At 38.0% G+C, this 72,089-nt stretch overlaps 1 protein-coding gene, 1 long non-coding RNA gene and 1 other non-coding gene across 10 annotated transcripts; all 3 read left to right on the top strand.

Annotated features, from left to right (window-relative positions):
- Nucleotides 1-26,646: 26,646 nt before the first annotated feature.
- Nucleotides 26,647-55,707, top strand: LOC122317834 (bifunctional 3-dehydroquinate dehydratase/shikimate dehydrogenase, chloroplastic-like). Of its 8 annotated transcripts, none has more exons than XR_006244664.1 (5): nucleotides 27,695-28,119; nucleotides 28,264-28,361; nucleotides 28,474-28,535; nucleotides 54,601-54,664; nucleotides 54,825-55,707. XR_006244664.1 is itself a non-coding variant. In XM_043134872.1 (4 exons), exons 1-4 carry the CDS (start codon nucleotides 28,093-28,095, stop codon nucleotides 54,954-54,956), a joined length of 321 nt encoding a protein of 106 aa, XP_042990806.1. In that variant the 5' UTR covers nucleotides 27,687-28,092; the 3' UTR covers nucleotides 54,957-55,707. The 8 variants fall into 8 exon arrangements, 2 of the variants coding, with proteins under 2 accessions (XP_042990806.1, XP_042990807.1); XR_006244663.1 differs by having other exon boundaries at nucleotides 27,706-28,119; nucleotides 54,828-55,707; XR_006244667.1 differs by lacking the exons at nucleotides 27,695-28,119; nucleotides 28,264-28,361 and adding an exon at nucleotides 26,647-26,929 and having other exon boundaries at nucleotides 54,828-55,707.
- LOC122274831 lies at nucleotides 43,364-43,471 on the top strand. Its single transcript, XR_006228374.1, has one exon. It is a non-coding gene; the product is annotated as a small nucleolar RNA R71 (small nucleolar RNA).
- Nucleotides 55,708-57,644: 1,937 nt separating the features above from the next.
- Nucleotides 57,645-58,179, top strand: LOC122317835. Its single transcript, XR_006244668.1, has 2 exons — nucleotides 57,645-57,751; nucleotides 57,875-58,179. It is a non-coding gene; the product is annotated as an uncharacterized LOC122317835 (long non-coding RNA).
- The last annotated feature ends 13,910 nt before the right edge of the window (nucleotides 58,180-72,089 follow it).

Genomic DNA, 72,089 nt, shown 5'->3' with positions numbered 1-72,089 from the left:
TTTTCCTTTTTCCTTTTTTCCTTTTTCTCTTTTTTTTTTCTTTCTTTTTTCTTCTTCTTTCTTTTTCTTTTTTTCTTTCTTTTCTTTTTTCTTCTCCTTCCTCCCGATCGGCCCGTCTCTCTCTCTCTCTCTCTCCTCTCCCACGCCGTGAAACACCAAACCCCCCGACCCACCGCCATCCAGCCGCCGTGTGGCACACCGCCCATACCGTTCGACTCCCCTCCCTCCGACGCAACCCCCCATCAATTCTCAGCCCCATCCGGCCAGCCGTTTGGCCGGAAAACCCCTTTAAAGCCTCCACGGTTTTTGCCTCAATCCGCCGCCGTCGCTCCACCTCCGGCCACAATTTCTTCACCACTTCATCACCGGTCCCTTGCCGTCCTAACCCACCCATTTTCGGCCTCCAATGGTCACCGGAACAGCTCCCACGAGCTAGCTTTCCTTTTTGGGAAATTCGGTCTCTCTCCGCCGTTTCTGCCTCCACCCACGGCCAACCACCACTTCCAATAGCTTCACAATCATCCTTAGGCCATTCCCTACCAATCCCAAGCCCTGGTTTGTCCCCGTTCAAAAGTGGGTATTTTACAACCCACGGCCACAGTGAATTTTCACTGTAACGTTGCTTTTCCTCCGCCGTTTGCAACGCCGAGTGTTTTCTAAAATTACCGTATAGCTCTGTAAGTATTTTCCAAACCCTATTTTCAGATTTAAATATATTTTGCTCATTCAATAATTTTATCTGCTGGTTGGTTGATTCCGGACTGAGTCCGAGGAGTTCGGGGGTCGGATGGATGGAGGACGGAGTTGCTTGTTTTATTGAATTATGTTGGTTGATTATTTTTTGTGCATTGATATAGCATTTACATGGTGCATGCATGTGTGTTTTTGTTTAATTGTGAAAAGCCTGTTTATTAGCGTAAGTGGACTTACGGGTGCGTGTGTATCACGACCCCAAGCCGGGATGGGGTATTATCCCGGTGGAGCTCCTCTAGTCACTCGGGAGCGGAATAAACTGAGTGATGTCCCCTGGGTTGTCGCTAGGCGATGACGGGAGCAGGGGCTAGGGGTTGCTTGGCTACGAACGCGCCGGGCGCGGAACCGGGCATCGCCCTACGCACTGACTCCGTGGCCCTTCACTGGTGAGGGCTAGAGGATGCTTGGCTACGAACACGCGGGGCGTGAAACTGGGCATCGCTCGTTAGGTGTCACATGCGTGGTGGTACTCTGCAGTGTGGCACTGGAGCCAGGGTGTGCGGATGACCCCTAGGGGAGGTCATGGTGCATACGGGTAAAAATGGATTTTGGTTTGAGACGGTTATAGAGGCCAAATGTGACTTTTGGCGTGGTTTTTTGAAAATATGTGTTTTTGGGCCAAATGGGATTTTTGGCATGTGTGGAAAATTATGTTTTATGGGTTTTGTGCTTTGGGCATGCTTCATGCATTTTGTTTGAGTTCTATGCCTTTTTATCTAGTGGTGTTTAGGTAGAAAATAATCTGAGTATGGGCTCCCCTCCAGGGCATAAGAGACGGAGTTTTTCTGGTGAAGGAAGCAGCTCGGGTTCGCCCCAGAAATTTGTTCAGCGGACCGGCACTCGACCTCAAACGTCCTCAGGTGTTCGTATGGGAGGACGGGTACCAATTTGTGGAGCATGTAATAGAGCTCATGAGGGCGAGTGTCGGGTGAGTAGTGGATCCCAGTGTTATTGGTGCGGCCAAGTGGGACATATTGCTCGGGATTGCCCCGTCAGAGTTCAAGGAAGCCGTGGAGGTAGACACGGTGGAAGAACCAACCCGAGACAAGCAGTGCAAGCCCGGGTTTATGCTGTCACACCCGGAGAGGTGGATGATGAGGCGCCAGCGACCCATGATGCTGGAGTAATTACAGGTATGGATTAATTTAATTTTAAGTTGGATTTAATTTTTGGTGTATTTGGTTTCTCTTTTGTTTTTTGGATTTCATGGGTTGTGTGTTTGGTTCAGGAAGAGTCCGTCTGTATGAGTTTTATGCTTGCACTTTGTTTGATTCCGGTGCATCGCAGTCATTTGTATCTTCCACGTTTGCTTGGGTGTGTAATTTGGTTACGGAACCGTTGCCGAAGTCTATGGTAGTGGCTCTACCCGATGGTGAAATGGTGTGGTGTTCCAAGGTTGCTTTGGGATGCTCGTTAAATTTTGATGGAAGGTTCTTGGATGTTGATTTGGTGGTGTTTAAGCTGTTGGGTTTTGATATCATCCTCGGGATGGATTGGCTATACCGATAATCTGCGAGTATTAATTGCAGAAGTTGGGTAATTACCTTTCAACTTCCAGATGGTGATTGTCTGGAATTTGCAGGGAGTAAGTTAAAAGAAAGGCCGGTAATTATATCGGCAATTCAAGCAAAAAGGGAGATTGCATGGGGAGCGGATGCATTCTTGGTTCAGATGGTGTCCACGCCGTCCGAGGAGAAGTCTTTGGCAGACATTCCAGTTGTGGAAGAATTCCCCGATGTGTTTGTGGACGACTTGCCCTGACTACCCCCTGTGCGGGAAATGGAATTTGTTATAGACTTGGAACCTGGAGCGGCTCCTGTGCATAAAGCTCCTTATTGCATGGCACCGGCTGAATTAAAAGAGTTGAAGACTCAGTTGCAAGAACTGGTAGAGAAGGGATTTATTCAGCCTAGTACTTCACCGTGGGGTGCACCAGTTTTGTTTGTTAAAAAGAAAGATGGAACCCTCCGTATGTGCATAGATTATCGAGAATTGAATAAGGTGACCATCAAAAATAAATATCCTCTCCCGCGGATAGATGATTTATTTGATCAGCTTTAAGGAGCAGCCGTGTTCTTTAAAATTGATCTGAGGTCGGGATACTATCAGCTGAGGATCAGAGACAAGGATGTGCCTAAAACTGCTTTCAGGTCGAGGTATGGGTATTATGAATTTAAGGTGATGCCGTTTGGGTTAGCTAATGCCCCTGCTGCTTTCATGGATTTGATGAATCGAGTATTTCGACCTTATCTGGATTCATTTGTGGTAGTATTCATCGATGATATTCTGATTTATTCCCGAGATGTTGAAGAGCATGTGTATCATCTTCGTCTGGTACTTGGGAAATTGAGAGAACACCAATTGTATGCCAAGCTCAGCAAGTGTGAATTCTGGTTGGAAGAAGTTAAATTTCTTAGGCATGCAATTTTCCAAGACGAAGTGGCTGTTGATCCTAGTAAGGTAGAAGCCATTTTGTCATGGCAGCGCTCGACTACAGTGCGCGAGATCCGGAGTTTCTTGGGGCTGGCCGGATACTACTGAAGATTTGTAGAGGGTTTTGCTTGCCTATCCGGACCTCTCACAGCTTTGACTCGGAAGAATACAGAATTTGTTTGGTCAGATAAGTGTGAGAGAAGCTTCCAAGAATTAAAGAACAGGTTGACTACGGCACCAGTGTTAGCGCTCCCAGAACCGCATAAGCCTTTCGTAGTCTTCAGTGATGCGTCTAAATTTGGTTTGGGTTGTGTCCTTATGCAGGAAGGACGGGTTGTTGCCTATGCATCTCGTCAGCTAAAGGACCATGAGAAGAATTATCCGATGCACAATCTAGAATTAGCTGCGATTGTTTTTGCTCTCAAGATTTGGCGGCACTTCTTGTATGGGGAAGCTTGTGAGGTATTGTAATATCCGCTCCTTCTTTCTTCTTCTTTAAGTACGAGCCTTGATCCACACGTCAAACTTCGGTGTATGTGCTAAGCCTTGCTCTACGTGTCGAGAGTCAGTCTATCTGACTAGCCTCGATCTACATGTTGAATCTTATCCTACGTGTTGTATCTCGATGGCGTGTTCTGAAAGTTATTATGCGAATTTCAAAGTAAGATAGATATTTTAAAGTTTATGGATATTTTAATATTATGAAAATATCTATAGAAAATATCTATGGAAGATATCTATAGAAAATATCTATGGAAGATATTTTCAGAAAATATCTATAGAAGATATTTTCAGTATTATTAGATTAGTTTGTTTTAATGTAGCACAATTATAATATTTTAATGAGCTCTGAAAATATTATAATTGTGGATAATATCTTATATTAGATATTTTAGTTTTAAAATATTAAGAGGTTTAACTTTACGTTGAAAACTCTTATTTAAATTAAATGTTTTTATCCTCTTTGAGTGATTAATGATACATTATCAGTTTAGATAATGATGAAGAAAATATTATTTTATAAACCTTAGTTTATAAAATAATATTCTATCTTAATTCCTCTCAGTGTTTTGTTTAAGTGTTTTATGCACTTTGATTAATTAATGATACTTTATCATTTTATATAATGATGAAGAAAATATTATTTTATAAACTTTAGTTTATAAAATAATATTCTATCTTAATTCCTCTCAGTGTTTTGTTTAAGTGTTTTATGCACTTTGATTAATTAATGATACTTTATCATTTTATATAATGATGAAGAAAATATTATTTTATAAACCTTAGTTTATAAAATAATATTCTATCTTAATTCCTCTCAGTGTTTTATCTAAGTGTTTATTTTAAAATAAAATACTTACGCGTTTTCAAATCAGTGTTTTAATTCATCGTTAGATCCTTTTGAGGATCCCGAAGCGTAGGATTGAAGATAAATACCCAAACCTCTATCTTTTCTTCCTCACTTTTTCTCTTTTTCTTTTTTTTTTTTCTTTCTTTCTCTCTTTTCTCTCTCCCTCGTGCATGTCCAGCCGATCACTGTGCATGGACTTCCTCCATGCCCGTTCGGTCCAAGCTTCCAGCCGACGCCACCTCCGGCCACCGTGCCTCACCTCCCACACCGGCGTGACCCTCTCTCACCGGCGACCACAACTGCACCGGTGGTGAGTTAAACCAGCCACCGAGTCTCTCTATATCTCCCTTGAAAGAAATGGGTCTTCAACTTTTTTTCACCTCTTTGGACCACCATACACGGTTGAAACGACCACCAAGCACCACCAATGGAACCACCATGTCAAGAGCTTCCTCCCCATGTCCTTCTTTCTCCCTAACTCTCACTCTTTCTCCGATGGGTCTTCACACACACACGTTCGGTTGCACCGCCGTGCACCACCGTACACGGCCACCCATGGTGTTTCACCACCACCACCTTGTTCCTCTCATCACCACGAACTTTCCCAAGAAATTCCATGGCCAACGGAGCTATGTAGAGCTCTCACTCTCCCTCACTCTCCAAGGCCGAAAATGGCTTCAAACGGCCGATCCGCCGCCGTGAGCCACCGTATGGCCACCACCTCGCCACCATAGCTCCACCACATCTTCATCTACCTGTCCCTAGCTTGCCATGAAGTTCTATGGTCTTCCACCACCTCAAGCAAACACCCACCACTCGGATTCACTGTTCACGGCATGATGCCGCTGTGCTCCGCCACCTTCGACCACCACGAGGCCACCATGAGCCTTTCTGAGGCCACGCCTAGCTATCCTCAAGCCTGAACCGCCACTTTATGTGGTGGACAGCCACCGTACGCGGTATTACCGCCACGTACGCTCCTCCGACGCTTAATCGTGACGAGCAGCGAACGACGCACGGGTTAGCCCGTCGATGGTATAACCCTCTATCTCTAGTTATTTATGTTTAAAGTATTTGATTGGTTGGATCGTAGACTGTGTAGTTAGTATTTGTGGAGTTCGCTGCGTAGTTGTGAATCGAAGTGTAGTTGTGAAGTGTTGGGCTTGATTGTGTAGCATTGTGGACTATGTTGTGAAGTGTGGACATGAGATGGATGCCGTAGTTGTGATATGGCATGATGTGTGAAGAGAGTACGCGTGGAGCGTATTCTGTGTAGTGCAGCGACGCGTCGTGTGACGTGCGTTGTAGTAATGTGTGGCGTAGAAGGAAGGGAGTGCACATGGAGTGTACTCCGTGTTGTATGGTGATGCACCGTGTGATGTGCATCGTGATGATGAGTGTTGTAACGAAAGGAGTACGCGCCGCGTGGCGCGTACTCCGTGTCGCGTAGCGATGCACCGTGAGGCGTGTATCGTAGTGATGTTGTCATAGTGTGGATGGAAGAGAGTTCATGTGAGTGTACTCTATACGAGATCGTGATACACTGGATGGCGTGTCACGAAGGGTTGGATGACGTAGCAGAGAAGTGTGGAGTGTATGGTCTAGTGTCGGGAACTGTGTAACAGTATCCCGAAACAATGGTGACATAGCCTGTAGTCTGGGGTGACGAGATTTACCTTGTGGATGACTATGGCTAAAGGTATATAGAAGTGGTAAAAAGGTATCAGAGAGTGCAACAGAAGCACAATGGGCACCGTATTGTAACTCGAGATTCTGTCTTGAGCTGCATAATGTGACAGAGGCACATTTGTGGATGCAGTCCTCTTGTCAAGTGGCGGGAACTGTGTAACAGTGTCCCGAAACAGTAGTGATGTGTCCTGTAGTCCAAGGTAACGGGTATTGCCTTGAGACTGACTTGTGACTAAGAGTATAAGGAAGTGATGGTGAAGTATCTAAGCGTGCAGCGGAAGCATGATGGGTATCGTGATGTGACTCGGGATTTATCTCGAATTACGTGACGTGAAAGAGGTGCATTTATGGATGCAATCCTCTCCCATTAAGTGTTGGGATGAACTTATAAAGGGCCGAGAAGTAGGAAAAGTCCTATCGACCGGGTCTTAACAAGTTGGTATTGGAGTTTGGAGCTTGTTTATACAAGCAGGCGTTTATTGGAATTATAAGTTGCTCTTAGGTGATAAAAGGGGATGAGATACATGTGTCTCTGGCAAGACAAGTGTATCAGACAGATTTATCATATGTAATGAGTAATCTGTCCTGATCATGGTTACATGGTATTTTAGCCAGAGAATTGGCTGACTTCATGTAGCTTGAATGGATGGAAAGAAGGATGTAGCGTGGGCTAGGATACGTGAAAGTAGTGAAGAGTATATAGTTTAAGGTTGGGACGCATGACTCTGTATGTCAGAATTATGCGTTAAATTGTGTAAATAGAAGAACGAGACGGGGGTCTTAGTGTCTTAACCCTAAGCTGAATCACAGAGATTCACTTTAAGGAATAAGACCCCGAAAGTTTTAGCATAGTAAATAGTACGTAAGAGCCCAGGGATGGATAGAGAATGTTTCAAGCAAAGCATAGTTCTATTTTCTAGAATAGTTACTTATGCATTAGATAGATGATGACATAAAGTTATGTGTATGCATATAGGTTGCCATCTGACACGCACATGAATGGATTGCATGAATTGAGTATGGCATGAAGTCCAGGTAAGTGTTACATTCATACTCTTCTAGAATTTTCTCTATAAAAATGAAGAATAAGACGAAAGCTTTTCTGTAAAAAGGAAAATAAGATGTAAGTTTTCAAGTATAAGTACGTAACGGCCTTCCTTGGCAGCCCCTTTTTATGCACCCAAAGTATATACGTGTATGCATGTGAATGGATGCTATAAGTAGTACGTATTGTACGTATATTGAGGAAAAGAAACGAAATGAAGCTTTAAAAGACGTTATAACTGTTAAGGACTGTAAGGATTGATAAAGAGAGAAAACCATCTTTTCTAAAATAAAATAACTCTTTTAAAACAACTTTAATGGAAAAGAAAGAAAATCAGTTTCCTCTTAAAGAAACTTCTCTTAAAGCAACTTTTAGGAAAAATAAAGAAAATTATGCTTTAAACGATACGAATAAAAAAGGAAAGGACTGTAAAGAAATGAACGGATTGAATGTATGATGTATGAAAATACGTAATGGCCACATGGACTGGACCGGAAATGATATCAAAGAAATGGGTAGATTGCAATGCCGGGTAAGTAGTACTGGTAGTGCACTCAGTGCTGCACCCTGACTGAATGGATTCCCAACCCGCGGACACGGGCGGAATCAGGTCTAAAAGACCGCTAACCCCAGCGCACGGGGCGTAACAGTGTGCAACAGCCACATGAAAGTGATAAGAATGAACGAATGCATGTTAAGAATGGATGCATGTATGTATGTATGAATGAATGGACCGAATGCATGAATGTACGTAAGTAAGAAAAGATGATTTAATGAACGTATGTATGCATGAATGTACGTAGAAATATAAATGCATGAAAAGATTCTTTAAGTAACGAAGGCAGCGATGCGTGGGGATCTGTTTTAAAGAAGAAATCATGTTTTAAATAAAAACCCCACCTCGAAACGTTTTCAAACGAAAAGAAAGACGTATGCATGCTACGTAAGATATGTATGTATGGAATGATAACTGCATGACTGAAAAACTATGTTATTATATTTTGACTGTATGAAGTAATGCTTACGAGTCACCGACTCATTTTGGTTTTTTATGTGTGCCCTCCCAGGCATAAGATGAGCATGACAGGTCAGAACAGGCACAGCCCAAGGGGAAGAGCACGAAGGCCTAGGCAAGATGTTTCACATTAAAAGCTTTAGTTATGTAATGTAATGTTTTCCGCTGAAAGTTTTAATCAAGAAAAAAATGAGATTTTATTTATAACATGAAGTCTTTTGTATCCTGGTATGTATGGAAAAGAGAATGAAAAGGAATCGTAATTCCCGTCGGTTTTTATCAAAATCGATATGAAAAAGGACCCACTACAAGGACGGGCGTTACAGGTATTTACTGATCACAAGAGCTTGAAGCATTTGTTTTCCCAGAAAAATCTGAATATGAGGCAGAGGCGATGGCTAGAGCTAATCAGTGACTATCAGTGTGAGATCAAGTACCATCCGAGAAAGGCTAATATAGTTGCTGATGCTTTGAGCCGGAAGTCGCACTTGGAAGATGAAGCCAAGCCGTCGGATTTGGATTCGTTGCGTTGTGGGATGAGAAGGCTCCTTATTGAGAGTTCGCAGCAAGAAGAGATTTTATCTTCAGTTCTGGATATTCGGGTAACCGATTTTGAAGAATTGAAGACTCTTCAAAGGAAGGATTCGAAGCTGCTGAATATCAAAAAATCTCGAGGGCCGTTGCATTATAGCATGGATAACGATGGGATACTTCGGTTCCGAGATCACAGAGTGGTCCCTAAAGATTCAGAATTCAAGGAGCGGATCATGGCAGAAGCTCATGTGGCCCCTTATTCAGTTTATCCCAGCAGTACAAAGATGTATCGGGACTTGAAGAAAAATTACTGGTGGGATGGAATGAAGAAGGATATTGCCTTATATGTTGAGAAATGCCACACATGCCGTCAAGTGAAGGCCGAGCATCAGAGACCTGCAGGTATGCTCCAACCCCTCCTTATTCCTGAGTGGAAATTGGATGACATCACGATGGACTTTGTAGTGGGTTTGCCGAGAACGCCTAGTGGGAAAAATTCTGTTTGGGTGATTGTTGACTGGTTAACGAAAAGTGCTCATTTCCTGCCTGTTAATAACACCGACTCTTTGGGTAAGTTGACCCGCTTGTATGTCAAGGAGATAGTGCGGCTGCACGGCATACCAAAGAGTATAGTGTCAGATCGAGACCCGAGGTTCACGTCGCAGTTCTGGAAGAGTTTGCAGGCAGCTTTGGGTACTAAGTTGAAGTTCAGTACTGCATATCACCCGCAGACAGACGGCCAATCAAAGCGCACAATTCAGACCCTTGAAGACATGTTGCGAGCATGTGTCATGGAATTTCAAGGGAGTTGGGAAAATCATTTGCCGCTCATCGAGTTTGCTTATAATAACAGCTTCCATGCGACTATTCAGATGGCTCCCTATGAGGCTCTTTATGGGAGAAAGTGCAGGTCGCCCTTGTGTTGGGATGAAGTCGGGGAGTGTAGGATAATTGGACCCGAAATAATTCAAGAGATGCAAAGCCAAGTCCGGATCATCAGAGATAAAATGGCGGCAGCTCAGAGTCGCCAGAAAAGTTACGCTGATACCAGGAGGAGAGAGTTATCTTTTGAAGTTGGTGATTGGGTTTATCTCAAAGTCTCTCCCATGAGAGGTGTTAAGCGTTTTGGTAAGAAAAGGAAGTTGGATTCGAGGTATGTCGGCCCTTTTCAGATTCTGGAGAAGGTAGGGTCCGTCGCCTATAGAGTTGCTTTGCCCGGATATTTTGGGGATATTCATGATGTCTTCCATGTATCATCCCTGAAGAAGAGCTTTGGTCAGCAAGAGCCACGCTTCGTCGACCCAGCGGGTATTCAGTTGCAACCGGATCTCACTTATGAAGTTGTTCCGTCGCAGATCATGGATTGGAAGGAGCAACAGTTGAGGTCCAAGACGATACCTTTGATTAAAGTGGCTTGGGCAGATCCGTTAGCACAAGACTTCTCTTGGGAGCAAGCAGCGGACATGAGGGAGCAGTACCCGTATTTGTTTGAAGGATGAAGGTATTTATCTTAATCTTGGTCACCGATGGTTTGTGTGTTTTATGTGGCTTCTTTAAGTTGGTGGTTGATCTTACAAATTTCGAGGACGGAATTTGTTTTTAAGGGGGGAGAATGTGATGACCCGCTTTTGCGTGTATTTTCACTGAATGGTTGTTTTTATTTTAATTAATATATTAGTTTATTTATTTTAATTTATTGCATTTTAAAAATTGGTTTTTAATTTAATTGATGTTGTGTTTTATTTCTTTTAGTCGTTTACGGTTTTTAATCTCGTTTCGACGGTTTAGTTTTGTTTTCCCGGAATGAGGATTAGACCTCATCTTTTTCCTACATCTCTTTTCCCTTTTTCCTTTTTTCTTTTTTTCCTTTTTCTCTGTTTTTTTTCTTTCTTTTTTCTTCTTCTTTCTTTTTCTTTTTTTTTTTCTTTTCTTTTTTCTTCTCCTTCCTCCCGATCGGCCCGCCTCTCTCTCTCTCTCTCTCTCTCTCTCTCCTCTCCCACACCGTGAAACACCAAACCCCCCGACCCACCGCCGTCCGGCCGCCGTGCGGCACACCGCCCATACCGTTCGACTCCCCTCCCTCCGGCGCAAGCCCCCACCAATTCTCAGCCCCATCCGGCCAGCCGTTTGGCCGGAAAATCCCTTTAAAGCCTCCACAGTTTTTGCCTCGATCCGCCGCCGTCTCTCCACCTCTGGCCACCATTTCTTCACCACTTCATCATCGGTCCCTTGCCGTCCTAACCCACCCATTTTTGGCCTCCAATGGTCACCGGAACAGCTCCCACGAGCTATCTTTCCTTTTTGGGAAATCCGGCCTCTCTCCGCAGTTTTTGCCGCCACCCACGGCCAACCACCACTTCCAATAGCTTCACAATCATCCTTAGGCCATTCCCTACCAATCCCAAGCCCTGGTTTGTCCCCATTCAAAAGTGGGTATTTTACAACCCACGGCCACAGTGAATTTTCACTGTAACGTTGCTTTTCCTCCGCCATTTGCAACGCCGAGTGTTTTCTAAAATTACCATATAGCGCTGTAAGTATTTTCTAAACCCTATTTTCAGATTTAAATATATTTTGCTCATTCAATAATTTTATCTGCTGGTTGGTTGATTCCGGACTGAGTCCTAGGAGTTCGGGGGTCGGATGGATGGAGGACGGAGTTGGTTGTTTTATTGAATTATGTTGGTTGATTATTTTTTGTGCATTGATATAGCATTTACATGGTGCATGCATGTGTGTTTTTGTTTAATTGTGAAAAGCCTGTTTATTGGCGTAAGTGGACTTACGGGTGCGTGTGTATCACGACCCCAAGCCGGGATGAGGTATTATCCCGGTGGAGCTCCTCTAGTCACTCGGGAGCGGAATAAACTGAGTGATGTCCCCTGGGTTGTCGCTAGGCGACGACGGGAGCGGGAGCTAGGGGTTGCTTGGCTACGAACGCGCCGGGCGCGGAACCGGGCATCGCCCTATGCACCGACTCTGTGGCCCTTCGCTGGTGAGGGCTAGAGGATGCTTGGCTACGAACACGCGGGGCGTGGAATTGGGCATCGCTCGTTAGGTGTCACATGCGTGGTGGTACTCTGCGATGTGGCACTGGAGCCAGGGTGTGCGGATGACCCCTAGGGGAGGTCATGGTGCATACGGGTAAAAATGGATTTTGGTTTGAGACGGTTATAGAGGCTAAATGTGACTTTTGGCGTGGTTTTGGGAAAATATGTGTTTTTGGGCCAAATGGGATTTTTGGCGTGTGTGGAAAATTATGTTTTATGGGTTTTGTGCTTTGGGCATGCTTCATGCATTTTGTTTGAGTTCTATGCCTTTTTATCTGGTAGTGTTTGTGTTTTACTTACCTGCGGTGCCATTTTTGGTTCCGTAGCTTTTGGTGCAGGTTTTGAGGATGAGGAAGAGGAGGCTGAGCCCGAGGATGCGGCTCCACCGGGTTGCTGATGTTATGTTTTATATTTGGTTTAAAACTATATTAGTGTTTTGTAATATTTTACGTATGATTTAAACAGCTTGTAATACGTTAAGAAAAATTCTGGTACTTACTTATATGACTTTCGTTATCCGCTGCGTGTTTCTTCGTGCACATATGTTGCCTTTGCACACACTTGGCACTCGTCGATAGGATGATGACCCGGGTTGTCACCATCCGGACGTCTCGATTTCCCCGCGTCCGTGCGTGGGGATTTGGGGGCGTCACATAACTGATGAATTGTCTTCTTGCATATGCTGGTATTTTAGGATCATATCAACAGAAAAACCCGCAAGCCTACCTAGCCTGCACAGGTGACAAGTGTGATACTCCATATTTTAGTGTACTTTTATTGATGGATTATTTTAATTGATTTAAAATATTAATTCTTTTATTTCAAATTATTGTGCTTTCTTAATATTAACTACTGTTTTGCACTTAAAATACTCTTTATTTAAAATTAGTTTATTGTTGGATTTTATTATTTTATTTTATTAAGTCACTGTGTTTAAATAATTTTATTTAACTTGTTTTAAAATTTATTTTCGTTGGATCAGTTTGAGACCCTGAGTTGAAAATGTTGGATCTCATTTCTTTTTCCGTTCCTTTTTATTTTTCCATTTTCTTCTCTTTTTCTTTCTTTTTCGCTCTCCATTTTTGTAACGCCCGTCCTTATGATGGGTCCTTTTTCATATCGATTTTGATAAAAAATCGACAGGAATTACGATTCCTTTTAAATTTCTTTTCCATTCATGCCAGGATACAAAAGACTCCATGTCATAAATAAAATTTCATTTTCTTAATTAAAGCTTTTAGCGGAAAACATTTCATTTCATAATTAAAGTTTTCAATATGAAACATCTTGCCTAGACCTTCGTGCTCTTCCCCTTGGGCTGTGCCTGTCCTGACCTGTCATGCTCATCTTGTGCCTGGGAGGGCACACATAAAAATTAAAATAAGTTGATGACTCGTAAGCATTACTTCATATAGTCAAAATATAATAACGTAGCTTTTCAGTCATGTAGTTATCATTCCATACATACATATCTTACATAGCATACATACGTCTTTCTTTTCGTTTGAAAACGTTTCGATGTGGGGTTTTTCTTTAAAACATGCTTTCTTCTTTAAAACAGTTCCCCACGCATCGCTGCCTTCATTTCTTAAAGAATCTTTTCATGCATTTATATTTTTACATACATTCATGCATTCAGTTCATTCATACATACATACATACATGCATCCATTCTTAACATGCATTCGTTCATTCTTATCACTTTCATTGGCCATGTAGCACACTGTTACGCTCCATGTGCTTGGGGTTAGCAGTCCTTTGGACCCGATTCCGCCCGTGGCCATGGGTTTGGAATCCATTCCGTTAGGGTGCAACACCGGGTGTACTACCAGTACTACTTACCCGGCATTGCAATCTGCCCCATACATTCTTTTTGGTATCATTTCCATTCCAGTCCATGTGGCCCTTACGTATTTTCATACATCATGCATTCAGTCCTTTCATTTCTTTACAGTCCTTTCCCTTTTTCTTCGTGTCGTTTAAAGCATAATTTTCTTTATTTTTCATAAAAGTTGCTTTAAGAGAAGTTTCTTTAAGAGGAAATGATTTTCTTTCTTTTCCATTAAAGTTGTTTTAGAAAGAGTTATTTTATTTTAGAAAAGATAGTTTGCTTTCTTTATCAGTCCTTACAGTCCTTATCAGTTCAAACGTCTTTTAAAGCTTCATTTCGTTTCCTTTCATAGCATACATACAATACGTACTACTTATAGCATCCATTCACACGCATACACGTACATACTTTGGGTGCATAAAAAGGGGCTGCCAAGAAAGGCCCCTACGTACTTATACTTGAAAACTTACGTTTCATTTTCCTTTTTATTGAAAAGCTTTCGTCTTCTTCTTCATTTCTATAGAGAAAACTCTAGAAGAGTATGAACGTAACACTTACCTGGACTTCATGCCATACTCAATCCATGCAGTCCATTCATATGCGTGTCAGATGACAACCTACATGCATACACAACTTTATGTCATCATCTATATAATGCATAAGTAACTAATCTAGAAAATAGAACTATGCCTTGCTTGAAACACTCTATCCATCCATGGGCTCTTACGTGCTATTTACTATGCTAAAACCTTCGAAATCTTATTTTTTAAAGTGAACCTCTGTGATTCACCTTAAGGTTAAGACACTAAGACCTTCATCTCGTTCTTCTATTTACACAATCCAACGCATGATTCTGACATACAGAGTCATGCATCCCAACCTTAAACTATATACTCATCACTACTTTCACGTATCCTAGCCCATACTACATCTTCATTCCCATCCACTTAGGCTACATGAATTCAAGCCAACTCTGGGACTAAAATACCATGTAACTACGATTAGGACAGATTACTCATTACATATGGTAAACATGTCTGGTACACTTGTTTTTCCAGAGATACATGTATCTCATCCCCTTTTTATCACCTAAGAGCAACTTATAATTCACATAAACGCCTGCTTGTATAAACATGCTCCAAACTCCAATACCAACTTGTTAAGACCTAGTTGATAGGACTCTTCCTACTTCCCGACCCTTTATAAGTTCATCCCAACACTTGATAGGAGAGGATTGCATCCACAAATGCACCTCTGTCATGTCACGTAACTCGAGATAAATCCCGAGTCATGTCACGATACCCATCATGCTTCCGCTGCACGCTCTGATACTTTTCCACCACTTCTTTATACTCTTAGCCATAGTCAACCACAAGGTGACACCCGTCACTTCGGACTACAGCCCATATCACCATTGCTTCGGGACACTGTTACATAGTTCCCGACGCTACACCATACACTCTACGCTTCTCTGCTACGCCGTCCGACCCTTTGTGATACGCCATCCAGTGTATCACAACCTAATACAGAGTACATTCATGTGAACTCTCTTCCATCCACACTATGACAACATCACTGCAATACACATCTCACCGTGCATCGCTATGCGACATGGAGTATGTGGTATGCGTACTCCTTTCACTACAACTCCTATTAACACGATGCACACCACACGGTGCATTGCCATAAAACATAGAGTGCACTCCATGCGCACTCCCTTCATTCTATGCCACACCTTACTACAACGCACGTCACACGACGCGTCGCTACACTACACAGAATACGCTCCATGCGTACTCTCTTCACACATCACGCCATATCACAACTATGGCATCCATCTCATGTCCACACTTCATAATACAATCCACAATACTACAAATCAAGCCCGAGACTTCACAACTATATTTCACTTCATAACTACGCAGCGAACTCCACAAATACTAACTATAAAATCTATAGTCCAACCAATAAACTACTTTAAACATGAATAACTAGAGATAGAGGGTTATACCATCGACAGACTAACCCGTGTGTCACTCGCTGCTTGTCACGATTAAGCGTCGGAGGAGCGTATGTGGCGATAACATCGCGTACGGTGGCTGTCCATGACGTAAGGTGCAAGTTTAAGCTTGAGGATAGCTAGGCGTGGCCTTGGAAAGGCTCACGATGGCCTTGTGGTGGTCAAAGGTGGCAGAGCACGGCTGCATCATGTCGTGAACAGTAAATCCGAATGCTAGGAGTTTGCTTGAGGTGGTGGAAGACCATAGAATTTCATGGGAAGCTAGGGAAAGGTAGAGGAAGATGTGGTGGAGCTATGGTGGCGAGGTGGTGGCCATACGGTAGCTCACGACGGCGGATCGGCCACTTGAAGCTAGTTTCAGTCTTGGAGAGTGAGGAAGAGTGAGACCTATACACAACTCCATTGGCCATCGAATTTTTTGGGGAAGGTCATGGTGATGAGAGGAACAAGATGGTGGTGGTGGAACACCGTGGGTAACCATGTATGGCAGCGTACGGTGGTGCAACCGAAACTCTAGCTATGGAGACCCATCAGAGAAAAAAGAGAGTTAGAGGAAAAGAAAGACATGGGGAGGAAGCCCTTGATGTGGTGAATCCATTGGTGGTGCTTGGTGGCTGATTTGGCTGTGTATGGTGGCTCAAAGAGGAGAAAAAGGCTTGAAGACCCATTTGTTTGGAGGAGGAAAGAGAGAGATTGGGTGGCCGATATAGCACACCACCGGTGCAGTAGAGCTCGCCGGTGTGGGAGGGTCATGCCGGAGGTGAAGGTGGGTCACGGCAGCTGGAGGTGGCGCCGGCTGGAAGCTTCAAACTGTGAAGAGGAAATGCATGCATAGTGATGAAGCGGCTGGACGTGCACGAGGGAGAGAGAAGAGAGAGAAAGACAAAAAAGAAAAAGAGAAAAGTGAGGAAGAAAAGAAAGAGGCCTGAGTATTTAATCTCAGTCCTACGCTTCGGGATCCTCAAAAGGATCTAACGATGAGTTTAAACACTGATTTGAAAATGCGTAAGTGTTTTATTTGAAATAAAACACTTAAATAAAACACTGAGAGGAATTAAGATAGAATATTATTTTATAAACTTCAGTTTATAAAATAATATTTCTTCATCATTGTTTAAAATGATAAAGTATTGTTAATTACTAAAAAATGATAAAATCATTTAAATTGAATAAGAGTTTTCAACGTAAAGTTAAACCTCTTAATATTTTAAAACAACTAAAATATTTAATATAAGTAATTATCCACAATTATAATATTTTCAGAGCTCATGGGCTTGGGCTTGTTTGATTATAATTGTGCTACATGAAAAATAAGATTATCTAATAATACTGAAAATATCTTCTATAGATATTTTCATAATATTTAAAATATCCGTAAGCATTAGAATATCTATCTTACTTTAAAATCCGAGAGATAACTTTCAGAACACGCCATTGAGATACAGCACGTAGAATAAGTTTCAACACGTAGATTGAGGCTCATTAGATAGACTGACTCTCGACAGGTAGAACAAGACTCAGCACATGCACCGAAGTTTGACACGTGGATTGAGGCTCATAAAGAGAAAGAAGGAAGGAGTGGATATTACACTTTTCCCTCCCTTGCACTCGTCGGGCTCCCCTTCCCCCTACCCGATCCACTCCAGCCAGCGTGACCCAGCCGGAACGCCACCACCCACCAACGCAGCTCATGCCGGTGACCTCCCCTACACCAGATTCCACTCCCCACAGGCTTCCTCCATCATGGCAGCTAGCCTGAAACCCATGGGTTCCCCTCCCCCTTTAGTCCATTTTCTTCACCCTCTTCTGTGCACTGCCGCACGTCAGTGTTGCCAATACCACCCTCCCCATTCTCTTCACCTCTAGTCGGCGTCCCTCTCCTTCCAATATTAGCCACTCTTGTGCCTCCATTAACTGCCACGAGAGAATCCAAGCCGCGGACCAAAATCCTCCCCATGCCGCCGTCGCTCCACCATTGGCCACCACCTTTTCACCACATCATCACTGACCTCCCAGCTACCTAACCCACCATTCCTCAGCCCCGATTTGCCACCTTTGAAGCCCCTTGAGCTACATCTCTGATTTGGCTTTTTTTGGCTTTCGATCGCCACTTTTGCCACCACCCACGGCCAACCACCACCACCAATAGTTTCACTAGCACCCATAAGTCCTACCCTAGCTTTCCCTAGTCTTCGTTTGTCCCCATTCAAATTTGGATATTTTGAGACCCACGGCTACAATGCATTTTGCCTTGTTACGTTGCTTTGCCACCACCTTTTGAAAATCATTAATCCTCCGAATATTATATTATAGCGCTATAAGTATTTTTCAAACTTCCTTCAAGATTTAAATATTTTTTTGCAATTAATAATACTTTGTGATTGATTTGTTGTGCTGGACTGAGTTTGAGGAGTTTGGGAGTCAGGTGGATTGGAGGATGGAGTTATTTTATATTTAGATGATGTTGGGTTTGTTGGATATTTGTTTCTTGTCAGTTGCATTACATGGTACATGCATGTACATGTGTTGGATATTGAAAATTGCGTTTTTACATGTAAATGGATTTTTGGGTGTGTGTGTATCACGACCCCAAACCAAGATAGGGCATTCTCTCGGTAGAACTCTTCTGGTCACTCCGGAGTGGAATATACTGAGTGACATCCCATAGGCTGTCGCTGGGTGACAACAAGCTCGGATGATATGGTAACGTTATCATGCCGACTCTGTGGCCCCTCGGCTGGTGAGAGTTAGAGAATGCCTACTCATGGTACACGCTGGGTGTGAATCTGGGTATTACTCATTAAGATGTCACATGCGTGGTCGTTACCTGTGGTGTGGCATAGAGAGCTAGAGTGTGCAAATAATTCCTAAGGGAGATCATGGTACATATAAATAAAATTGGATATTGGTTTTGATAATGGATAATGGGCCATTTTCTGGAAAAATTATGGGATTTTATAAGTGGATTTTTGTGGACCATTTTCAGGAAAAATGGTGAATTCTTGTTTTGGGCATTTTCTGGGCAAATGGCAAGGAAATGTTTTAAAGGAAAAGTTTTGGGCCAAATGAGATTTTTGGCATGTGTTGGAAAATGTTTATTTTTGGGAAATGATTATTTTTCGGATCTCATGCATATGGCATCATTTCATGCACATTGTTGTTGGTTGAATGTATTTTTATCTTGTGGGTTGTTTGGATTATTACTTACTTGCGGTACTGTTTCTTGGTGTCGTAGATTTTGATGCAGGTGTGGATGCAGAGCACGAGAATGCGGCTCCACTGGAGAAGTGATCGGGGATCACTTCTTCGTGGGTTGGGATTTATTTCTCGCTTTGGTTATTGTACTTGGTTTATATTATATTTATATTGAATAAATATATAACTTTTAAAGGTATTTTATTTTGGAACTTTGTATTTAACAAATTTTGATACTTAGATGACTGACTGTATTTATTCCGCTGCATTTTTGTTGTACACTTGTTTTTTGCATGTGCACCCACTTGGCACTTAGCGATGGGATGCGTGAACCATGTTGTCATCATCCCTACATCTCGATTTTTACGTGTCCCTACGTGAGAGTTGGGAGGGTCGCAGATGGTATTAGAGCAATTTGACTCTGGGTAAAACCATATGTCCCATAGGTGGAGTACCATAAAATTTTAAGGGCTTGATTTGAAATTATTTTATTTATTTAATTTGAACTGTTTTTATTAAATCGGATTTGATTTTATTTGATTTGAAATTATTTTAGTAAATTTGAACTTATTTTGTTTAATTTGATATGATTTGATTTTGTTTTATTTTACTTTGTTTTGTTTTGTCCGGAGTTAAAAAGTGGGTTAAGGGTTACGCTATGGTAGGAAGATGGTACGACCAAGAATTTCATTGTTAGGTATGAATATTTAGTATAGTAGGCTTGAATTTTTATCGATGTGGTTTGTTGTTATAATATTGAGGCTTGAAGGGATTGATATGGTTTAGGCGATCTTTGTGGAATAGGAACTCAAGTCACAATGAGGGAAATTAGCTTTAAGTCGCTTAAGATGATTGAGGTCTTAGGTTTTGTAGAATTTATGTAATGAGTCTGTGGAGTAGGAGATTGTGAGTTCAATGAACTTCAAGGATAAATTTATGAGAAGTTCATCCAAGGTTAGATGCCCTATATATGTTATGAAATGAGATTGTGAGATTTAAGGCTGTAGGTTCAACAACCAGTTGAGGAATTAATTAAATTAGAAGTTTTAGATTTTTCTAACTTGTATAAGCAATTTAGTAGCAATCAGGGCTTTAGAATTTGCAAGCTTTATAAGGCGATACTTTAGATTTAAGGTCATCGAACTTAAGGATTTTAGAAAGTGATTCTTACTTAGGTTAAAGTTTTAGAATTGTAGATTTGAAGTACTTAATTGTAATAAAATTTGAGTTCTTAGTTATATAGACTTGGTGTGCTAGCTTGATCTATTTTGGAGATTGATTAGTTTGTAATTATTAAAATGGAGTTGTTCGAAGTTGAGTTATCAATATGGAAATTTTTAGGAGAGTATTCTTTGGGGATTGAAGGTTTTGGTCTAGTGTGTGTATTTTTTGAGGATTGACGAATTCGATTTAAGTCGAAAAATGATTGTTTATAGCTCGAGGTTGTAGTGGTAGGTTTAGGATTGGATCCATATCAATTTTAAGGATAATAGATGGTGGAAATGGTAGTGATGGATCACTGGCATGTTTGAAGGATTATTGGTTTTGGCTAAGGATGCATGAGATTTATGCATTAGTGGTGAGTGTGTAAGAATTTTGGAGAGTATTGGTCCTAGTTCCATTATTGGCTTGGAGAGAAGTGGCTTTGATAGGTGCCGAGGTGGATTTAATGTGGTAATGTTATATTCAAGAAATCTTAGCTTTGGGTTTTCGGTGAGTCGATTGGAGTGTTCAATCAAAGTGGATTACTCAGTGGAATGTTGATTGGTATTAAATTGTTGTGATTATCTTCAGGAATTAATTGTGACTTGAGGTCACGTATGAATTTAAAGTTTGAGACTATATTATCCTTTGAAGATTGAGTGTCCAGTCGGAAGAATTATGGATATTATTATTTAACTTGAAGAGAGATTGTTGGGTCGCCATATGCGATGTATAATAAAATCTTGGTTGTGGAAGCTTTGGCATCAATGGTGATTAGCCTTATCAGATATGTGAGGTAATAAGCATTAGGATCCAGGAGTGTAGTGCAATAGTTTTGGTGGACTGAAGATTTGAACAGTATGGCCTGCCTTGATGTTTAATTGTGATATGTGATTGAAGGAATTAGTCGTGCTAATACTTGAGTTTATGAGAGTAGAAGTAGATGAGCGAGTTACCAGGAAGGGTTCATTAATGTTATGGTGAATTCAATAGTGGTTCGTAATGAGTTTAGTCATCTCTAAATTAGGGGGTATTCATAATTGAGGTAATGAGCTTTTAATTATAAGTTGTCGATTAGAAGTTTATAGGCGTTTTTATAAGTTGGTCGGGATGGATTCGAGCTTTATGTTCTTTATTTTAGATTAGACAAGTATATTTTGAGATGATGTTACTTGTTTTCAATTTGGGACGTTGAAATTGATTGATATTGGTTTCTGTCAATGATCATGGGTGTATTACTGCGGAATATTGATTTTAATTAAAGCAACGAGAGCCAATTGAGGAATAAGAGTGATAATTCATGATTTTGAGAGACAATATTTTCTACCAAAATGTGGTAAAGGTTTTCTTGTTAGTAGATGTTGATTGAGCTTATACTTGATGGTGTTAATTTATGAGGATATAGTCTTTATGTATTTTGGTGAATTATTAGAGTGCGCAGGCGGAGCGTGATATTTGGAGATAATTATGTATTTAAATTTTGTGCTGATTTTGAAGAATTAGTGGTGATTCGAAATTTTCAGAAGATGCTTGTCATTGGAGATTAATCATTTAGTTGTGTAAATTTGTTAATGGATGTTTAAATTTGGGAATGGCTATTAGGTTACCAAGATGTAGTATACAATGAAGGTTTTGAGGTTATAGCGTAGGAGTTGATCGAGGTTAGTACAGTTTATCGTATGAAGATATTTATCATTGGGATTCATTGGGTGTTGTACTCAGGTTTTTGTGAAAAATGGAGATTTTGGATTACAAGACCGCCCTAGGAGTACTAGACATGATGTGCCACTGGGAGAGTAATGCAAGTATGATAGAATCGTCTATAGGAGTAGACGTGAGAGAGTAGCATCCATAATTGTTTGGGTGTTAATGATTGTATGTTTCTCCCAAATGTGCTCTGAGTTGTATCTTGTATCCTACTTTGGCGCTAATGTTTGAGCTCATAAATTTCGAGGACGAAATTTATTTTTAAGGGGGGAAGGAATTGATACCCCGTATTTTAGTGTATTTATATTGAATGATTATTTTAATTGATTTAAAATATTAATTCTTTTGTTCTAAATTATTGGATTTCTCGTTGGATTTATTTTATGATTCTTAAGTTGTGAAAGTTATTTTGATGTGCTTTCTTAATATTAACTATTGTTTTACATTTAAAATACTCTTTATTTTAAATTAGTTTATTGTTGGATTTTATTATTTTATTTTATTAAGTCACTGTGTTTAAATTATTTTATTTAACTCTTTTTAAAATTTATTTTCGTTAGATCAATTTGAGACCCTAAGTTGAAAAAGTTGGATCTCATTTCCTTTTACCTTCATTTTTATTTTTCCATTTTCTTCTCTTTTTCTTTCTTTTTCCCTCTCCCTTTTCCCTCCCATGCACCCGTCGGGCTCCCCCTCCCCTTACTCGATCCACTCTAGCTGTCGTGACCCAGCCGGAATGCCACCACCCATCGGTGCAGTTCACGCCGGCGACCTCCCCTGCACCAATCTCCACCCCCCATAGCCTTCCTCCGTAGTGGTAGACAACCCAAAACCCACGGGTTCCCCTCCCCCTTTTGTCCATTTTCGACGTGGCCAACACCACCCTCCCCATTCTCTTCACCTACGGCCGGCGTCCCTCCCCTTCCAATATCAGCCCCTCTCGTGCCGCCATTAACCACCACGAGAGAATTCAAGCCGCGGCCCAAAATCCTACCCATGCCGCCATCGTTCCACCATTGGCCACCACCTCTTCACCACATCATCATCAACCTCCCAGCTACCTAACCCACCCTTCCTCAGCTCCGATCTACCACCTTTAAAGCCCCTTGAGCTACATCTTTGATTTAGCCTTTTTGGCTTTCAACTGCCACCTTCGTCACCACCCACGGCCAACCACCACCACCAATAGTTTCACCAACTCCCCTAAGTCCTACCCTAGCCTTCTCTAGTCTTCGTTTGTCCCCTTTCAAATTTGGATATTTTGAGACCGATGGCTACAGTGCATTTTGCACTGTTACGTTGCTTTGCAGCCATCTTTTGCAGCTCATTGATCCTCGAAATATTATATTATAGCGCTGTAAATATTTTTCAAACTTCTTTCAAGATTTAAATATATTTTTACAATTAACAATATTTTGTGATTGGTTTGTTGTGCGGGACTGAGTCCAAAGAGTTTAGGGGTCGGGTGGATTGGAGGATGGAGTTATTTTATGTTTGGATGATGTTGGGTTTGTTGGATATTTGTGTCTTGTCATTTGCATTGCATGGTGTATGCATGTACATGTGTGGGATATTGAAAACTAGGTTTTCACGTGTAAATGGATTTTTGGGTGCGTGTGTATCACGAACCCAAGCTGAGATGGGGCATTATGTCGATGAAGCTCCTTCGGTCACTTGGAAGCGAAATATACTGAGTGATGGCTCATGGGTTGTCATTGGGCGATAGCATGCTCGGACGATATGCTAATGCTAACAAGCTGACTCTGTGGCCCTTCAGCTGGCGGGGGCTAAAGGATGCTTGGTCATAGTACTCGCTGGGTGCGGAACTAGGTATCACTCATTAAGATGTCACATGCATGGTTCTTACCTGCGGTGTGGCATAAAGAGCCAGAGTGTTCAGATGATCCCTATGGGAGGTCACGGTGCATACAAATAAAATTGAGTATTGATTTTGATAATGGATAATGGGTCATTTTTTAGGAAAATGACGAGTTTTGGTTAAAGGATATTTGTGGGCCATTTTCTAAGAAAATGGTGGGATTTTATAAGTGGATTTTCGTGGACCATTTTCAGGGAAAATGGTAGATTCTTGTTTTGGGCCATTTTCTCAGGAAATATTTTAAAGGAAAAGTTTTGGGCCAAATGAGATTTTTGGCATGCGTTGAAAAATGTTTATTTTTGGGAAATGATTATTTTCGGATCTCATGCATATGGCATCATTTCATGCACATTGTTGTTGCTTGAATGTATTTTTATCTTGTAGGTTGCTTGGATTATTACTTACATACAGTGCCATTTCTTGGTGTTGTAGATTTTGATACAGGTGTGGATGCAGAGCCTAAAGATGTGGCTCCGCCGGAGGAGTGATCGAGGATCACTTCCTTGTGGTTTGAAATTTATTTCCGGCTTTGGTTATTGTACTTGGTTTGTATTATATTTATATTGTATAACTTTTAAAGGAATTTTATTTTGGAACTTTGTATTTAACAAATTCTGGTACTCTGATGACTGACTTTTTTTATTCCGCTGCATTTTTATTCTACACTTTTTTTTTGCATGTGCACACACTTGGAACTTAGAGATGGGATGCGTGACTTGTGTTGTCATCATCTTGACGTCTTGATTTCCACGTGTCTGTACGTGGGAGTTTGGGGCGTCACAACAAGTATTAAATTTTTCATCGTCTAAGGTATGACAATAATGGTATTAAAATGCGTAATGAAGATTATTTGGATTTTGACCTCATAGTTTACGCACCCGAAAAAGCGGCAGCCTTCATTATCCTTAATATGAGTAGTTCATCGACATGCTTTAATACCATAATAACATACTAGGTATTCATACTGACGATAGTTTGCTAACCGTGAAATATTGGTAGTGCTACTACTTGACCCAGGCATTGGATAGTGTTATCTTTGGGTATGCTTCAAGTTTGTAGACAAACAGTGAGCATTTCCAACCATGACAATTGAGCATGTCAACAACCAAGATCATACCAAACAACTCAAATGGAGAGCGTGGTTTCTCCATCACCGACACAGGAACCGAATGGTAATATCTAGGAAATTTGGCTACACTCGAATGGCTGCAACAACCGGTTGCCACTACTTATTGGTTTTCCAAGTTATCTAGCCATTGACAACATGACCATAAATTTCTTGTGTCCCCACCAGGCTTTGTCATTATTACAGTCGAGGGGCTTTAATTTACATATTACTTCTCTATCATAACATAACAAAAAGCAATGAAACAGAACTGACCAATTCATACAAAAAAAAACAAACAGCATGCAAATCACAATTAATCTAGATAAGAGCATTCCCATCCAGTGCCCTATATCGAATGTATAAATAAATGGGGCTCCTAATGGTTTGTCTATTGACAGCATGCGTAAGCAAGGAGCCCAACATCAAATAGCTACAAAACCTCACCTGAACCCCGATTGCCTTTTGTGGGAAAGTACCATAAATTGCAATCTGGCCATTCAGGTGAAGATTACCCCGCCAGATCGATGGGGCTCCATTAACACTTGTGAATTAACCCCCACTATAACACCATCATTATAGCCTAACGACCTCCCTTACCTCAAGAGATACCAATCACTGCAAAGGGCCTAATAACACAGAAAAAATTAGAATGGAAAGAGCAATGAAAGTATACAAAGCAATCAAACTGCACATAAGCAATGACATAATACATAACATTGAAACACACATGGTAGTGAAACTGTACATTGCAATGGGTCTGCACAGACCAACCCAACGCATTGAAACAGATCAAAGTATCACAATACATACCATTGAAATAACACATAAGCAATGACACAACACATAGCATTGAAATTGAACAAAGCATTGAAACAGCACATTGCAATGGATCTACACAGACCAACCCAAGGCATTGAAACTAAACATAGCAATGGATCTGCATAGACCAACCCAAAGCATTGACACTGGAAACAAAACATTGAAACATAACACAACATTGAAACAGACCATAGCAATGGGTCTGCACAGACCAACCTAAAGCATTGAGACAACACATAGCATTGAAACACACACGAAGCATGCAAACATAACATAGCAATGGGTCTGCACTAACCAACCTGTGGGTGTACAAACCAATCTTGGCATCAATTGAAACATCACATAGCAATCAAACCAAACAGAACACGAAGAATCTCAGTGGACGTAGCAATAATGCCCATTTCCAACAAGAAAAATGAACAAATCGAAATCACAAGTGAAACTCGAGAAATTTAAGGGGTTCTTTTTTTTTTCAAAATCCTAGATCTCGAAATCCGGCCATGGAGGAACCTTATAAGGGGTCAAATGGGGTAGAGAACCTTGAATGCAAAAAGCCATGGAGGATCCCAAATGGGGGAGAGTTCTCCATGGAGGAAGCTTAATAGTTGTGATACACAATGAACATGAGGAACCTAGAAAACGAAGGAAATTGAATGCAAGGGAAGGAATTGGACTTAAAATGACGAGAGGATGGAGATGAGGTAGTCAATGGTGGTTGTGATGCAAGGGAGGGGCCAAAACGACAAAGGCAACCAACAGTCGAAGGAGCTCACTACGAGAAAATAGGTTTATTACAGTGGTTTTTATTATGTTGCAAAAGAAATCGTTCCAAATAAAAGAAATCGCCCAACAAGTCTTTAATTGCAACAATTTCCTTTTTGTCATTGTGTTTTAATGGCGACTGCATAAATTCGATTTTGCAACGATTTTGAAACATGCGACGATGATTCTAACGTCGCAACAAAGTTTGGGGCGCGAAAACATAGAAAAAGATTTAATTTTTCCCCTTTCTCCTAATTCTTTATTCAGTATCCCACTCCCACACCCATGCCAATTTTTCCTTCTTCTCCATTTTCGCCTACCTGCAAAGATAACCACCCCAGTTTGCTAATCCAGATCTATTCGAGCAATTGATCCTCCTAATTCCGTGGAAGCTAGGCCCGTCGATTCCTCTGCATACAAAAGCCTAAGTCTGTGCCTCCATTTTGGGTTTCCAAGTGATTGTTTTGGGCATCTGAGATATCAGCGGGAACAATCATCAATCGATTAGCTTGTGAATCTGTTTCATGCACCACAAGTATGTCTCCCCCTTCATCCTCACTCATTGCTTTCTAAAAATTATGTTTGATCTTGTAGAATAATATTTTGCCACCGTCACTTTGAAAGCATGTCCTTTGTGGATTTTGTATTGGGTATACGTTCTGTTTCAGGTACTTTCTATCTATTCTGTATTCACTGTCATCTTCGAATCTTCATTGACATTTGCCTGTAGGGTGTTTTCGGGTACTCTTTCTCTCTCTAGGGTGTGGGTTCTTTATGGATTCTGTATTGGGTATGCGTTCTGTTTTTGCTAGTTAAGTGATTGCAACCTTAAGTTGATGGTTTGGGATGGGCTTGAAGTTGGATTTTTTGGTCGTTGCTATTGGTTTATTTTGCAATTCTTCTTTGAATTGGAGTGCCAAGTGCTAGTTTTTGTGACTCCTTTTTGAAAGCACTGCACTGGAAGCCTGATTTTATTTTATTTTATTTTATTTTTTTTAAATAGGGGTTGCTTTAGGTACATGTTTTGCTTCTCTATTTTTGAAAAAAGTCAGAGTGTGCTTGCATTTTGTTATTAGAGGGGAGTATATTGCTTTAGAATCAGCTTAAAGTAAATAAGTTTTCCTTAAGAGTAAGCCAATGCTTGTTGAAGTTGTTGGTGATGTGGCTCCTTTGGCAGTATACTTTGATTACTAGTGTTAAAATTGAGGAAAATAAAATAAATACAATAATTTTTGAGTTGTAGACTACAGTGTTACGAAGAATTCGATCCATCACAGAAACGATGTTTAGTTAGGCTCAGATTCGTACTTATAAAAAAAAAAAAAAAAGTTAGGCTCAGATTGTTGACTTATTTTTTCATTTTTGACTAAATTTACCTTTATGAACTCTTAGAAATCTTTAGCAGCCAAAGTTATAATTTATTGCCTTTTCAATTAGGTGTTCAGCTGGAAGTTGATATCTGGTGTTTTGTTGGAATCAATTTTACAATTATTTTAGTCAGGGATTAAAAATTTTTTCATTGATAGATGATGAAGTTTGATTGAATTGTGGTACATTCTTGTTAAGGAAAAGAGAATGGCTTCAGTAGGGCCAGAACAATCATGCAAGTGACGTGATTCATCTGTGACTAGAGAAGACGATCAACTTATTATTACTCCTTTGGGTGCTGGTAATGAAGTGGGTCGGTCTTGTGTGTACATGTCCTACAAAGGAAAAACTTTACTGGTATGAACATTAAAAATGTAGTACTCTTCATTTTTAGTTAGAAAACGATTTACTCTTAGTTTATAGAAAGTTATTTTTAGAGTTTTTTTTCTTCCGTGTGTTGTCTTATTTTATATCCTTTTTGTCACTTCTCATGGATGGTAGTTTGATTGTGGAATTCATCTTGCTTATTCGGGCGTGGCTGCTTTGCCATACTTCGATGAGATAGATCCTTCAACAATTGATGTCCTTCTCATCACTCAGTATGTTTATCTATTCTTTTTTTTTTCCTTTTAAATTTCACTTTATGCTTTAATGAAGTACTCTTTTATATTGGTACTTTATAATTGTGCTCCTTTCTTTCCCCTACTTTAGGGAGTCAAGGAATCGCAAGACCAAAATTTCTCCCCAAGAGTTCCTCCATTATATTTTAACTGGTATTCTCTTCTGCAATTTTCCTTCATTGACTTATCACTAGGAAGAGTTGTATTTTACTTACAAAAAAAAAAGGAACAGTTGTATTTTTCTTCCAACAATGTCGATGTAATGTATAGTTTCTTGTCTTTGTTTAACCTAAAGTGATGCTTCTGCTTCCAGCTTTCATTTAGATCATACTGCATCCCTACCATATTTGTACGAGAAAGGAATCTTCCTTACTTCGTGAATTATCCAACAGATTGTCCCTATACAACTTTTAATCAATGCAATAACATTCATATCTTTCTATAATAATAAGTGTCTGTAATATTGCTATAATAATGAACAATAAAATCACATCTGTTTCCGTGTGTTTCATATCTTCACCTTTTCCTTCAATTTTTGTATATACCATCCGTACAAAAGTCTTTAAATTGTGTCAGTAATTTATTTTTGTATCATTTCCGCCAATTACATTGGTACTCAAGCCTGCTGTTGTGTCTGTTAAATATTTTAACATGAATATTAATAAACGGATCTTCGATTTCATATGATCTACAATGATAAACAGTAATAAATAAATGCGTACCTTTCTCCATCAGTTTGATGAAGAATTAGATCTAGCTATGAGAGAAGAATCACCCTAGCAACTTTGCCTCACAAGTGTCTCACGATGGCAAAAGGCACTCTAATGTTGTAGGTGAGAACCCTTTAATCCCTCAGTACTATTTATAGATTTCTGACCATCAAGAAATCTAAGAGTTTGTATCTGACTATAATTAGAGATAGAGTTTCAATCTTATCTCTTAGGATTTTTCTTATCCCGTTATCACTCATCTTTAATCTAATAGACTTGAGCTATTTCAAATTCTATTAAGATGGGTGTGTGGGACATAAAGTTTAAATAAAACTCTTACATTCTCCCACTTGGCCCATACGCCCATAAAATAATATTTTTCGTTCATGGGTTTATTACAGAAAATTAACCATATTGCGCAAATTCATTTCCTGAAACTTTCATAGCTCAAAGTACGTTACATGAGTTCTGTAATATCAATGTTAAATCAACTACTGATGCGAGTCATGGCGGTCCTTTGTTATATAAACAACAAATTCCCTTCCATGTACCACAACACCAACAACCAATTTTACATGATCTTTAATTGGGATAATTAAGGCTAATATCGTAATGCCTTGGGTTCCAATTCATGTCTGTTGCAGACATTATCTTGTCATCATTCTTCCAAACTATTCAATGTACAAAGAAATGGAAAGATAAGAAAACAGAAACAAAATAACCATAATAGATATCGTTAAGTGTCCAAAATAAAATAAAACATTTACGAGCTCAATAACATGTTTACATCATAAGACCCATTCTGTCAACATGCTCTTTAAACTGCTTCGCTACTAGACCCTTTGTTAATGGATCTGCAATCATAAGTGTAGTACTAATATGTTCTATGGACACTGTCTGTTTCTGTACTTCCTCCTTGACACTTAGGTATTTGAGCTCCATGTGTTTAGCACCTTTAGAATACCTATCATTTTTGGAGAAAAAAACTGCAGAGGAATTATCACAATAAATTCTCAGCGGCCTTTCTATAGAGTCAACAACTCCAAGCCCTAAGATAAAGTTCCTCAGCCATAAACCATGCACTGTGGCCTGAAAGCATGCCACAAACTCAGCCTCCATTGTTGATGAAACCGTGATAGTTTGCTTCATACTTTTCCATGAGATCGCTCCACCGGCTAGTAGGAAAACATATCCAGAAGTAGATTTCCTATTATCAGAACAACCAGCAAAATCAGAGTCTGAGTATCCAGTTACCTCTAAGTTGTCAGTTCTCCTAAAGGTAAGCTGGTAATCCTTAGTTCCTTGCAGATATCGTAATACCCTCTTTGCTGCTTTGCAATGAGACATCCCTGGGTTACTCTGGTAATGCCCAAGCATGCCAACTGCAAAACTAATGTCTAGCCTCGTGCAAATCTATGCATATATCAAGCTCCCCACAACTGAAGCATAGGGGATTTTTGCCATCTCTTTACGCTCCCACTCAGTTTTAGGACATTGTGATAGGCTAAACTTATCACCTTTTGATATCGGAGTATCAAGTGATGAGCAACTTTTCATGCCAAATCTCTGAAGAACTCTTTCTATGTAATTTTTCTGATACAATCCCAACAGTCCTTGTTTTCGATCCCGGAGGATTTCAATTCCGATCACAAAGGACGCCTCACCCATATCTTTCATTTCAAAGTTCTTAGATAGAAAACCCTTGGTTTCATAAAGTAGGCCAAGATCACTACTAGCCAACAAGATATCATCAACATACAGGATCAAAAAGATAAACTTGCTCCCATTGACCTTTAGGTATATACATCGATCAACGATATTTTCTTTAAATTCAAAGGCAGTAATGGTATCATTGAACTTTAAGTACCATTGTCGGGAAGCTTGCTTAAGCCCGTATATTGATTTCTTAAGCCTACATACTAGGTGATCTTTGCCCTTTTCTGAGTAGCCCTCTGGCTGCTCCATGTAGACCACTTCATCCAAACTTCCATTTAGAAAAGCTTTTTTCACATCCATCTGGTGTAACTCTAAATTAAAATGAGCCACCAATGCCATAATGATTCTGAATGAGTCCTTTTTAGACACTGGAGAAAAGGTCTCTTTGTAATCAATGCCTTCTTTCTGAGTGAAACCCTTAGCAACAAGTCTGGCCTTATGTCGTTCGACGTTGCCTTTAGAGTCGCGTTTGGTCTTAAAGACCCATTTACACCCGACTCTTTTACATCCTTTAGGCAACTCAACGAGATCCCAAACTTGATTTTGATCCATGGATTTCAACTCTTCTTTCATGGCATCGATCCATTTACTAGAATCACATCTCTATATAGCTTGTGAAAATGTTAGTGGATCTTCACTTGTCCCAATGTCAAATTCAGATTCTTGGAGATATACCACATAGTCTGCTGAAATAGCAGGTCTCCGATCTCTCTGAGATCTGCGTAAGACTATCTGTTCTGGTAACTCCGAACTTGGTTCATTAGTGATATTATCATTTTGAGATGGGTGATCATTTTCTTGTTCTAATGTATCACTGTGATGATCAATTAGAGGAACTATTATCTTTTCTGGGGATGTAGGTATGGGGACATCTACTCGTACTTCCTCAATGATCACATCTCTAGGTTCTATTTTCCCACTGATTTCGCCAAGTTCAATGAATTTGGCATTTCCTGTTTCCACTATTCTTGAACTGTGATTAGGACAGTAAAACCTATACCCTTTGGATCTCTCTGGGTAGCCAATAAAGTACCCACTTACTGTTCTAGGATCCAATTTCTTTTCATGTGGATTGTAAAGTCTCGCTTCTACTGGGCAACCCCAAACATGCATGTGTCTTAAACTTGGTGTCCTACCAGTTCATAGCTCGAAAGAAGTTTTTGGAACTGACTTACTAGGAACCCGATTTAAGATATAAGTTGCCGTCTTAATGGCTTCACCCCACAATAATTTGGGTAAGGTAGAATTGCTTACCATACTTTTGACCATATCCAATAAAGTCCGATTATGCCTTTCAGCAACACCATTCTGCTGTGACGTTCCTGGCATCATTTACTGTGCAACAATGCCACGCTGTTCAAGAAGTTTGGCGAATGGGCCAGGGTTATGACCCGATTCATCATACTTTTCATAGTATTCTCCACCTCGATCTGACCTGATGATTTTCACCTTTCTATCTAACTGCCTTTCCACCTCCATGAGAAATACCTCAAGTACTGAAACGGCTTGAGATTTCTCATGTAGCAGATAGATATATCCATACCGTGAAAAATCATCTATAAAGGTGATAAAATACTTTTCTCCACCAAAACATTCAGTGGAGAATGGTCCACATATATCTGTGTGAATTATTTCAAGAAGCTCTTTACTTCTTGTGGCACCTTTCTTAGTATGTTTGGTTTGCTTTCCTTTAATGCAATCCACACATACTTCAAGATTAGTAAAATCTAAATGCGGAAGTATCCATTCTTTTACTAATATTTCTAACCTTTCTTTGGAGATGTGCCCCAATCTCTTATGCCACAAGTCATAAGAATGTTCATTCATCATGTTTCTTTTAGTTGCAATACATATTTCATGGTTATGGGTATAGGTATTATGAATAAATGTATTATCGAGACAAAGTCGATAAAGACCATCGGAAAGAAACCCAGAACCAATAGATAAAGAGTTTCTGAATAAATTGAAACTACCATTGTGAAATGAAAAGGAATAACCATCAGAGTCCAGTCTAGAAAGGGAAATTAAATTACGCCTCACAGAAGGCACAAAAACTGTGTTATGAAGGTTTAAACAATGACCAGTACTCAAAACTAAACGAAAAGTCCCTATGGCCAAAACTTCAGCCTTATTCTCATTTCCCATAAAAATGAATCGCTCACTGGGGCTTGGTGTTTGGCTTGTAAGGTATCTCTGCATGGTTATAGAAACATGAACATTAGCACTTGAATCTAACCATCAAGAATTAGTAGGAACATTTACAAGGTTTGATTCAAAACATACAAGGGCAAGAGGCTTACCCTTCTTTTCAAACCAAGCCTTAAGTTTCTGACACTCAGATTTCATGTGTCCATTTTTCCCACACCAGTAGCATTTGGTACTACTATGTTGAACCTGATTAGCATTTCCAGGCTCCTTTCCTCTTGGTGGTCCAATTCGTTTCTTTTTACTATAATGGTGCTTTTTCTTTCCAGCTTCTTTAGTCACAAAATTAGCAGAGTAATGCCCTTGTTGTTTCCGTCTTACTTCCTCCTGAACTACCATACTTGCCAGCTCATTCACATTCCATTTATCCTTAATAGAATTATAATGCATCTGGAATGGACCATACTGAGATGGCAATGAGTTCAGAACAAACTGAACAATAAAGGACTCTTCTACTTTCATTCCCAGGGTTTGTAATCTGGCGGCAATATTTGTCATTTCAAGGATATGCTCTTGCATTCCTTTGGCTCCATCATATTTCATAGTGGTAAGTCTAGCCATCAGTGTTCCTGCTAAAGACTTATCTTGTAATACCCTAGTCTTACTATGTGAGTTTTTACGTCATTTTATTTTATTCCTTAAGTTAAATATGTTCATGTAAAGATTTTTTTTATTATTTTATTTAGATGGGTGTGTTTTTACTTTTATGTGGGTTGTTAAAATAAATTAAGTACATGATTTTAAGGCCTTGTAGTATTTTCTCCTTAAATCCTAAAATTTTATGATTTATGAAAGAGCACAAATGATTCCCACCATTGGATTGGTAATTGGAATAGTTATCTTCCTAAATCTAATCCTAACCCTCCATTTCCTTAAGCTTTTAATGACCAAAATTTAACTAAGCCTTCTTCTCTTATGAACCATTGGTCTACACATAATAGATGAAGGATTTTCTCTTCAAACCCATCGGTCTGCACCTAATAGATGAATGATTTTCTTTTCAAACCCATCGGTCTACACCTAATAGATGAAGGATTTTATCTTCAAACCCATCAGTCTACACCTAATAGATGAAGGATTTTCCTCTTCAAACCCATCGGTCTACACCTAACAAATGAAGAACAAGTCTTCTTCATCTCTCTTTCCATGCTAGCCAACGCCACTTCCCTCTTTTCTTCTCCTCTTCAAGAAATCAAACTCCTCTCATTTTCTTCAAGCTTTGGACCTTCACTTCACCTCTTGAAAGAATCTAGGAGCTTAAGGTAAATTGTTTAATGTGATTTAATGTGATTTTGGAAGCTAACTAAATTGTTTAGTTTATGTTTTGATGTTATGTTATATATATATACAAATATGCTCTATTTTAAGGGATTAAGTATTTATATGGGGATGTTTTGATGTTATGTTTTGTATATCTACATATATGCTCTGTTTTAAGGGATTAATTATATATATAAGGCTGTTTTAATGTTCTATTTTGTGTATATATATAATTATGTTCTGTTTTAAGTGATTAAATGCATATATGGAGTTGTTTTGATGTTATGTTAACTAAATTAACTATTTTCTTATGTTACTCTTGTAAGGATTTGTCGAGAGGGTAGTTAATTGAGGTAACATTAAGGGTAGAAAACGATGTTAGATTTTTAATATTTTAGCCATCGTTAAAAGGGGATCTAAAGGATGTTGGATGAGTTTTAACACACTTGTTATTTATTGGATTAGGATTTTCTGAAGTTAAAGGGATTGCAGCAGATCGAGGTAAGTAGCTATGACCATGCGCCCACGTCAAGTTCTCTTGTGGAAGAATATTTCTCTATCTCTTTCCAAACGTTCCTCTAATTAAAGAATAAATGAGTTTATATTATGTACAAGCCTTTCTTGATAGCCCTTATTAAGTATCCTATTGATTATAATTGATTGTATGTATATATGGTAATGCATGCATGTAGTCCCTAAGTCATGAAATTTTTTATACATGCTTCTTGAAATAACTAATATTTTATTTATATGTAAGCAAAATGCTATTTTCCAAAATAAAAGCATATTCATCGGACTAAGGAAGATATTGAAAATGTTGATTTCAAAGAAAGAAAAGGAATGAATTAATATATGAAAATATGTAATGGCCACATGAAAGGAAATGATATCAAAGAAATGGGCAGATTGCAATGCCGGGTAAGTAGTATTGGTAGTGCACCCAGTGCTGCTCCCTGACAGAAAGGGGTTCCTAACCTGTGGCCACGAGTGGAATCCAGGTCCAATAGGACTGCTAACCCCAACACACGGGGTGTAATAGTGTGTTGGCCACAAGAAAGTGAAAGATTAAATGAAGTGTATGCATGAAGATATGATATATATAAGTATGTATGAAAATAAGAAATAAAGATTTTGCATGAAAGTATGAAGTGAGTATATGCATGATAGTAAGAAGTAAGTGTATGCATGATGTTATAAAGAAAGTATATGTATGGAAGTATTGTCAGAATTAGTATTGGTTTATGGATGCATGTTTTTCAAAAGAAAGTACTATATGCTTATTAAGTTAATAGCATGGTGTACTGCTTACTAAGTATTAGACTCACTTTGTGTTTATGTTTTAAACGTCCAGGTACAGATGAATCTACTGAGGAGCTGAGTATTTCTGAGGAGAGAGGGGCCGATATTTAGTAGTCCCTTGGTAGTTTGGTTTCCTTTTATGAAAATATATGTTTCTTATGTTTTAATACTGGACCCCACACGGGGATGTTTTATTGAGTTAACTTCTAGACAAGATACCTTCGGGTATAAAGTATATAGTTGAGTTAACTTCTAGACAAGATACCTTCGGGTATAAAGTATATAGTGGGGTAATGGAAACCCCTCCTGCTTTAAGTTAGTTTCCTTTTGTAAAGACTGAAGGGTCTGAGTCCCTTTTTGTTTAAAGTAGTTATGTTAAATAAATGGATGATGGACTCTGAGAGTCCTTTGTAAAGGAATGTAAAGGTATGTCTATTAGATGTTTCTTTCAGTTAGAAATTAGAATTTATGCGTGATGCGTTCGAATCATCTCGCATTATCTTTTAAAAAAAATTAATAAATTAATAATAATACTAATAACAATATGAGAATTCATATATAAATAAATTTACTGTTATAATAGGAAAAAAAATAGGTACGGGATCACGGTCTCCCTCTTGATAGGGTGGGGTTGTGACATATCTGCAGACTTAAATCTCTCCTCAGTATTTTTCAAAAAACTTTGGGCATCCTCAACAAGAGGGAGTGAATTTTTAATATTTTCAGATATGGTCATTTTCATGAACATTAGACTCAGCTTGTTTGATATCTCCCACTGTTTAAATAACTCTTTCTCATCCCTGTTACTCTCTTCAGTGAGGGGTGGTGGTTTTGTACTTGTAAGGGATGAGTCAAGGTCAAGGACCCCTAGGGTGAATCTGACTCGCTCAACCCACTCAAAAAAATTAGAGCCATTCAAAACAGGAACTGATGAAGTTTGTGAATGTAATGATGTCGGTACATTTACTGCAAGAAAATATTCGTCACATAATGCTTTGAGTTAGACACTTATAAACAATAATCAGAATTTAAATAATTATGGATGAACTAGTAGTGTCATCAAAACCCTCCTTTAGGAGTAGATCTTAATACTCAAATTGTTCTCACCAATATTAAATTTTGTGGATGAACTAAGTGTATCATCAGAATTCTCCTTTGGGAGTAAACTCTGACATACAAATTGTTCCCTCCAACTTTTCTTTTGATGGATGAACTAGTAGTGTCATCAAAACCCTCCTTTGGGAGTAGATCTTGATACACAAAGTGTTCACTCCAACCTTAATTTTGATAGATGAACTAATAGTATCATCAAGATTCTCCTTTGGGAGTAGATCTTGACACACAAAATTGTTCACTCTATCATATCCACCTTACTATGGAATTTAATGATTGTTCACCAAAAATTGAAGAAAATCTTGTACCTTAGGCAACCAAGTTTTTCTTTAATTTTAATGAAAATCACTTATCCATATTGGATACATAATTATATATAGCATGATAATAAGAGCCAATTCATACATGTATTTTATGTATGTAATAATAATATGCACATGACATTTAATAAAATTTAATACATGTACTTAACAATAGTAACATGCATATAAATTTATCAATAATAAAATTTTCATACATGTAAATAACAATAAAAACATGTGTATATAAATAAATAAATAAAATTCGGAATTTTTTATTTATTTAAATAATATTAAAATAATAATATTTTAATCTGACCGGTCCATGTCTGAACCGGACCGGTTCAACAAACTGGACCGCAACCAAGTCATCTGGATGTGTTGACTCGGCCGGAGCTACTGTACAGGCCCAATTGCTCTCCATTTTTTTTTTGTTCTTTTATTGGGCTGGGCCACATCATTGGCCCATAGGCTCGTTTGCTTCTTTTCTCTCGGACTAGGCCTAGCCCAGTCGACTCACAGATAGCATAAATTAGTTTATTGAATGTACTGGGCCGAAGCCCACAGCCCAGCCCAAAACCCAATCACTTATGCTTTTCACAATAAAACCCTACAGATTTCTTTTCTTCTTCCTCATATACACACAGTGCCGCTCCATTCAAGTTCAGTACAGTGCTACAGCGCAGCACCTTCCCTGCGTTTTGAATCAACAGTGGTCCTCGGCGGTGACTAGAAGATGGCATGGAATCTCCAGCCTCCTCCCACCGCCGAGGTCTACCTCCTCTCCATCTCTCTCTCCTTTTTTTTTTTTCGGGAAACCGAACGCTGCATCCATTTATTTTTATTTTATAGACACCCTCAATATTCTTTCTCCATCACAACACAGTGTAAAACCATACAATACAGTTGAGGAAATACGAATTAACACTCTAACAAAAGCATATTCAAAATACAACAAGGGAGAAGAAATCGATATATTCAAAACTGAAATACATTAAACAATGTCAGTGTATCAATAAGGGGTTCTTTTATTAAAACACAGCGTTGATGTTTCAAAACATCATCGTAATTTTACGTGTCAAAAGTTAATATTTTTAATCTTTCTTAATAATACAATACACAAAAGCATATGAATTTCCTATATATTTTTTTTGAGATCATAAAAATCTATAACCTAAAACTCTGATACCACATGTTAAATATTTTAACATGAACATTAATAAATGGATCTTCGATTTCATATGATCTATAATGATAAACAGTAATAAATAAATGCGTAGCTTTCTCCATCAATGTGATGAAGAATTAGATCTGGCTATGAGAGAAGGATCACTCTAGCAATTTTGCCTCACAAGTGTCTCACGATGGCAAAAGGCACTCTAATGTTGTAGGTGAGAACCTTTTAATCCCTCAGTGCTATTTATAGATTTCTGACCATCAAGAAATCTAAGAGTTTGTATCTGACTATAATTAGAGATAGAGTTTCAATCTTATCTCTTAGGATTTTTCTTATCCCGTTATCACTCATCTTTAATCTGATAGACTTGAGCTATTTCAAATTCTATTAAGATGGGTGTGTGGGACATAGAGTTTAAATAAAACTCTTACAGTGTCCCCTCTATTATTTATCAGTGCATGCGTATAGACCCTCTGTCATTTATCAGTGCATGCGTGTAGAAGTTGCTCTTTCCTTCAGTTGGCTAGTGCATGCGTATAGGTAATACTAGTTTGTCAGGTATGAGTATGGAAAATTGTGACGTTTATGTCTTTAACGTATAGGAGAAGAAAAAATGGTAGCAACTTCTCTCGTCGGAAACAACCACCATTCAAGGTACCAACTTCTCTCCGCCATGCCACTAGCCCGTCCACAGTGTCTCCATTGTTTTCCTTGGGGTGAGCTTCTGCAAGTTTCAGCTGCCTAGCTTGCTCTTCATGGTCTCGTGTGGGTATGCTCTTTGCGGTGTCTACGCGGAAGCGAGGAAGGTTTTGGCCATCAATCAGAGGTAATTCGTTCTTAAACCTGAGCTCTGTTTGGTTGAATATAGATATCTTAAAAGAACCGGGAATTTTATTATTTTTTGATCGTTTGGTTCCAGAGATAATAAAATAAAATTTCTGCATAACCTCCTCAAATACAACTTTTTCATCTTCCCGAAAACTACTGCAACAAAAGCATAAGATTCATAGTTTTTAATTCTTCCTTTCCCTACTGTTATATCGTTAGCTTATTTTTTAGCATTGGGGTTTGGTTTCTATACACAGAGATTTTATGTAATTGGGAGTGATCGCAATAAGAGGTTCTTTCAGGTGTTGAAGATTGACCGTAGTGAGCTGTCTGATCTCAACATCAGTGAAGACCCAGTGGTGTATTCGCCCAAGGAAATCAAGAACTTGCTTCAGCGCATTGATGTTTTTGGTATTGTGGGTAAATATCAAAATACTAAAGCTTTGGGCTCATTTAATTGGGTGTTTCAATCCTTTGTGTTTTTACTAAAATAGAAAAATATACATGCTTTTGGTGCTTTTAGGTTGCATTACTTTTCTAAAATCTGGAGGAATACCAACCAATTGGAATTATTTCGCTAAAGTTCAGCAAATTGTCTCTCGGTAATTTGGCACCCAAAATTGAAGGTATGAACCGTTAATTAGCTTTTAGATCAGGCCGCAAATTGCTTGCCCCTCATTCAGTTTAATAAAAATTAAATCTTCATTAACTAATCAACCTTTAAGATGGGTATTTCTCATCTCACAAATTCAATGTAGAAAACCCACTTTCATGTTTGTTTTTGCTCCCACCACCTATCTTGTTGCCCATTTCTTTTCTTCCATGTGTTTTCCATTTGCTTAAAACGTTTTTACTCAGATTGTCCAACTCAGCCAAAGGTGGCTTTAAAGTAAGGGGAATTATGAAGTATGATAAATTATTTGCTAGGCGAGGCCATAGCAAGTAAGATAAAAAAGTTTGCATGAAGAGCGAGTGCTTTTCTGATTAAATGGGCCAATTTTAACAAGAAAAATCTATTCATTAGATCAAAGACCATGATTTCCCAAGAATGCATTATCTTTTATTGTACATTTTAATCTTTTGTAGGAAATTATGCCTCAAGGATCTTTAGTCCTTGAAATATATTGTTTTTAAGATACGCTTAATTACTGTTTTTAGGGTCATCATGATATGCATTGCTTTTTATTTCTTGTATATATATATATATATATATATGTATATGTATATGTATATATATAATTACCCCACAAACAGTGCTACGGACCAGATTGTAGACCTATCAGATTAATCCTCTTGGTTTTTATTTCCCACAGGCAGTCTCCCTTTTTGTCAAATCTTGGTGAAATGAGTACTTGAAGAATGACTCAAATCTATTTTGACTAACAAAATTTAGAACCAAAATTTCAAATTCTTAAACACTAAAAATCTGTTTATATGTATGGACACGGATTTTTTATTTCTTTTTTCCCTTGTCACAAGAAATCCTTTTTGGTTATTTCCGTGTTTTTCAATTGTAACTTAAAATCTGTTCCAATATATTGTAAGAAGCAATGTGTGCCAGTTAGTTTAGTTAGCGTCTGCTATGTATCATTATCGTTCAAGACTATCACTTCTCTAACAATCTTTCTTTTTTTTTTCTTTTTTTTTTTTTGTATCTAAATATTAATATCGAAACTTGAGTACTTCTAATGTTGTTGGGATAAAAGTATATAATGCTGCCTAATATAATACCTGATCGATGTTGGTTGTGTATAGTATGTTGTTTGTTTCTATATGCATATAAAGATTGTTGTGTTGAGTGATATTTTCTTGATTTTTTTTTTTTTTGGCTCCGTTATATGTGTGACGATGCAAGCATCAATTCTACATGTATCGTCAAAAATGTTATTTCCTTGGATCTGTTTTGATTTTTTAAACAACTTATGTCTGGATTTAAAGATCAACAATGGATTTTTCTGCCTTTTAGTTTGTGTATATCTGTTTTTCTTATTTTTTTTTCCTGCTTTTGAATGCTAGCTGGAGATTGATAAAAGTTATCAAGGTAATTTAATGGATTCATTGAAGTGAGGATGAGAAGATATTAATTAATTTGTATTGTTATCATCCTTTCTTTGTATGTATATATTAATTTTCTAAATGTTTGTGTAAGATCATATCTATTAGTCCAAATTTTGTGTGGTGGATGTTAGTGTGTAGAACTAAGTAGTTTGTTGTTTTTTTATGATGGTTCTGCTGATGCAAATGTGTAAAGGTAGATGTTTTTGTTAGATTATTTACATGTAAATTGTCAATTGAAGAGGCTATTTGAAATTCAAAGGAACTATGTGGGGTTTGGATCTGAAAGTTGCTCTTGCATCCATAAAAAAATTTTTCACGGATTTTTATTCCTTTTGTTGCGGTTCTTGTAAAATGAATTCCTTTCTTATTGTTTAGAGGTTGGTTGTATTTAGGCTTAAACATTTTCCTAAAAATATTTTTACCATGAAACGCTTTCATTTTAACCTTATAGATTTTAGACTTAGGCAAATGTTTCAGTTTTACTCTTGGTGCTTCCATACTTGAAGGAATCTGTATTTCACCTTTTTTAGGCAACTCCTCAAATTTTGGTTGCCATGTCCGTGCCAAAATTATGAGTTTTAACAAAAATGACACAAATATCCATAATATCAGATGAATTACTAACAGTATCTAACTTAGAATTTACAGGGAAATATTTTAGGGGATCAAAATCATGAGTTGTGTGAACTCCCTTGTTTATGAGTGCGTCAGTCATGTACGTTTGGTAGCACTCATCATCTATTGGCTGTTTCTCAATATGAAAAATGTTGACCCCCATGGTCATGTTTCCAAAAGATAGTTTCATCAACCCATTTCTACAATTTATAAGTGCATTAGCCGTAATAAGGAAATGTCTACCTAATATGAGAGGAACCTTAGAGTTAGACTCAACAACCGACTGAGTGTCGAAAATTAAGAAATCAACAGGATAATAAAACTTGTCAATTCGGATCAAAACATCCTCAACTATCCCTCTCGGTTTCTTAACTAAACAATCAGCTGCAAATAAATAGGCTTAACGACAGAAGTAGGCTTAATTTCACCCAAACCAAGCTGCAAATAAATAGAATAAGACATCAAATTAACACTAGCTCCTAAATCCAGCACGGCTTGCCAAAACTCATGATTCCCAATATTACATGCAATCGTTGGACAACCATGATCCTTGTACTTAGGAGGAATTTTCTACTCAATTAGAGCACTAACTTGCTTTATCAGAAATGCTATCTTCTTAACATGTTGCTTCCTCTTAACTGTATACAAATTTTTAAGAACTTTTGCATAATTAAGAACTTATTTAATAACATGCAAAAGGGGGAGGTTAATTTTTACCTGCTTGAGGTTCTCCAAGATTTTATTGGTAGGATCCAAAGTTCACTTATTCAGTTTTAAAGTTTAAGGAATTGGTACCTTAACTGGGCTCTTTATTACCTTGATTTTCTTGGGTAGCTCGGCACCACTATTGCTTTCATTGTCTTCAACATCCTCTGACTTATCAGTTGTTGGAATATGTAAGGATTTGTTACTTCATGTCATAATGGCATTGACATCTTTCAAATTTTCTTGTGCCATATGTTGACCTTGGGGTGTGGATTGAGCTTGAGAAGGGAACTTGCCACACTCATTCAAACTCAAGTAGCTCATCATCTTAGATACATGCCTCTTTATCTCATTGTTTTCTTCAACAACCTGTTAGTTTTACCCTATGCATCAATAAAAGCATGTAAAGTATCATCTAAGGGGCTCCTAGAAGGTGAAGGTGCATGATAGGATCTAGAGGGTTGTGCAGGTAGTTGGTTTTCAAACTTCTAGCTAAAATTGGGGTGATTGCGCCACCTCGAATTATAGGTATCAAAGAAAGGTGTAAAATGCTTCTTGTACATACCTAAGGCATTACATTGTTCCTCATACATCTCTCCCATCTTAGCAAATGTGGGACATTCTTGGATGAGGTGATCTACTCCGCCACACACAAAACATGGTCCAAAAGGCTCTACATGATTAGCCATGTGTGTTGGTTTTAAGTCCTTAATCTTTAACACCTCTAGCTCCCTAGTGAACATCTCAACCTTAGCATTTAGGTTATCCTCTTCCCTGAGATGGTAAATTCCATCACCATTTGGGTTTCCTGTAAGTTGTGACCTATTTGTACTAGGTTCAGTCCAAGTGCAAGCTTTTTCAGCAAGCTTATTGAGGTATTCTATGGTTTCATCAGGATCTTTCTGTAAGAACTCACCATTACACATTATCTCTATAAATTGGCACTCTCTAGATGTAAGTCCCTTATAAAAATAGCCCACTAAGTGCTAATTCTCATACCCATGGTGAGGACACATATTCAATAACTCCTTAAATCTCTCCCAAGATTGATACAAAGTCTCACTGTCATTTTATGCAAATGTGGAGATTTACCTTTTTAAAGCGTTGATCTTATGTTGGGGAAAGTATTTATTAAAGAAGACATGAGTCAACTCATACCATGACCCAATAGATCGTGATCTTAGCGAGTATAGCCAACTCTTAGCTCTATCATTAAAAGAGAAAGGAAAAAACTTAAATCTCACAATGTCACCAGTTGCATTTTGACTATGAAAAGTCGCAACTACTTCCTCAAATTCTCTAATGTGCAGAAATAGATTTTCATTTTTGAAACCATGAAAAGCACGGAGTAAGTGTATCATCCCTGTTTTAAAATCCACTTGGCGAGTGTTAGCTGGAAACATGATGCATGATGGTGTGACTATATGTGTAGGGTGGAAGTAATCTTGAAGGGTCCTAGTGGGTTGATCTCTGTATTCACTCATTTCTTCATAATTAGAAGAATTTTCAAATAAATGATTAGAAAAATTAGATTCTGTCTCTAACTCTAACATTAGTCTACAAGCAAACCGACCCAACGCTATACCTGTGCATGCAAGGTAGAGAAAAACATAACATTAAAAAAAACTACAAAAACAAAAAGAAAAGAAAAGAAAAATGCAGCAAGCTAAAAGAAGGAATGAAGTTATCGCCTTTATAAACTGCTGAAAGGAAAAACTATCTAGCAATTCTTCTACCGTCTCCCCGTCAATGGTGCTAAAATTTGATTATGCCTAAAGAATAACACGGTAGTTGTAGTACGGTTTTGGGATGTCGATTTTATAAGGAGACAAATTAAAAGAATAGCAGAAGGAACAAAGAAACTAAAAAAAATATTAAACAATTAATGGATAACAAAGATTAATTTTAAATGCAGAGTAAAGTGAAGCAAAGTGACTAACGGAAGAAGTACTCAAATTTGACGAACAGTAGAGTATCGGGAATCCCTTGTGCAAATCTGGTATTTTAATTATTCTTAATTCATTGAATAACTCAATTGGGACCTCAATTTCCAAAATTCTCAATTGGAAGGTATATAATTATAAATCAAAATTAAACCAAATGTAACCCTTTGAAAATCATTCACCGCTTTTAAAATACGTAAATTATTATTACTATTGAGAAAATCTAACGACGACAATATATTATGAAGCTATATTGCAGCATATAATTAAATCAATATAGATAAATAATTGATCAAAATATAATCAAAGAACTAATCCATTCAATAGAAAAAGCATGACTGAATCCATAAACAGAATAAATTTTATGATTATTCGGAGAAAAAAAATCAACAATAAATTGAAAATGATAAAACAAAAGCATTTTAGTAATTGATAATCAAATACATAAATTAAAAATAAATTAATAATACCATCTAATGTGCGAGTTCATCCTTAGTCCTACTTGAGAATTTAGTTACCAATAAATATAATAGACAACAAAACTTTTCAGAGAAAAATAAAGCAAACTGCGGCCATGGAAGTTATTTTTTTCTCTATTCAAATCTTCCTCTTATTCCTCTCCTCTCCTTCCATATCGTGCTAATAATATGCTTACATAGGATAGGAAAGAAACCTTAATGTCTTCATAATTCCCGCATAAACAAATGGTTTAAATTTTAGGACTCATCTTGATAGCCACGTATGTGCTTCAGGAGTTGGAATTTGGAAATCCTTATTTGAGAAAATTTTATAGCCCTTTAACATAGCTTTCTAACTCATGAAAAATCGCATCAATCCGATATGTGAGTGAAAAGTTACGAATAACATACTAAAATATGTCCAGGCTACTCCTAACCAATGTCGAACTTGGATTTCTTGTAATTTCCTTTTGTGATTTTTTTCTTTTTTTTTCTTGATCAAAATTGCTCTCAAACCTCATGGAAGTCCTCCTTTGAATGTGACTCAGTTTTGACTTGATCTTTTATAAACTCTGAAATTAAACATAAAATCTGCTTTGGAGTATGCCAAAGTAAATAGAAATTCAATTCAAGAATGCACATTAATTTCTATTATTTCTATTCACATTTTATCATTTTGATCCAATTCAAGAGTGCATATTAATAGTTGTATTAGTTCTAATACAACTCTCTAGTTAGGCATATTTATTTGTTGTTTATTGTGTTAATTCAATGTTACCTACAAAAGCTTGAAACTGGAATGGAAACAAAGAAGTGCAAAACTGGATGTAATGGAGAACAAACTAAACCAAATCTTAAAAAAGTACAATATTTTGCAAGCAACTGTCCAAAAAAATTTCGCTAATTAATTTACGGCGTCTTTCTACTGGCGTAACCGTTCGCCAGTACTAGAGGGTCGCTATTTCCATATTTCGACATTTGCGCAAATGCTGGTATTTGTAAATCTTATTAGCGGTGTTTGTATGCAATTTAGCGGCATTTCTTGAAACGCCGCCACAGTATCGACAGTAATACGAAACGCCACCAATTAATTGGCATTGACTAGCAGCGTTACCATAAATGCCGCTGCTACTACGTTGCTGACGCATCATATAAATTAGAGGCATTTATTTAAATGCCACTAATACTACGTTGGCAGCGGCATATTGAATTTGTTAATGGCGTTTATTTGACTGCCGCCACATTTTAAAATAGCGACATTACAGTAAATGATGTTAATAGAAATTTGCCGACGCATCATATAAATTGGTGGCAATAAATGCCACTAATAGTATATTGGCGGCGGTAAATTGAATAATTTAATGGCATTTATCTAAACACCGCCAATAGTACACTGCTGGCTTATCATATTATTTGGCGGCATTATTTAAATGCCACTAATAGTATTTTGACGAATTTATTAATGGCATTTATCAAAACGACACCAATTTTTAAAATAGCAGCATTAACATAAACGCCACCACATTACGTTGCCAGCGCATTATTAAAATTAGCGGCATTTATTTAAATGGCCCTAATAGTTTTTGCTGAATTTATTAACAGCATTTATCTAAACGAAGCCAACTTTTAAAATAGCGGCATTAACATAAATGCCGCCACATTACGTTACCAGCACGTTATATAATTAGCGACATTTATTTAAATGCTACTATTAATACGTTAGAGACAAATTGAATTTATTAAAGGCATTTATCTAAATGCTAGCATAAGTTTATTTTTCTGTATTGCGGCTTATTGTAAACTCCGCCACTAATTTTTTGCAGGCACTTTTTTTAAATTAACGACATAAATATAAACACCACTATATTAACGGAATTTATAATGCACCAATAATATGATATCCCACAATAAAAATATATATAATATATCAATTAATAATAAATATGATATACTGGGTCATTATTCATGTAATAAAAAAAATTAAATATCAAAGCACATGAAAGTTGATCTTCTTCATGAATAATTCTTCTTCTTCTTCACATTATGTTTGTCTTTAGCTTTAGGACCATTTCTTTCATGGGTAGTTCTTCACATTTATCCAATAGTTCTTAAAATTATTATGCAATCATTGAGCCTGGAAAAGATCAAAAAAGTTATACTAAATTAAGAGAGAGAGTAATATAAGTTAAAGGAATAAAGCGTAGCAGGTTATATATATAAATGGATGGTAATTTTCTTAGAATGCAATCAAGGTTATAACACTCTCAAAACCTGTAAAAGTCATACAGCACAATGTACTACTTATGAACCACATTGTGCAAACCTCTCATGTGAGTGAACTTGCATGCCTCATAAGTCTAAGAAATCTTGGATCTCATTTGTAAAAATACTATTTACTTGATTCATACAGGTAATTCCAATTAATCTTATCAGTCTAACCAACCCAAAAAAAAAAAAAGCAATACTCATGAAATCGTGTTTAACCAGACAAAATCTCTAAGTAAAATTAATCAACTATAAAAATAATTGTTTTAAGATGCTTTGCAAAATGCATCATAGAGCCATATATTTAATATCATACAATCATCAAGCTGGCCGAGAGCTTCTAATCTAGCTGAAAGCATTAAAGTCCATATTCAAACAATCGGGAAGATTAAAGTGATTTGCATGTGTATATATCCTACTTAAAATCCCAAAAAACAGAGCATACCTTGCTCACTTCGAGCTTTCAATACATTTTTCATTGCATAACGACATCTAAAAAATGTAAATCTGGTTAAGTACATAGAATCAGAGCAATTTTTATATATTTCAAAAAATAAATAAAGATTAAAAATCTACAAAGATCATATTAGTTCTCAATTGTAATACCTCCTAAGGAGATGATCAAGAAACATAAATGATGTAAAACCTATCTCAAACATTATAAAACCTAGCAGAGCCTTGTTAATATGTGCACTAGAAGGCTGTATAGATTTCCATCTAATCATATCCAAAATGTAAATTGTTTCAAGGATTAAGCATAAAATTTGTGGAAAAATAAAAATAACTTACCAAGGAATTTATGCAAATAATTCGACTTCATGTGAGTTGCAATACTTAAGGATAACAAAAACTAACATCCCTCAGCAGATGCCCTCGTCTAGGTTTTTCTTCTCAATTGAATAATTATTTCTGGCTTTAATGTTCTTTCTTCACCCTCCCCACCCTCTTTGTATGTGTTTAACATTCTAATCATGAGAAGTCCTAGATGGTCCAGTATGTACCTCTTCATTGATTTATTTGGTCCTACATCAGGTGTTAAATTTCCCAACTTTAAAGGTAAAAATATCACAAAGTTTAATAGCACTGCAAGATTATAAATGTACACTAGTGGTTTTCTTCATATCCCTAAAGAAAGATTTCATACATCGAAAAACTTGACCATCATTAGTGAAATATTTTAAGGTAAAAACGTGGACTGAATTGGACCACAGACTAAGGTAACTAAATTTTACTTAGTTTGCTTGCTCTCTTGGATTCACTTAAGGCATGCTAAAAAATGGATTTCCTAAAGAGACTTTAGGTGACACAAATTTCTAACCCTTTTGTCTCTGCATTCTTTGAAATGTTCTTTCTTATCTTTGTTCTCCTTGTTTGATTATTTTTGTACTCTTTGGAATTCACCCGTTTGTTCCGCTTTTGCAGCTTTACACTAAAAAAATAGAATCAGTACCAACAAGTTTCATTTATAACAGGGTCAGTACCAACAAGTTTCATAGCAGGGTTAGTACCAACAAGTTTTAGATATAGCAGCGTCAGTAGATCTACTGAAGCTACCAACTTGTTGGGCTTTGGATCCTATGATACAGATAGCCTCTTTTACAAGGATGAATTCATAAGAACATCAAACCAGAAAATTAAAATAAGTCAGTAAAGGAAATTATATGTTCATAATCAAAACTGATTGCACCAAAAAAGGAACAAACTTTACATTAATAATGACGGTCATGGAGCAAATAGTCAATATACATCTTTTTTTTATTTTTATAAAGAGTTGGGGTCACATGTCCAAGAGTGCCCATCCCTATATTATTAAAACTCACTTATGGCAGAGGAAAACCGTGGTTAAAAGTCCACACAAAAAAAAAAAAAAAAAAACAAAACCTCATTATTCCAAAAAAGAGACCAATACAATAACCAATGCACCCAAAACGCAGAAATGAAACTCATATCCTAAGACTTGGCAAACCCAGAGCATCCAACTGAATTAAACCACGAGCACGATGAGGCAACTCACAAGAGTTCCAATAGATACAGTCGGACCCCTCCTCCCCCTATCTAGCTAAAAAATCCGCAACTCTATTACATTCCCGAAATTGGTGTAAAACCAAGTATTGAGTACCAGTCAAAACCTGTACAACTTCCTCCCAATAATCCCACATGTACCACACCGTGCACATCTTCTCTCTAAGCCACTTAACCACCAACGTAGAATCACTTTCAATAACCAAGTTGACGAAGCCCAACTCTTTGCAAAGAGTTAGACCACCAATGAGCGCCCTTAGCTCCGCTTCATTATTGGTACCAACCCCATCTTTAGAAGAAAAGGCCGCCAAAAATTTGCCCCTCTCATCCCTAATAACCCCACTTCCCCCACAACTACCTGGGTTACCCCTACACGAACCATCTTCATTTAATTTCACCCATCCATCACTTGGCTTACTCCACGCTACAAGCTTCGGTATCCTCAGGACCACCTCTCTTACCAGTATGCCTAGTTCAAATAAAAGTTTACGGTCAAAGCTAGATAGAGCCTTGACTTTCAGCAACTTGGATGAGAAGACTAGCAGCCAATATTTGATCGAAGACCATATCACCTCCACCGAATCATACCTCCCTTGCATCCGAGCATCACACCTCCGTTTCCAAATCTCCAAAAAATCAACGTAGGCATGATCCCTATCAAAACACCATGCTTCTTCTTCTTTGCTCAAGTAAACCACATTTTACAACTCGCCCACCAGTCATCCAAAGCCATGCAAGGAACGCTGAGAAGACCTGATGCACGATGCCATACAGCAGACGCCAGCATCCCTATGCACAAGACATGATCCCGATCCTCCACCCCTCTACTGGGATAGTAGACACATTTTGAAGCCAAAGAGATACCGACCGACTGCACCCTCTCCTCAACAGGCAAGTAATTAAATCTAGCCTTCCACATACACACTGACATTTTTTTTGGAATAAGGTTGCACCAAATCCAGTCTAGGCCTTCTAACTTTGGCTGCGTAACCCTTATGACCTCCCATACCGTTTTGGTCATGAACTGTCCATCCACACTAGGACACCAAATTCGAGTATCACACCCCTCTCTTCTCCCAAGAACTTCTCGTATAATGTCATCACCCACATCAGTAGCTATTAAAGAATCCAGAAACTCCCAATCCCATCTCCCCTCCACCCAATAGTCTATTACCTCCAACCTTGGTTGATTGACAATGGGTACCTCTGCCGCAAGCACCCCTTGCGATAAGCAATGGTCAAACCAAAAAGAAACAGCTCCCTCCCGAACTTTAACTGCCATATGTTCCTTCACCATCGGCATTTCATTGCAAATAGACTTCCAAAACATGGAGCCCGAGTTCCTGCTAGTTGTTTCGAAAAAATGCCCTTCCTTTAAATACTTTGCTTTAAAAAATCTAGTCCACAAATTATCAAGTGATAATAAACGCCAAGCAAATTTCATGTGCAAAGCCTTTTGCACCTCCGCAAAAGGCTTTTGCCAACCAATCCCCCCTTCCATCGTAGGTGTGCATAATTTGGTCCACAACCTCCATTCCTCTATTTGTTCCATTCTCTTCTCCCTAAAAAAAGGAAGATAGAATTGAGTTTATTTTTGCCAAGACCAGCTTCGGCATCTGAATTACAGCAAGCAAATGAATAGGTAAACTTGCAAGAACATGCTTAATAAGGACTAGTCTCCCACCCTGAGAAAGTAACTTAAATTTCCACCCCGCCACTTTTTGCTAATCTTCATGATTAATGGTTCCACTATCCTTGTAGTCATTCTACCAACAACCAACGGCACACCTAGGTAGCAAGTTGGAAAAGTACCTTCCACAAAACCCATGAGACGTAATAGAGACATCCACCTAGCCACTGAACATTTCTTTGAAAGGATAATGCCGACTTTTCCTTATTAATTTTTTGACCCGACCAAATCTCATATTTTTTTAACGTAGCTTGAAGCATCCTCAAAGACTTCTTCTCACCACTAGTAAAAGTCAATAAGTCATCCGTATATAACAAATGGGAGATTAAAGGGGCCCCCCGAGGATGTGAAAAACTCCCAATGCTTCCCTGCTGGAATTCCTTCTTCAATAAACGGGAAAGTACCTCTTCCTTGATTAAAAACAAATATGGCGATATAGGGTCCCCTTGGCGCAAGCCACGCCTGGGCTGGAAAAAACCTTTAAAGGTCCCGTTCATCATAATAGAGAACCACGGGGATTGAATGCAGACCTTGATCAAGTCGCAAAATTTTTCTGAGAAGCCAAAGCTCTTCAAAACATTGAGTAAAAAACTCCAGTCCACCCGCTCATAGGCCTTGGCCATGTCAATCTTCAACAAAACATTCCCACCCATAGTCTTCTTATTGATTGCTTTCACCATCTCCTGAGCCAAGGTAATATTTTCAAAGATACTCCTTCCCGGGACGAAAGCACCTTGCTCATGAGAAATTAGCCGGTGGAGAAGCGACGTCATCCGTCTGACTAAGATTTTTGAAAAAATCTTATAGGCCACGGAACATAAACTGATAGGCCAAAACTTGTCAAAAGACTTTGGATCCTGCACTTTAGGGATTAGCACAATAAAAGATGAGGAATAAAACCTGGGTAAATCCTGCCCAGAAAAGAAATCCCCCGCAGCCACGATTTTTTAATAAGTAATAAGAGATTTTATTCTCAAGAATAGGCATACGCCCAAGTACACAAGACGTATACAAGTTGAATATCTCATTCGCTTTCTCCATAATCTAATATCAGTTAGTTTAATAATTTTGTTTTGGTATTTTCCTAATTTCAATTGCTAATTTGAATCATTAATGTGCACCTGAAGCAAATTATCTAGGTTCAAATTTAACAGTGAATTATATATATATATATATATATATATCTCCTAACTAATTCAAACAGATATGTTAATTTGTTTTTATTCTGGACTGTTTGTGTGATTTCATATACACTGAGTTTTTGCCGTTTGGTGCATATATGGATAGAAATTTACAGAGCAACATGCTGATAATAAAAATTGTATCTACATTTGTCTTAAGAATATTTTATTCCTGACTGAAGTTTGGAATCTATCATCGTTATCGAGCTCTTTCCCCTTTGAATATTTGCAGTTATACAGTTACTAAACAGTTCAATGTTAAGTTGCATCATCCTGTACTTAATAACTTCCATGCCTCAACTTTCTTTTAGAGTCCAATATTTTATTGGTATTTTCTTTATTCTGAAAAAGGGATCCATTTATTCCCAGTAACTTGTTATGAATGGAGACAAAATGCACCATTTGGTGCTTTGGTTTATTAGGCACCGTTTGGTGCTTTGTTTTATTAGGCACCCACCCCTTAATTTCTGCAGCAGATTGCTGCACCGTAAGTGGCCTGCTCTCCTATAAATAGGAGAGCTTAATTGTGCAGAAGTCGGTGTGGAGGAGAAAGAAAGAGAGAAAGAGAGTGGGTGAGTAGAGAGATTTTACAGAGAGAGACTTTTGTAAAAATTGTTTCATAGTGAAGTTACAGCAGCTGTGGACGTAGGCAATTGCCGAACCACGTTAAATTTTGTCTCTCATTTTATTTAAAATCATAACTCTCTTGGCTGGTTGGGAATTTCATTAAACTGTTGATACAATAAGTTGTTTACCGATTGTTGTGAAACACCTAATGACATTTGTGAAGTTTTTAAAGAATTTTCTTTTGGACTAAATCTGTGTACACACTTTTCCAAGCTTTGCATTTGAAATGTTGTGAATTGAAGCCATGGTTTAGTTGTATGGATTTCGTAAATGCTTAAGTTAGATGTTTGTGTCTGATTTTTTGCAGAATAATTAAAGAGAAGTAAAATATGAACAAAATATGAGCACCGTCTTTTCATCAAAATCTACGGTATAACTTTCTAGGTATTTACCAATATTGATATTCTTGTTACTGATGAAGTTTGACTTCATCTAAATAATTCTGTTTGTTTGTTTTTTATTTTTTATTTTTCCCGTTTGTTATTATACAAGAAGTTGCAGCCTTAGAAAATTACAAACAGAGAATGAGAAAGAGCCAAAAAAAGAAACAGAAAAAAAGTTGAATCTTACGGGTAAGGTTGTTGTGTCTAAATTCAACAAGGTGACTTACTGCTGGGAGAAACTAAAAGACACGAATGGAAGTAAAATCTGGTGCTACCTCCAACTTGAGTTGAAATTGGTCGCAATGGTTGCCATGACTATAAACAGATAAGAGTTTAGTTTGGGTTGTTTAGCAGTTCATGTCTTTGATATAGACGATTCTTGGTTGCTGTTATGGTCGACAAACAACAACTTCGTAGTGGCTTATCGTAAGATTTGGACGTGGTAGCTTCTATCTGAAGGCAACAAACGTGAAAGTATTCTACATTTAGAATTTCTTTTGTTTTGTTATAGTTCATTAAAATCTGTTCGCTAATTACAGATTTTGTTTTTTAGGTTATCATTCTAAAATTAGATAAGAATTTGCTTTGAAAAATTCCACAGACACGTCATGTTTCTTTGACACTTTGTGAAGTATCATTTCCTTGACTATCAGATTGACTCTCTATGGATGATTTTTTGAATCTTCGGGATCATTAAATTAAGTATATGTAAAGACACAGAATTGGAAGTATTGATTTGGATATTACCTGGAGAAATTCAGTAGGCATTAGAATGGAATGTTAGAACTAAATGTTTAACTTTTGATGCAATTACTTTTTGAGTTTTAAGTTTCAATGTTTCTAAAAGTGACATTGAAAACATTTCACAAACTGAAAGAATTCTCTGATTTTTGCTGTAATGAATTGTTGTGTCAATAAAATCAGTTCAATGATTACAAGTTTTATTTCATAGGTTATCGATCTAAAGTAAACTTTTACTTTAGAAGTTTTATGCTTAAGAATCATGAACATTGACATGTAGTACTTCTTCCTACAAAATGAAAATTTATCTTCTCCTCAACTAGGCCGAAAACGTGCCTTGCACGTTGCACTACTACTAGTATATATATATATATATCTTAAATGTTACCATCTTACAACTATTCATAATATATACTTCACACAAGCATGCAATGCAGGAAAAATCGCTTTGAACACATCTGAAAATTCTATTATAATCCAAAAACCTACTCATACAATATCCATATATTACTATCACTTAATTAAACTAACACAATCACATCACATTATACTTTATGGCGATATTAGAGTGCTAACATTATACTTTACCTTCAATAATTGAGTACTGTTTGAGTGGATCTATAGAGTATTATTATATTTTTGTATGATGTGTTATTGGTCTACTTTCTTCAAGATCACAGCTTCGATAATTTCTTCTCTTCCAGTGGCCAAGGTTTTTGGAGGGTTGGGCCGTTTATTAGAGTGATGGGGTTTTTGTAGCTTATTTGCTTACTTGATGGTGTTTTTGTTAGAAGTTGTTCTAATGGTTTCGCTTTTATATATTAGAATATTGCTAGACAATTTTCTGTCTGAAAGATTTTAGAATATATAATAACTCTATACTTGGAAGCACGAGAATCCTTAAACTCTTTTTCTAACTGCAGTTGTACAATTCCTCAAAAGGAGGCTGCTCTAAAGTGCTGTGATGAAGTCGATACAGTTGCAAAGGTTTTGAAAATTCTTTTCATGTTTTAGTTCTTGTGTGATTTCCAAGCCCAAATTCTCTGGCATCAATAAATTAAATAAGAGTATTTGGGGATTCCTTAGCTTTATTTGTTGTTTTCCCTATAATCAATGGTGTGAATTGTCACACCCTAATAATATTTAGCAGTCAATAGGAGCTGTGAATTGCATTATAAGGAGATCTACTGACGGGAAGTTAATTGGCCACAATACTGACTATGTTGGTGCAATTTCTGCCATTGAAGATGGACTAAGAGGTATCTATCATGTTGTATGATCAAAGAAAATATGAGTTAAAATGCATATGGTTATGCTAAGCAAACCGTTGCATGCTATATGGTTTTATGAAAATCTGCTGTTGGTCGACCGTGTGTAGTGGCTTCCAAATTCGAGTTCTCATTTATTTTCCTCTGATGCTTGTTTAGTTGGTTGGGGCTGCCGAGTAGAGGAAAGGTGGATAGAGTAAAATATCGTGCAACCATAGCTTGAGGAGGTGAAAGAGAATTTTCTGCCCTGTTTTCATTTCAGCTATGTAGCTTTGGGGGAAAAAAATCTGTTATGGCTATTCATTGCCTTTTCTTGAGTTTGAATCATGTTTTGACTATGTTTTTTATTTATATGTGTTAAACTAGTGGAGATGAGAATGTATTTTTTTAACAATTTTCTTCAAGATTAATAGCCTAAGTAAGCAACCAAGGATTTTATTCAAACTAGTAGGTTCGATTAGAATTTTCTAGTTTGCCGAGAGCTCCTCTTGCTGTTTATGCTATGCTTTCACAAAAAAATTATGTTTCTTCTCAAGTTTTCTTCAACTCTAGTATGCTCGGTTTATGTAGTTGAGGTTGTGGTTAAATGTGGGATGTTTAAGAGCATGAATGTACTGAAGCTGCTAGATGTCCATGGTAGTGCAGAAAATTCTGCTATGCACACTGTTTTGGGGCTTCAACCAGTCCATTTCATCCCCATTTTTCATTTTCATCTTTTGCTCAACCAAAGTTATTTGTTTGTCAATAAACAATATACATGTAGAGATGTCCGTATGCAGTGTGCTTGTGGGTCTTTAATTTAAAATATTTTTTGATAAGTTTTTTTAAAAACCAATTTAGCCAACATGGGGTGATTGAATTTAACTACAATATATAAACAATAAATTGCTTGTTTATTGTTATAGGTGTCTACGGGTAAGTGCATGTGCTCTTATTTACCTTTTTTTACACCTCTACTAAATTTTTGCTTCTCTTTGGTTTGCTTGGCGTATGCAACTTAGGATCTGGCCTGTGCTCATTGTCTCTAGCTCATTGACTTACAAGTCCTCTTAACATAAAGTTGTGTTTGTGGGTTTAACTTTTATGGAAAGACATATTTTTTAAATCTGCTTAAATGCCTGTCAAAAGAAAAAAGTAGATCTGCTGGGATTTTGGTCTATCAATTATTTAATTCGATTGTGACATGTCAAGGTTTGGTGTATAATACCCAGCCGGTGCCTTGACCAATAACATTAATTATCTAGGATTAAATGAGACTGATTTATTTATATTCAGGCTAAGACTAGAATTATATAATTCGATAGTTTGCTTTTATTTCTACATGTTGTTAATGACCTTGTTCTGCATTGTATTGTGTTTGGCTGCATTGAATCTTATGGCCTCCTACTGCTAGCCCCAAGTTATACCCAAAGCCAATAATAGCTAACTATCTTGATATTTGATTCCATTTGAATAGTATTTACCTTTGCTTTATGTTTTTTTTGGTTTGCTTGTGCATGCAGAAATTTGTTCTCAAAGTTAACATCCATTGTGATGGATGTAAGTAGAAAGTGAAGAAAATCTTGCAAAAAAATTGATGGTACAAAATTCTGAATATCTTGGTACCAAAATTGGGTGAAATTAAATAGAACTTATTGCCTTTTTCTATTTTTTTAAAATGGTTAATAGCCCCAAGATTAATGAATCTGAAAATATCAGTATTTTCTCTAAGTCATGAAGATTAGCTGGTTTAAAGCCACATACAGCGTGAGTAACAAGATCTGCATGGCAAGATTTTCTTCTTTTTTAAAAGCAAGCTCATGAGTAATTCCAAAGTTGTGTATTTATTAGCACCTCTTGAGTGGTTTGGGATGACATAATCACTTTTTCTGTGCAGCACACCTATAGAGAAGGTAACTCTCTGTTGAGGTACAGAATGCTTGAAGGGTCTCGTCCCTAAAATCTCTATTGAAGAAAGATGTATTTTCCTGGGTAAAATGAAATTGGATTCATGTAGCAAGCAATAGGTTTCCCTGTTGTTATTCAGAGATTTAAACCAATCTTGTTCCCATTGGTTTATTGTACTATATAAGCTAATTTCTTCTGCTTTGGTAGTCGTTTCAAAGAAATTGAAGCAAGTGGTTGACAACTTTTAAACAAAGAGAGTTTGTGCCTCAAATCAGAGCCCTTTCTTCTTCTCTAGTTAACCAAAGAATCTTCTGATTCATCAGAACTTCCTATATTTTTGTACATTGCAGTCGCCTAAGAAAATTTGCCTTTCTCATGCTATATCTTCTTTTCTTGAATGGCAAAAAATTGTGAAGTTGCAGTGTATAATGTTAGAACTGATTGCTTAAAGCTTTTTTCTTTTGGAGTTTAGGTGAAGAATTTCAGAGCTGATGAGCTGATGGAGTTCTACAAAGTGAGTCTTAGATTAAGATATTGGTGATTGCACCTACATTGCTTGTGCACAATTCGTAAGAGCTTCTATATTTTACTTTATATTGGTTGTGGAGATGTTAGAATATAAATTGTTAAAAAATTGTTGTGCACATGTTCCTCTGTTGTAATCGATTAACAGGTATTAAATTATATTGTGCTCTGCATAATATATATAGCTTGCTGCTGGCATCTTATATTCTCAACTGAGTCAACTACTGCATCAGAAACACACTTATAGTCTTGGATTTATTAGGACATAGCAAGAATTTAATGGGTAGTGCACCACATTTAAAGTCTATGACACTAAAGATTTTGGAATAAGGGTATTGGGAGGTGACATTATGTCCATACCCGGCCTCTACAGATATGTTCAGGTGCTGCACTAGTAAGTCCTCTACCAGGCGTTGTTATTTTTTCAAATGACTTTCTAAAATTGGATCTTAGGCAGATAACTTGTGCAAAATCAGGGTATGACTATGGATTAACCAAATTTTCAATGTGCTTGCAGGAGACTATTGCTGAGTATAAGACCATTTTTCTAACTATTGCTCCCATGCCACATATACTTAGAGTTGCACAAACTCATTTACCTTAATACTGCTGTTATTTAGAATTTCTACTAATTAAAAGGTTAAATGGACAGAAAAAAAAGGTTATCACAGGGGAATGGAAAACTATTGTGTGGTTCATCAATCTAAATCCTTAATGATAACTTTTTGCAGATGACTTCACAAAGGATAGTGTGCATTGTGCATGTTTATGCATTCTATATTAGTCCAAGGCATACAGTTTTGCAGATGACTTCACAATTCATGATCTTCTAACACAAGTGAAAAAAATTACTACTGACAACTTCAGTAGAAAATCGCTAGAAATAAGTCTAAAATCACCACAATTATCCTATTTATGTGATTTCTATGTGTTGGAAAAACAATTCAACTACGACGAAGACAACAGATCGCTGCCTTAGATCACGCATTATTTTGGTGATTTCTACATCTACTACAATGATTTATATCACTGTAATTGACATTTTACAACGATTTATCTATAAACGGATCACACCATTCCCAACGATTTATCTATAAATGCCTCTCTCTCTCTCTCTCTCTCTCTCTCTCTCTCTCTCTCTCTCTCTCTCTCTCTCTCTCTCTCTCCTCTAATTTTTGTTTCACTGCCACCCATTCCATTCTCATCCTCTCCATTCGACAGTAGCTCTATCCCTTGCTTTCGTCACATCTCACCACGCTGATAGGTACATGTTGAAAAACCCCCCAAGTGTGAAAGGTCACTTGAGATTGCAGCCACCCACTAATCCACCAAAATTTTCTAGCAGCAAATGTTGACCAAAATTGCTGCACCGATTGAAGGCTTCCTCTTGGTCAATAAGTGTGGGAGTTTTGTCTCCCATGGCTTCTCCTATAAAAAGAGATCATTTGCTGAAAATTAAATTTATCCTCACTGCGGTGAGAGATCAAGGCAGAGGGCTGGGGGAAATTTAGGTTCTGGGGAAACCCAGAACAGATGCCATTTGAGAGATAGGGGGTTGTTTATGAGTGTTTGTAATTTTGTACAAACATATTGAAAATACTGAGTTTTCACTTCAGTGGACGTAGGCAAGTTGTCAAACCACTTAAATATTGCCCCTCTATCATCTTGTGTCATTTTTGGACAGGCCAGAGGCGCGCAACAATTGGTATCAGAGCTCTGGTTCGAGCTGTCCGAAAATTCAAGTTGGTCAAAATCAATTTTTGACAACTCCAGGATGTTCCTCGCGTAGAGACGAATCCGTTTCCGCAAACGGAATCGAAAATGGAGGTCGGAGGAGCTCACACGTGCCTCTAGAAGATCAGCGTGTGCATCTGCTGCAACTCACGCGCCCCATGCAGATGAGAGGAAGAAGACGCGTGGGGACACGCGCCCCCACGCGCGGCTGGAGGAAGAAGACGCGTGGGGGACACGCGCCCCAGGCGCCCTGCTGCCGCGCGTGCATCTCAGGCGCAAGATGATCTGGACCGTCCATTTTTCAAATCTTTTTTGGTTTTGATCTAAGCCATTCGGAGTCCGATTTCGATGATCAAATAGTGTTTTCTAACTATTTGGATCATTCCCGACTCATCCGTACGGTGGGAATGTTGAGATTCATCATCGGTACATTCGATCTGAACCATCCACGAGTTGCAGATCATTTTGGGCTAGATCAACGCCAGTTGGAGTTCAATCGCGATGATCAAATAGTGTTGACAAACTATTTGGATCATTCTGGACTCATCCGTACGGTGGGAATGTTGAGATTCGCCATCGGTACATTCAATCTGAACCATCCACGAGTTGTAGATCATTTTGGGCTAGATCAACGCCAGTTGGAGTTCAATCGCGATGATCAAGTAGTGCTGACAAACTATTTGAATCATTCTGGACTCATTCGCACGGTGGGAATGTTGAGATTCGCCATCGGAACATTCGATCTGAATCGTCCACGAGTTGCAAATCATTTTGGGCTAGATCTACACCAGTTGGAGTTCAATTGCGATGATCAAATAGTGGTGACAAACTATTTAGATCATTCTGAACTCATCCGTACGGTGGGAATGTTGAGATTCGCCATCGGTACATTCGATCAAAACCGTCCACATGTTGCAGATCATTTTGGGCTAGATCTATGCCAGTTGGAGTTCCATTGTGATGATCAAATAGTGCTGACAAACTATTTGGATCATTCCAGACTCATCCGTACGGTGGAAATATTGTGATTCGCCATCGGTACATTTGATCTGAACCGTCCACGTGTTGTAGATCATTTTGGGCTAGATCAACGCCAGTTGGAGTTCAATCGCGATGATCAAATAGTGCTAACAAACTATTTGGATCATTCTGGACTCATCCGTACGGTGGGAATGTTGAGATTTGCCATTGGTACTAATGATCTAGACCGTTCATACTTTAGATCAATTGTTGGCTTGATCGCAGCCAGTTGGAGTCATGATGGACTCATTTGTTTAGGGCTTGATCGCAGCCAGTTGGAGTCGTGATGGACTCATTTGTTTTTGGCTTGATCTCAGCCAGTTGGAGTCGTGCCAAACTCATTGGTTTTGGAGCTTGATGTCAGCCAGTTGGAGTCCAATGTTGTCGGACTCAATTCGTTTGGGCTTGATTTAAGCCAGTTGGGATCGTGAAGTTTGAGGAGCAAACTTTAGATCATTGGACGATGTTGATTTACTTGTTATATCAGCAGGTTTTTGCAGTCATACAACTCATGGAGCATAATGTTATTAAGAGGAGAACCGCAACGGATCTCATTGTGGCTTTCTTTGAAAAACCAGTTGCAAATAACAAAGTGCAGATGAAGAAACAGTTCATTTCAGAAAAGGTAGAATGTACTATTGTTACCCAATAGTATTTGACGTTGTGTTCAAAAAGTTGGGTGGTCATGAGAATGGCTATGAGTAATTCTGAAAAGAAATCGAAGTTGAAGTTTCTTAATGTAAGAGATCTTATCCTAGATGAGGAGGTGCGCATAAGAGATGCTGACAAGATCTCGAGTTGTTGGTCTTGAATGTTGATAGTAAGGACAGAGGCAAGTCAAGATCTGGACAACAGATAACTCGCTAGAAATTGTGGCAAAACAGGCCATAAGAGACTGCTAAAATCAGGAGAAAATTGAGAATGATGCTGTGAATATGGTGACTGAAGAAATACATGGCGTTGCATTTCTTGCAGTGCACAATGTTGTTAAAGACAGCTTGAAAATAGCAGTCATTCAGTAGTGTTTTCTCAAAAAGGCGTGGAAGGTCACGAATGATTAATTGGTCTTGGCTCATGGTAATGGTCGTGTGAATTAGATAAGAAAGTAAAAGGAACTTAGTTTTACTTTTCCTCATTTAAACCTGAAGAAATCTCCCTAGACCACAACATGAAGCAAATGTGTGAGAGATGGGAACAAAACGCCAGATGTTCCAAGGATATCTACACCTAAAGTTGATGATTGCATAACTGCCAAGACGATCAGACCTCCATGGTGGTTACTACCTTAAACTATATCCTGCTGAATGAAGGTAGTAAACTACGATATGAAGAAAAATCTTGTAAGAATAGAGATTATGCAAGTCGAAGTTAGCAGAGACTGCACACAAGATGGGCACATCGACTAAAGATAGGATATGTTAGCAGTAGGACGAGGGGTCAGTCGCCCATATCAGAGATGGAGACCTCAGCAACAGGTTCTCTGATATGTGTCAAGGTCCGTGCGAGACCATTGATTCCCAGTGCAGTGGGAGATGTATTGCCCTGTATATATGTGTTGATTAAGGGCACTGTACGTGATAAACTAAAGTTATGTATCACTTTAGTTAGTCTTCTAACTTGAAGACATGAGCTGTAAAATTGTATAGATGATAAGGGATCATGCTGGAGATAGAGGCCAGCATGTTGAGAACCAGTCTCCAAGTTGGAGATTGGTGTGATTGTAGGATTATGGAGCCTGGTTTGAAAGTTGTAAAGGCACCAGGTAGATTGTTCGCTCAGTTGTGGCTTGAGCGAAGCTCACATGAGTGCGGACTCATGGACTCGAGCGAAAGAAAAATCTTAGAGAATTGAGATTGTGCAGTAAAGCACTTGTAAATCTCATCTGAAGAAAATCCCTTGCAAGCTCCATGGATGTAGACGATCCTGATGCATTTGAAGATGCATTCGGAGAGGCATCTGGACATTTATTTGAAGACGTACCTGCAGATGCATTTGATAGCAGAAATCTCTCATGGGTAACAAGCATTCCAATGAGGGAATGCAATCATTTGAAAGATGCAACTGTTTGTAACATCCTAGTATGACACACTTGGGTAGAGAGGGTGATTGTTGAAAAACCCCAAGTGTGAAAGGTCACTTGAGATTGTAGCCACCCACCCATCCACCAGAATTTTCTAGCAGCAAATGTTGACCAAAATTGCTGCACCGATTGAAGGCTTTCTCTTGGACAATAAGTGTGGGAGTTTTGTCTCCCATGGCTTCTCCTATAAAAGGAGATCATTTGCTGAAAATTAAATTTATCCTCACTGCGGTGAGAGATCAAGGCAGAGGGCTGAGCGAAATTTAGGTTCTGGGGAAACCCAGAACAGATGCCATTTGAGAGATAGGGGGTTGTTTATGAGTGTTTGTAATTTTGTACAAACATATTGAAAATAATGAGTTTCCGCTTCAGTGGACGTAGGCAAGTTGCCGAACCACTTAAATATTGTCTCTCTATCGTTTTGTGTCATTTTTGGATAGGCCAAAGGCACAACAGTACACCAGTTCTATCTTCCCCTGTCTTCCTCCCCGTTCATCTCTCGCTCTCTCTCTCTCTCTCTCTCTCTCTCTCTCTCTCTCTCTCTCTCTCTCTCTCTCTCTCTCTCTCTCTCTCTCTCTCTCTCTCTCTCTCTCTCGGTTGAGTTTGCTAAGATTTTATTAGGACTAGGTCACAGGTGTGTGTTTGGAGTTACGGTAACACATCATGTTAGGTGATTGGTTGTAAGTTTAGGTATTGGATATCAATTTTAAGCATATTCAAAGAACAATTATGATTTTGTAGTGTTGTTTGTTATGGGATATGAGATGAAAAAGAAGAATTAGGCATGAATGCCTTGGCTAGGTGGAAATCTAGGTTTGATCACTATATTTCGGAGGTGGAGCTTGGATGAGTTAATGTTGTTTTAGGGAGATAGCGTAAAAGTGGAAATGTATTGATGATATGTTGTTAGTTTTGATTAAATGGATCGACTCGTAGATAGTAAGTGTTTATGAAGTATTTGAATGGACATATGCATAATTATGGTAGTTCCGACCAGTCCTAGAAGTTATTTTGGTTGGCTTAAAGTTGCATAGTGATCGAGTTAAAGAATGGGAATCATGCGGTTATTGTCATGGAACTAATTAGTATGTTTTGTCTCATTTATTTTAGAGGTGTTAGGTTATTTATTTCTTTTTCTCATAGATTGTATTGATTTTTTTATGTTTTGATTGGTTTTGCTCGACTTTATTGTGAAACAAATTTGGTTGTGCTAGTAAAGTCAAGCAAGTATTGCTCTTAAACTAGACTTGTAAACAATTAGCCAAGGTTGACTTTCAAGAAAAATTGCATGTTTTTGTGCTTGGACCAACCTCGATTACTTTCTACACTATTTGCATTTGAGAAATAAAATGTGACATTTTATCTAGACTGGTGTAGACATAAGCAATTTTTGTACTTTATTTCTCTATTGCATCATACGTGAATATGGCATTGTTCTTTTTTTGCATTATATTTCAAATCGCTGAGACTTAAGACTTTGTTCTGCTTTGGTTATGGGTCCTATCACAAGTAATAATGTTAGCCTTTGTTTTGTTACTGGCCCTACCACGGATTATAATTGTGGCCTCTATTTTAACTTTGTCAAAGGTATAAAATGTAGCCTTTCTTATTATGTAGGTACTAACATCTCTATTTTGAGTATCCTAATTTTGGACACAAAGTGAGTTTTATTCTACTTAGTTAGCTGCAGATATACACAGCTTTGCCACGAGGGTAAGCATGGTGTCTATTTTTGTTTTTGATGCTATTTCAATTATACTTTACTAGCGCTGAAAAGCTGAAATTTTCAGTTTGGTTTTTGGAAAAAAAAAAGGAAACTGACAGACATACCTTTTTCACATGGTGCAAACCGACCATATGGAGGGATACTGACCGGACCAGTTCCAGACGGTTATCGGCCGGTCTATCGATCGAGCTATCAGTTTGGGCCTTTTTTGGGCCCTATTTGTTATACACTATTTCTAATATACATTGGGGACCGATATCAGATTGGGCCTTTTTTAGGCCTATTTGTTATACACTATTTCTAATATACTTTGGGCTTTTCTTGGATTACTTCAAACAATTTTTAGATCACTATTTCTATATTTAAGTTTCATTTTTATTTTAACATCATTTGTAATTTTGTATTTTTAATGTTATCTATTAAAAAATAAATCAATTACTAAATTAGCAACAGATGTTACTTCCTATAACTATAAATTTATAGTACTAATACTATAGTCTATAACTATAAATTATAATACTAGTATTAACTATATTACTTACTACTTACTACATAATTAAAAAAAATAAACATAACTTCACTATATGTTTAGTATTACGTATTACAAAAAAAGACAAATTGTCTTAAACATAGAAACAAATAACAATGAAAAGAAAAAACATAACACAGATAAATGACAACAAATTGAGAGTGATCTTCAATCTTTATGTTTGCTACTACCTTCAACCTTCAATCTTCAATAGTTATCATGTTTGATTGTACGTCCAACTCTATATACAAATATTAATAAATATTAAATAATTAATAATAAGAATTAAGAATAAAATATCAAATGTTGGTGAATTTTGATGATGAAAAATACTAAAATTAAATTACAATGAAAATATAGAAAATATTACCTGATTCTACTACAAGACACTTAAATGCATCTGATCACAGTAACTCATCATATTCTGATAAATTGAAAAATCTGGAAGCTAGGTGAACATGAACCGACAGAAAAATCTAATTTCATCACAAACAATTTCATCACAACAATCACAAGAAGTCAGCACCACAAGGATTGGACAATGTGAAAAGAAAAAAAAATGATAAATTTCCAATCATCATTCAACCGGGCAAAAACAACATAGGCAATGACTCACCAGAGATGTCTAGCAGCATGAGAGATGAAGGAGAGGGAAAGAGATGAGAGAGGTTGAGAAATGGGAGTTTGCTAGAGAGGAGAGAGGCGTTGGTGCCGTGTGGTGTGGGGGTTCGTCGCTGCGAGAGGAGGAGGAGGTGGTTGCATGCAAAAGTCGAGAGCATTCCCTTTAGTTTTTTTTTTTTAAATATATATATACGTTTTAAAACAAAATGACGCCGTTTAAAGTGAAATGACATCATTTTGTATCATATATATATAATATAATATATAATATCGGCTGGTTCGATGGTTCAAACCTGGTTCAAATAGGCCGATGTCGGTTCAGAGTATTTTCTACTATATGCCGACTAGTTCTCCACCAATTTTGGTCGGTTCCTGTCTCTGGCGGCTAGTCTCAGTCGACGACGGTTGGTCCAGTCGGTTCCTGTTCACTCCTAATATTTATGCCTAATGTCTGTTGTCTATATCATTATCATAATTAAATGCTTCTAAAATACAACTCTGTTATTAGATTTGTGACATGCTAGAGAATATTTATAAATTTTGAGCCTATTTTCTTTGGAATGATTTTTGGGACATTTGAGTTTTGAGGATTATTGTATTAAGCTTTAATTATTGTGGATTTCAGGTTAGCCAATGAGAGGACTACATAGAGCGGTTTGAGTTGATTTGAGAAGTGGATCGACTGATGGTAGCATTAAATCACAACCAGTAGAAAATGTAAGGTGTGTATGATTGAAGGCTGAAGAGGGAGTTAACGGTTTTAACTGCCGGAATAAAACGGTGCGTTTGATCTTAAAGGAGTAGTGTTTCTGAAGCTACAATACGCTGCGTTGCAACATTAATAAACGGTGCGTTGTATGAAGACTTAGCAAGGGTCGACTAGAAGCAAAGTGACGTCGGTTCATTTGCATGTAATTGTTAGTTGTTTCTGTTAGGATCGGAAGGTAGCATAAAAAGACTGTTCTGGGAGTGAAAAGTTTTATCGGAATTCTTGTAATTGGCACAGAGAGAAATTGTGGAGCTTAGGGATTGCTCGAAAATCTCTACTAATGAAATATAGTGATTACTTGATTCTTTGATTGTGTGTTCCTTACCTTGTGAGATTGTGAGGTTTACTACGTTAATTTGTTCAATTTCTGTAGCTTGCAATAGAGGTCTTCTTCTGGTGGTTTCTCGAGCAGGACGAACATAACAATTGGTATAAGCTTAGCGATCGATCCTTACTAATGGCAGAAGGGACACGGGGAGCATTGAAGGGTCAACAGCAAGAAATGGTGCAGCAACAATTGGAGCATCACCAGATCGCAATTTCTGGTATGGCCGAGAGGTTAGATCAAATGTCTAATGTTTTAAAAACTTTGGTGGAAACTGTCAATATAATCTCTCGTAGGGAGAGAGACACTCCTCGTGATAGAGATAATGATACTAGACCTCATGATGAGAGGGGTGGGGTTCAGAGGAATTTTAGATTGGATTTTTCACGTTTTAATGGACTGGAACCTGCTAGTTGGGTCTTTAAGGCTAATCAGTACTTTGACTGCTTTCAAGTTCCATTTCACCAAAAGTTAATGGTTGCCTCACACCATATGGATGGGGAAACTTTGGTTTGGTACCAAAATGGTTTAGATTCGGGGCAATTTAATTCTTGGGAGACCTTGGTGGTAGCTTTACAAACAAGGTTTGGACCATCCTCATTTGATGATCCTATGGAAGCTCTGACTAGGTTGAGACAAACTTCTTCTGTGAGTTTGTATACTTCTCAATTTGAGGCATTGACTAATAGATTGAGAGGCTTATCTGAACGACATAAAATGAGTTGCTTCATTAGTGGATTAAAAGATGACATTCGAATTCCTGTTAAAATGTTTAATCCATTGAATTTGGGGGCTGCTTTTGGTCTGGCTAAGTTACAGGAGGAATATGTGTTGTCCTCCCGAAAATCTTGGAGGCCTACTAATCATTATGCTGATAAGTGGCCAATTAACACCACTGCTCTTAATGACTCAGTTTCTCAAAGTCCTAAAGGCTTGTTGCCTTTTAAGAAGGTTAATCCTTCTCATATTGATGAAAAGAGGAAAAAAGGCTTGTGTTTCCATTATGAAGAAAAATGGAATCCGAATCATGTGTGTAAGAAACCAAAAGTCTATTTTATTCAACTTGATTCTGATATAGAAAGCCAACCAGAAGTTGAGGAGTCTGAGGTTTCTATTCATGAAGAGCCTAAGTCTGCTGAGGGTGATAGCTTGGAGGTTTCTGTCAATGCTATTTCAGGATGTATTGGGGGTAATGCTATGAGGTTGCATGGTTATGTGGGCTCTTGTGTTGTTGAAGTTCTGGTTGATTCAGGGAGCACACACAATTTTTTGGACCCTGCAGTAGTTCAAGCAGCAAAGCTGAAAGTTCAGCAAGATTCTTGTTTGCAAGTCTGTGTGGCTAATGGGGAAAAAATTGTGACTCAAGGCAGTGGGCAAGAAATCATTAAGCTTCAAGGCTCAAGGTTTCCTGTTCCCTTTCATGTTCTTTCTTTAGGTGGTTGTGATGTTGTACTTGGGGTCCAATGGTTGAAGACATTGGGCTCGATTACTTGGAATTTCTTAGATATGTCCATGAGTTTTACTTGGGAGGGTCAAGCCATTAAATTGGAGGGCTTAACTTCTGCAACTGTTCAAATGATGGTTGGTGCTAAAGGCTTCAAGTCTGATTTTGTGAATAAGCAAGGTTGGTTACTCCAATTGGTGCTTGTTGACAAAGAGTCTCCTGGAGTGTGTCAAGCAGGACCAATGTCTGGGTGACTCAAGGAGTTTGCTGATGTTTTTGAGGAGCCTATGGGACTGCCACCAAGAAGGGCATTTGACCATCCAATCAATTTGAAGGAAGGGGCCTTACCTGTTTCTGTTCGACCTTACAGGTACCCTCATTACCAAAAGTCTGAAATAGAAAAAATTGTTCATGACTTGTTGACTTCTGGTGCGGTGAGACCTAGCCAAAGTCCATTTTCTTCTCCTGTTTTGTTGGTTAAGAAAGCTGATGGAACTTGGCGTATGTGTATTGATTATAGAGCCCTAAATCAGGAAACTATTAAAGACAAGTTTCCAATCCCTATTATAGATGAACTTTTTGATGAATTGTTTGGGGCCAAGATTTTTTCCAAGCTGGATTTAAGGGCTAGTTACCACCAGATTCGAGTAAGGGAAGGAGATATTGAGAAAACTGCCTTCAGAACTCATGAAGGTCATTATGAATTCCTAGTGATGCCATTTGGGCTCACTAATGCACCTGCAACCTTTCAAGGGTTGATGAACCACATCTTCAAACCTTTTTTAAGGAGGTTTGTGCTAGTTTTTTTTTATGATATTCAGGTTTATAGTAAAACTATGGAGGACCATTTGTGGCATGTGGAAACTGTTTTAGGCATCTTAAGACAACATACTCTTTATGCTAAAATGTCTAAATGCAAGTTTGGGGTGCAGGAGATTGAGTACTTGGGCCATATTATATCTGGGAAAGGGGTGCAGACAGATTCTGTAAAAACAGCAACTATGGTTCAATGGCCCATTCCTAAAACCTTAAAGTCATTAAGAAGATTTTTAGGTTTGACTGGCTATTACAGAAAATTCATTCGAGGCTATGGTTCAATAGCAGCTCCTCTAACTAATTTGTTGAAGAAAAATTCTTTTTGTTGGACTGAAAAAGCTGCTGTTGCTTTTGACTTGTTGAAAATAGCAGTTAGCAATCCTCCTGTGTTGAGATTGCCAGACTTTAGTAAACCCTTCACCATTGAGTGTGATGCTTCTGGTGTGGGTCTTGGTGCAGTGTTAATGCAGGAGTCTCAACCTATAGCATTTTACAGCAAAGCTTTGAAAGGGAAGGCACTATTGCTGTCCACTTATGAAAAGGAGTTGTTGGCTTTGGTTTCTGCTGTGCAAAGGTGGAGGCCTTATCTTCTTGGCCATTCCTTTAAGATCAAAACTGATCAAAAAGCACTTAAGTTCTTGGTGGAACAGAAGATTGGAACTGAGGCACAACATAAATGGGTTTCAAAACTCATTGGATATGATTTTTCTGTGGATTATAAGAAAGGCAAGGAAAATGTGGTGGCCGATGCTCTTTCCAGAAAGAATGAAGAAGAGCAAGTTGTTTTGGCAGTAATTTCTTTTCCCACTCCATTGTGGATCGATGAGCTTAAAGGGAGTTATTCCTTGTGCCCAAGGATAGCAGATATTGTTACTAAGTTGCAGCTTGGGGAACCGGGTCCTGAACATTTCTCCACGCAATAAGGGTTGTTATTGAGGAAGGGTAAGTTGGTGGTTGTCCCTGCATCCTCTATGCAGTCCAAAATTCTTGAATATATTCATAATAACCCTCAAGCTGGTCATGTGGGGTATCATAAAACTTTGCATCGTGCTAGAAGAGACTTTTGGTGGGAAGGTATGAGGAAAGATGTGAGAAAATTGGTCAAGGAATGTGATGTTTGCCAAGTTAGTAAGAATGAGAATGTTTTGTACCCTGGCCTATTGCAGCCCTTATCCATTCCAGAATCTCCATGGTTGGACATTTCCATGGATTTCATTGAAGGGTTGCCTCTTTCAAATGGTGTTTCTGTGGTATTTTCTGTGGTTGATAGACTAACCAAGTCTGCCCATTTTTTTGGTCTCTCACACCCTTTTACAGCAGCTAAGGTGGCTCGAGTGTTCTTTCATGGTGTTTTCAAGTTACATGGTTTGCCTCGATCAATTGTTTCAGATAGAGACACAGTTTTCACCAGTGCATTTTGGAAACAACTCTTTCAATTGCAAGGGGTTTCACTTGATTTCAGCTCCTCTTACCATCCACAGTCTGATGGACAGACAGAAGCATTAAACAAATGCTTGGAAGGTTACTTAAGGTGTTATTGCAGTCAAAGACCTAAGGAATGGAACTCATGGTTGTCAATGGCTGAATGGTGTTATAACACCACTGTCCATTCTACCATTAGCATCACTCCTTTCGAGGCTCTTTATGGCTACCCTCCTCCTAAATTACTGGCTTATGTGCCAGGTACTTCTTCAAATGATGCTGTGAATAAGCTACTCAGATCAAGCGAAGAGTTGCTGACTTTATTAAGGGCTAATATACTCAGAGCACAGCACAGAATGAAGTTTTTTACTGATAGAAAGAGGAGTGACAGGTCATTTGAAGTTGGCGATTGGGTATTTTTAAGACTTCAGCCTTACAGACAAAAAACAGTAGCTTTGAGGCACAATATGAAGTTAGCCCCACGTTTCTATGGCCCTTTCCAGATTGTTCAAAAGTTGGGGACTGTGGCTTATAAGCTTGACTTGCCTGAATCTTCCAAAATACATCCAGTTTTCCATGTTTCTTGCCTTAAAAAGAAACTGGGTCAGCACATTACCCCATTGCCTACTTTACCCCCTACGGATTCTTCTGGTCAAGTGCAACCTGAGCCTCAACAGATTCTTGAAAGGAGAATACAGAAGAAGGGAAATCATGCTGTTACAGAAGTGTTGGTCAGATGGGTGGGAGCTACGCCTGAGGATGCTTCTTGGGAAAGTTTGTATCAGCTGCGATAGCTTTATCCTCATTTGGTGGGAACTGTACTGTGAATGTGTGTATGATTGAAGGCCTTGTGGGCAAGTCCTTTAAGGAGGGGAGAATGTAAGGTGTGTATGATTGAAGGCTGAAGAGGGAGTTAACGGTTCTAACTGTCGGAATAAAACGGTGCGTTTGATCTTAAAGGAGTAGTGTTTCTGAAGCTACAATACGATGCGTTGCAACATTAATAAAACAGTGCGTTGTATGAAGACTTAGCAAGGGTCGACTAGAAGCAAAGTGACATCGGTTCATTTGCATGTAATTGTTAGTTGTTTCTGTTAGGATCGGAAGGTAGCATAAAAAGACTGTTATGGGAGTGAAAAGTTTTATCGGAATTCTTGTAATTGGCACAGAGAGAAATTGTGGAGCTTAGGGATTGCTCGAAAATCTCTACCAATGAAATATAGTGATTAATTGATTCTTTGATTGTGTGTTCCTTACCTTGTGAGATTGTGAGGTTTACTACGTTAATCTGTTCAATTTCTATAGCTTGCAACAGAGGTCTTCTTCTGGTGGTTTCTCGAGCAGGACGAACATAACAGAAAAATGAAGCAATCGGCTGTTCTCGTTCCTTTTTGTGGAACTCCATTTCCACTACTTATGGAGAAACCACCTAATGAAGATCGACAAGTGTACTGTGGGACCCACACGCTGGCAGGAATAAGGTGGGGTTAGGGGCATTTCACCAACTCTTAACTCAATAAATATGATAATAATTTTTTGGCATCGATCTGAAGATCAATTCATTTATATCATATTTTTGTTTTATAGATGCAATTTATATGCATGCTTGGATACAACTGATTGCAAGTTTTTATAAAACCAAAGGATTAATTGTATATATAGATGTTGATCAAAGTCTAGAGAGTTTTTTTTTTGGTTAAAATGAAAATTGAATTCATGATTAATTTAACAACGATAATCGAATTCATGATTAATGCAGAGATATTGTTAATTTAGACATAAAAGTGAAATGCGTTCAATTCTTTAATTCGACTTAATTTCAAAGTCGACATTCAAAGTCAAGCATACGGCCACGTCATATTTGAAATTATGTGCAGCTTGTGGAAATAATGCGAAGACTTCAAAGTCAAGCGTACCATTATCAATATGCTTGTTGTTTGTTGTTGATCTAATTTTCAGCGATGTTTGCGGGAGTACTCCCAATCAATTTGCAATTAGAGATAAAGCATGGGAAAGCCCAATAATAATGAAATGAGAAATATATAAATAGTAATAAAATTATTTGAATTAGAATCAATATGCTTTATTGAATTTTGAAAAATAAGAAAGAAAATGTTGAAAAACATTAAAATATTATTAAAATATAATTTTTATTTTAAAATTTAAAAAACTTGAATTGTTTTTGTCTATTCAATAAAATCGTAAACATGCGTTTTGTTTATCTTTAGGAAGGAAAATAGAAGTGG

Source organism: Carya illinoinensis, chromosome 8, assembly GCF_018687715.1.
Source record: "Carya illinoinensis cultivar Pawnee chromosome 8, C.illinoinensisPawnee_v1, whole genome shotgun sequence".
In the NCBI taxonomy this organism is placed as follows: domain Eukaryota; kingdom Viridiplantae; phylum Streptophyta; class Magnoliopsida; order Fagales; family Juglandaceae; genus Carya; species Carya illinoinensis.
Note: the sequence above shows the minus strand (reverse complement) of the source record. Positions and strands in the feature narration are given on the sequence as shown.

Bases quoted from the DNA above. Each gene is read 5' to 3' on its own strand.
- LOC122317834 (XM_043134872.1), top strand. From the start codon at position 28,093: ATGTCCTACAAAGGAAAAACTTTACTG. The intron at 28,120-28,263 runs GTATGAACATTA...CATGGATGGTAG, and splicing joins ACAAAGGAAAAACTTTACTG to TTTGATTGTGGAATTCATCT. The intron at 54,665-54,824 runs GTTTTGAAAATT...AATAATATTTAG, and splicing joins AAGTCGATACAGTTGCAAAG to CAGTCAATAGGAGCTGTGAA.